This window comes from Malania oleifera, chromosome 13, assembly GCF_029873635.1.
Source record: "Malania oleifera isolate guangnan ecotype guangnan chromosome 13, ASM2987363v1, whole genome shotgun sequence".
Classification (NCBI taxonomy): domain Eukaryota; kingdom Viridiplantae; phylum Streptophyta; class Magnoliopsida; order Santalales; family Ximeniaceae; genus Malania; species Malania oleifera.
Genome location: NC_080429.1, coordinates 1,640,311 through 1,712,399, shown reverse-complemented (window position 1 = coordinate 1,712,399; position 72,089 = coordinate 1,640,311). Strand labels below are relative to the sequence as shown.

The 72,089-nt window shown below is 39.2% G+C and overlaps 2 protein-coding genes across 3 annotated transcripts; both read left to right on the top strand.

The window, feature by feature from the left end:
• Nucleotides 1-13,807: 13,807 nt before the first annotated feature.
• LOC131145621 (uncharacterized) lies at nt 13,808-59,179 on the top strand. Of its 2 annotated transcripts, XM_058094796.1 has the most exons (6): nt 13,808-14,359; nt 15,256-15,405; nt 16,808-16,957; nt 17,043-17,171; nt 18,365-18,481; nt 58,983-59,179. In XM_058094796.1, the coding sequence occupies exons 1-6, from the start codon at nt 13,864-13,866 to the stop codon at nt 59,054-59,056; spliced, it is 1,116 nt and encodes a 371-aa protein (XP_057950779.1). In that variant the 5' UTR covers nt 13,808-13,863; the 3' UTR covers nt 59,057-59,179. The 2 variants fall into 2 exon arrangements, with proteins under 2 accessions (XP_057950779.1, XP_057950780.1); XM_058094797.1 differs by lacking the exon at nt 15,256-15,405 and having other exon boundaries at nt 13,811-14,359.
• A 7,494-nt stretch (nt 59,180-66,673) lies between these two features.
• LOC131145620 (uncharacterized) lies at nt 66,674-68,718 on the top strand. The gene is made up of 2 exons (XM_058094794.1): nt 66,674-67,296; nt 68,420-68,718. The coding sequence occupies exons 1-2, from the start codon at nt 67,062-67,064 to the stop codon at nt 68,515-68,517; spliced, it is 333 nt and encodes a 110-aa protein (XP_057950777.1). The 5' UTR covers nt 66,674-67,061; the 3' UTR covers nt 68,518-68,718.
• The last annotated feature ends 3,371 nt before the right edge of the window (nt 68,719-72,089 follow it).

The following is a 72,089-nucleotide window of genomic DNA, read 5'->3' as shown; positions in this document are numbered from 1 at the left end:
TGGGCTCTCCTCCATCTGGAGGAAGTAAGTAATCAATATACCTTCTGTCTAGTATATGTGACCGAGTAGCTCTCCTAAGCTCCGGAGCTGGAGTAGGAGATGGTGGTGCGACAATCTGCTCCACTGGTTCCTCCACCTGAGGATTCTCGGTATTCTGCTGATGTGTCCCAACACATTCATGGGTGTTTATCTGAAAACTAACCCTCTTTTGTTTCCTTACTATATAATCCTTACACATGTCAACCTGCACTGACTGTAGACCACTTAATTTTTCCTTTGAGTGCATCACCCTGAGTCCTTTCTCGCTCATGTGACCAAGTCGTTGGTGCCAGATGTTGCTGTTGTCATTTCCTGTAGCAATTGAAATAGACATGGAGGCATTGGAGGTTATAAAAAGTGTTCCGCTTTTCTTACCTTGTGCAATCGTTAGTACACCCTTTGAGACTTTTCATTCATCGCTAATGAATTTCGTCGTGTATCCCTCATCTGCCATCTAACCAACTAAGATCAAATTCTTTCTCAGGTCTGGAATATACCTGACATCCTTCAGCTTTCATACTGATCCGTTTATATTGATCTTCACAACTCCTTTACCGATTACGTCGCAAGGTTGATCGTTGCCAAGGTACATCTTACCAAAATTACCTGGTATGTACTCCTCTAGGCAATCTCTGCAGCATGTGGCATGAAATGAGGCTCCGGAGTCTAAGACCCAAGACTCTTGCTTGCTTTCCAAAGAGCATATCAACATCTCATCATTCTTGGAAGCAATATTTGCTTTTGACTTTGCCCTCGTCTCGAATTCTTTCTTCTGACTCCTACACTGGTTCCTATAATGACCAGTCTTTCCATAGTTCCAGCACTCAATAACTTTAGTGCTTTAGGAACCTGTGTCCTGAGTACCTCTAGGATTTTCGGACTGAGACCACCTGGGCCTAGATCTGCCGCGGTTGTTTGATCGTCCATGCCTGTTTCCTTTGCCTCGACTCTCCATGTTCAAGGATGAACTCTAATTGGATATGGTTCGGCTACATTCTTATTTCCTCCATCAAAATCATGCTGACTAACCTCATCGTATACAAGCTTCGATTTTCCTGTGGAGCTACTGATGGAAGTAACGACACCATTCCAACTTTCAGGCAACTGACTGAGAATCAGTAGGGCCTGAATCTCATTATCAAACGTTATCCCGACTGAGGCGAGTTGATCAGACAATTCATTGAAGTTATTCAAATGTCTGCTGAAACTCTCACCTGCAGACATGCTCATCATAAATAGTCTTTTCATGAGATGTACCTTGTTTGAGGCTGAAGGCTGCTCGTACATATTTGAGAGTGCATCCATCAAAGACTTGATGGATGTTATATGTTTGATATTGAACGCCACAGATTTCGACAACGTCATTCTGATGGCTCCGAGGGCTTTTCGATCAAGTAACTCCCACTCGTCCTCGTTCATGGATGTTGGCTTATCCTTCAGCTGTAAGTGCAATTCCTTCCCAAACAAATAGTCTTCTATCTGCATCTTCCAGAAGCCAAAATTGTTCCCGTTGAACATTTCGATTTATGAGCTCTTTTCATTTGACATCTCGATTTGCAAATCTAGAGATGGAATTAGCTCAAATGGATAGTACAATTGGATCCGGAACGATCGAAAACCCTATAAATGGTTCGATTCGCTCGAAAAACGAACTCAAAACGACCCCAAAAAGCTCAGTCAAATCCGTTAAGCTTGCTGACGTGGCACCTACTGACGTGGCGTGCTGATGTGGTAGTGCTGACGTGTCACCTGCTGACGTGACGCTTTTCTGCTGACGTGGCAGTTGACGTAGTAGCACTGACATGGCTGGTTCTGAGCGGCGGGTCAGATCCGGTTCGTGGATCGGATCTCGGGTTCACCCGGGTCTGAGAGTATTTTTGGGTCGGGCCGGGTAGAGGATCGGGTGAGGAAGATGCGTGCGGTGCTTCGCCAGCTCGTGGAGAGGCGTCTTGCTCCGGCAAGATGCGTGGGGGCGCGTGTGGGCTTATCTGAACTCCGTTTGAGCTTTGGCGGACACCCTTCTCTTCGTCTTGGCAAGCTGAATGCTATGGTGACCTTAAAACACAGTTTTGACCTACTAGACAGAGCTCTGAATTTTGGGATCATTTCCAATCTGACTTTTCTGCTCCAACCGGGCTTTGATACCACTTGTTAGGACCCTATGAGCATCCAGATCAAAGTGACACCAAGAAATTTATGTGGTTCGGTCAATAACGACCTACGTCCACAGGACACTCACCAACTATTCAATAACTCGTTGGAAAATGTTACAATTCTCTCTCTCTCTCTCTCTCTCTCTCTTCCTCCCTTCTCCTCTCAGCTCTCTCTGCACTGTGTTGTGCTGTGCTATCTCTACACTATGCTGTATCACTTTCCACAACCCTCTTTATATAGGCTTGGAATTTACATCATGATTAAATACAAATCAATTACAAATTAATCACAAATTGGAAGTTTATAATCAAGAGATAAATAGAGAATAAATCCACGCGTTTTCTGACTCAGCTCAACGTGTCTCCATCTGTGTTTCTGGCTCCATCTCTAACAGATAGAAATTAAAAACAGATTATTGCAACACTGGGAATTTTGAAGTTGTCAGATTGCTAAATGGGTGGGATTTGCTAAATTGCTCACATAATTGTTATGATTTCTGGAGAAATAAAGGGAGCAATGTCCCTTGGGTAAAAAAGGTATGGAAGAGTGGAAGCACCCTGAAACATGCTTTTATTCTTTGGCTGGGTATTAAAAGGAAATTATCAACAAATGATAAGCTTGTTGGGGAAGATGTTGACTGGCTATGTGTTTTTTGTAAAGAAGAAACCGAGACTGTAGACCACCTTTTCTTCAGTTGTAAATTTTCTTCACCTGTTTGGGGTCGGATAAGAGACTGGCTGGGGTTGATCAAATTCATGTCTACCCTTAAAGCTGCGGCTAAATGGCTACATAAAGAGGTTAAAGGAACTGGAATACAAGTGGTAGGGAAGAGAGTTGGTTTTGCAACCACGATCTTCTTTTTATGGCACTTTAGAAACAAAAAGAAATTTGAAGGAGAAGACATCTTGATTGATGAGTCTTACAGGAACTCTGCTGCCTTCGCACTCCGAATGATAGTAGGAAAATATCGCTCAAAGAACATATCCTCGAATCGGTCCCACATCACTGGGACTGGAACCGGTCTCTGCTCCTCTATCAGACGCGCTGCTCTCCACCAGCTCTTCGCTTCCCCTGTCAACTTAAATGTGGCAAATGCTACCTTCTGCTCATCTATACATGGAAGCACTGCCAATGTCTCCTCAATATCCTGGACCCAATTCTCAGCTATAATCGGGTCATCACCTCCAGCAAAGGATGGGGGCTTCATATGCGTAAACTGCTCTATTGAACAGCCACGCTCCCCAGAGCTCGTAGCCATCTCAGCCATCACCTACTGAGTGACACTATGCAGTACAGCATCTGAGTCTCCGCCACCCATTCTGGAAGGATCTTTTCCATCCCTCCCAGCGTTCGTACCGCTACTTCTGGATCCATCCTGAAAACAAGAAACACTCTTAAACACTTATTCCCTGTACAAACCTACCCTATATCAACTCACAATTAACTATCTTCCCTATCTTTACCCAATATTTGGTTCTGTCACCTAGACACACGATCCGACAATAATTTACTATGATTTTCCTAAAATCGTCACCCCAGGAAAAGCACAGAAACCACTACGGTAATCCTGTACCCAGACACAGAACAAACCTCAAATCTTTTTCCTATACTCTGGTATGACTTCTGCTGCATTCTAAAGTCTACAGTAGCAAACCTAGGCTCTGATACCAAACTGTAACGACCTGCTTAATTAACTGATTTTTTTTTAAAATAGAAAATAACATACTCTAATACTGTGATATTAACCTAAGCAGCAAGAAGCAGGAATCATACAAACATACCCATAAACCAATATACACAATACCTGAACCAATACCAGAGTGCTGAAATGTTTTCCAATATATACAAACATAACTACATTCCCAAAATATCCTCAGTTGGTGAGGGCTATACAAAAATGCTCCCAAAAATGATACTCACTCTCTGTCAGGGCACTACTGAAGCCCTTCTATTTGCGAGCCTGATCTACTCGCCTACCTAGATCACCTGAAAAATATATCAACACTGGGATGAGCCAATGCTCAGTAAGGAGAAGTATGCTATTATTAGTGTGTGGCAAATGAGCTACTATATACCATGAGATCTGTTTTCATACAAACATGAATAACTGAATGCCAAGTACAGTATAAATAATAAAATACACCATCCCTTTCCATGTTGCTTAACATAACAGTATTTCATGTTATAATTCAAAATACTTCTAGTGTACATAAGTAGAGTCCCTGTTTTTGTAAATTCATACGTATGTAATAATAACTAAAGCTGTTCCATGTGGCTATCTTTGTCATGACATGCCCCTCATAACGAGGTTATGCGGCCTGTAGGCTGGATATACCCTGGCTGGCCAATTAGGAATAAATCACTGAACTCCGTTAGTCGACCTGCCCACCTCAACCCATATCTGGATGGGGAGCCTAACCTCTTCAAGGGCCTAGGTGGTCGACTTTACCACGTATATCTGAATAGGTGGTTGCACTCGTAAAGTAACATAGTATCTGTAGCAACGATACCGTGCTCTGTAACTGCAAGTCCAACAGGGTCTGATATCATATAATATATTTCTATACATAACTAACTGATTTACCATGATTCTGAAGTACTGAAATAACCATGATGCTGCATAACGTACTAAAATCTGAATAATCATAACATGGAACTGCATATTCGTAATACTGGAATTCGTATAATCATGGTACTGAGATTCATAAAATCATGGTACTGAAATATCGTAAAATCATGGTACTGATGTAGTCACCCGAAGAATAATAGAAATTTAAATAATAAGAGGGAGAGAAAATAGAAACAGAAACAAAAGGAGGTCGTAGAGGAGCGTTCGTCGACGACATTACATTTTGGAGATAATATTAAATAATCATAAAATTTAGGAAATTGCCCAGCTTCGTCGACAAACACAGGGTCTCGTCGACGAACACAGAGCTTCGTCGATAAGAAAATACTGAGAGACGGATTGGGCTGCTCTAAATTTCCTCGACGAACACAGGGTCTCGTTGACGAATTTTGTGAAGGGCTTGTCGACGAACACAGGGACTCGTCGACGAACCTGGCCCTATAAATAGTGGAAACCCGGGATTTTATCACACTTCTCTCGCCGTTCTCTCTCTCCTCTCTCTCTGTCTCTCCTACGACTCCCTCTCCCTCTCTCTTCGATTCCGGCCCCACCAGTCGCCGGATCGACCATCCGAAGCTACCATGATGCTCTTGGTGGAGTTCTCTGCGAAGCTGCCGGAGCGGATCATCGGGAAAACAGAGTTGGAATTCACCCCAAATTTAGGGTAAGGACTTTTATCCAGCTTTTGACTTCCTGGCAGTTATAGGAAATGATGTAGGCAGAAAAATACTGATGTTTAGTTCTGGCAAATATCATTTTCAAGGTGTTGTATAGGAGGCCTTGCGGGTGTTAGGCTTGTATTCCCTAGGGGCTTTCCAGTAGTCAGGTAAGGGAAATATGTTATGCTTGGAAATTTCTAAATATATACAGTATATTTATTTACGAAAATTATGTATTAAAGTATGGCGTGGCTTGTGAATATGTATGTAGTACAGGGATATGTTTTACGAATTGTAGTTTCATGGTTTTTATGAATTTCAGTACTACGATTACGTGAATTTTAGTACAATGATTTTATGGATTTTAGTACCATGATTAAACGAATCTCAATACCATGATTATTTAGATTTCGGTACGTTATACAGTACCATGTTATGATTATTCAGATTTCAGTACGTTATGCAGTATCATGGTTATTATAATTACTTCAGAATCATGGTAAATTAGTTAGATATGTATAGAAATATATTATATGATATCAAACCCTGTTGGACTTGCAGCTACAGAGCACGGTACCGTTGCTACAGATACTATGTTACTTTACGAGTGCAACCACCTATTCAGATGTACGTGGTAAAGTCGACCACTTAGGCCCTTGAAGAGGTTAGGCTCCCCATTCAGATATGGGTTGAGGTGGGTAGGTCGACTGACGGAGTTCAGTGATTTATTTCTGGTTGGCTAGCCAAGGTAAATCCAGCCAACGGGCCGCACAATCTCGTCATGAGGGGCATGTCATGACACAGATAGCCACAGGGAACAGTTTCAGTTACTATTATTTACGTATTGATTTACAGAAACGGGGATCCTACTATATACACTAGAAGTATTTTAAATTATAACCATAATACTGATATGTCAAGCAATAGGGAAAAAGGGTGGCGTACCTTATTATTTGTGCTGTACTTTTGTACTCAGTTATTCATGTTTATATGAAACAGATTTCATGATATATATATATATATATAGTAGCTCATTTGCCACACACTAGTAATAGCGTATTTTCTCTTACTAAGCGTTGGCTCATCCCAGTGTTGAAATATTTTTCAGGTGATCCGGGTAGGCGAGCAGATTAGGCTCGCAAATAGAGGGCATCTGTAGTGCCCCATCAGAGAGTGAGTATCATTTTTGGGAATGATTTTGTATAGCCCTAACTAGTTGAGGGCATTTTGGGGGATATAGTTATGTTGTATACATTGCAAAACATTTAAGAACTCTGGTATTGAATGTAATGGTTTAGGTTATGTTTATATGATTCTGCTTCTCGCTGCTTAGGCTAACACGATGGTATCAGAGTATGTTAATTGCTATTATGGGAAAAAAAATCAATTAATTAAGCAGGTCGCTACAACTGAAATCCATAAGATCATGAAAATGAAGTTCGTATAACCATAATATTGAAATTCATAAAATCAGGAAACTAATTCCGTAAAACATATCCCCGTACCATATACATAATCACAAGCCACACCATACTAAAATACGTAATTTTTCGTAAATAACTAAACTATATAATATTTAGAAATTTTTTAGCATAGCATATTTCCCTTACCTTATCTCTGAAAAGCCCCTACTATACTTTAGCCTGACACCCGCAGGGCCTCCTACAAAACACCTTGAAACCAACATATGCCAGAACTAAACATCAGTATTTTTCTTCCTACATCATTTCCTATAACTGTTAGGAAGTCAAAAACTGGATAAAAGTCCTTACCCTGAAATTGGGATGAATTCCAACTCTATTTTCTTGACGATCCGCTCCGGTAGATGCGTAGAGAACTCTGCCAAGTGCCTCGTGGTAGCCTCAAATCGTCGATCCGGCGACTGGTGGGGCCGAAAATGAAGAGAAAAGGGAGAGAGAGTCGTAAGAGAGAGAGAGAGGAGAGAGAGAGAGCGGCGAGAGAAATGAGGAAATCCTGGTTTTCTCCATTTATATACTGCCAGATTCGTCGATGAGGCCCGCCACTTCGTTGACGAAATTCAGACCGCCTCCAGACCCTCTCTCAGTATTTTCTCGTTGACGAAGCCTTGTGTTCGTCGATGAAATTTTGAATATCTTCGTCGACAAAACCCTGTGTTCGTCGATGAAATTCTGAAGATCTTCGTTGACGAAACCCTGTGTTCGTCGACGAAGCTTGGCAGTTTTCTAAAATTTTGATTATTTAATATTATCTCCAAAATGCAATGTCGTCAACGAAGTCTACGGCCTCCTTCTGTTTCTGTATCCATTTTCTCTCCCCCTTATGATTAAAATGCTATTATTCTTCGGGTCACTACAAAAGCATACTAACCATACCTGTCACCATGTCGCTGGCTGTCTTAACATCACCTGACATCAAAGCAAAAACTTTGGCTAGAGTCATATTACTTTGTTGACCTCCACGTGGTGCCTGATATCCTCCCTGGTACGATCTGGGAGCAGGAGCGATATTTGGTGGTGTAGGAAATCTCGCACCAAATGTCCTTGTCTACCACAGCGATAGCAGACAACTCTCCCTAGTGTCTCTTTCCACAATTCTAATAGATAGGAAAATTTTGCGCCGCCTAAACTTCACGACCTCCAGTCTTCTGCTTCTGTCCTTTGCTATAGTTTCCTCTCCTCCACTAACCCTGCCTAGATCCCTTTTGGAAACTTGAAGGCACAAATCTCTTCTTCTATCCCTACTCCTCTGCGTCCATACACTCACTAACCTCATCCAAGGCTGCTCTATCAACTAACTCAGCAAAGTCCTGTATCTTTAACACTACCACCTGCTTGTATATACTTCGCCTCAATCCTCTTTTAAACTGTCTCACCTTATTTACTTCATCAGGAACAATATACAGAGCGAAGCAAGATAGCTCTATAAACAGCCCCGCACACTATTGGACCGACTGTTGTCTGTGTTTCAGATTCAAGAACTCTTCCGCTTTAATTTCCTTAATAGTGGTTGGGGAATATCTTTCAAAGAATAATTCTTTAAATTGGTCCCATGTCATAGCTATCGGCGTCGTCCTCTCTGCTGCTCTAGTAGTCTCACAGCAGTCCACCACCTCTCGGCCTCCCCTGTCAATTTATAGGTGGCGAAGAGGACTCTCTATTCCTCCGTACACTGTAATACAACCAAGGCTTTCTCGATCTCCTACATCCAATTCTCAGTAACTGCAGGATCAACTCATCCTAAAAATGTCAGAGGATTCATCTTGTTAAACTTCTCTATCATGCACCCATGGCCTGCAGACGGGCTTCCCTGCTTTCTGGAGCTTTTAGAGATCTCAGCCATAACCTGCTAGCACCACATTAGAATTAGTCACGCCTGCACTCGAGGGCCCTGCACTATCACTTCTGCTCGCATGGGCACTACCTCCTCCAGGGTCCATACTGAAAAACAAATAATGTGATTTAGAGACCATATCCTTATAATTTACACCCTAACATAGTCCCCTCTCTTAACATACTTATCTTATTTCTAAATCCAGTCCTACATTCTAGGATTACAACCCAACAATAGTTTACTATAGTTTTCCTAAAATCATCACCCCAAGAAAAAACACAGAAACCGCCATGGAAGTCCTGCCTCTAGACTGTAGAACAAAATCTTAAATCCTTTTCCTATATTCTGGTATCGTTTCCGCTACATTCTTAAGTCTACAAAACCTAACAACCTAGGCTCTGATACCTAACTGTAACGACCTGCTTAATTTTACCATTTTTTTTTCCCATAATAATAGTATCCAACATAATAATCCTCGCAAACCATAATCAACCTGGACCCATGAGTACTAGGGAAATACCTCAAATACAACACGGAAGCCTAAGCAATAGAAAACGTAAAATCATATACATATCAAACTATCAATCAACACAATACCAGAGTCTACTACAATCGTCATATGAATATACACATCCCAAAATATCCTAAAAAGGGTCCTAGGGTCACTACGTAAAAATCAATCTGACCCTAGTAAAATGACTTACCCTTGGTAAGGTAGGGCTATCGAACCCTAACACTGCGGAGCTTTATCCGCTCTCCTATCAGGAGCTCCTGAAATGTTTATATAATTTAGGGCAAGACACCTCTCAGTAAGGGAAATAAACTAATACTAGTGTGTGACAACATGAGTAATTTTGTGTTATACATGTAACAGTACATAAACATAGTTGATAAAATCGTTTGTATCATATCTGGGAAAAAAACATATATAATCATAGCATGGTATAACATACTGAATTTCTATACGTATAAATCATCTCATATAGCTGTACATAAAAAACATTATGGATGGTTAGTTGACTATTGTCATGTCTTACCCCCACATAACTGGGTTGTACTGCCTGAAGGCGGAACCCGACAATGGCTAGCCAACCACTGCCGAGTCAAATAAAAGTTTGTAAGTACGATAGGTCTGCCCCTCCTAGTCCGGACACCAGAGGAACGACTGCGCTACAATAAACCACATCGACTGCCAATCTCTCATTGTCCCATACGGCAAGCTTTAGCACTAACATAATTATGATTGTGATCATATAGCTACGTTACTGTACTTCATGAAAGCCTAAACCAAGCCAACTAGGTTCTGATAACATATAACATACTTCCAAATAACGATATATGACTATACATAATCATATATGTCATGTTAATATTTTCATATAATTTTGCATAACATATCACAAAAATCTTCGGCCCTTACACTGGCATTTTGTATTTTATAAATCACGGCCCGTACGCCGACATATCATATAAAAACTTCGACCCATACGCAGACATATCATATAAAAATTTTGACCCGTACGCCAACATATTATATAAAACCCTCGGCCTGTACGCCGATATATCATATAAAAACCTCGCCTTGTACGCCGATATATCATATACATAAAAACCTTGGTTCGAGAAATCCTTGTATCATTTAACATTTTCCATGGTAAATTTTACTCATGCCACACGAAATAGATATTAATCATATTTTTGTTATTTACCTGACTCTTGAAAGCTCCTAAAATAATTAGTCCTGCATCCGCAGGGTTCCCCGTTCAACGCCCTGTAAACAACATTGCTTAGAACAAAATTTCACTATTTCTTCGAGTACTACATTTCTTACAACTGTAGGAAAGTCAAATATTGCATAAAAAGTTTTACCTTGAATTTGGGATGGAGTTCAAGTTAACCCTATTAATGATCCACTCCAGCAGACTTGAAGAGAACGTTCCTAGGAGTGTTGTGGTGGTCTCGGATCGTCGAATCGGTAAGAATCCGACCCAAAATCTTAGAGAGAAGGGGGAAGGGATGAACAGGAGAGAGAGAGAGAGAGAGAGAGAGAGAGAGAGAGAGAGAGTGTGTGTGTGTGTGATTTTTTCATGAAATTTTCTACAGAAAAATTGAGTTTAGGCTATTTTATACATTGCCTTTCGTTGACGAGACACGTTACTTCGTCAACGAGGCCACGAAGGAAGTTCGTCGACGAATACCTATTCCTCATTGACGAAATTCAGAACTGAAAATAGTCTCTTGGTATCTTCTCGTCGACGAGACACGTGCCCCCGTCGAAGATCCCAATAAACCACTTCGTCGACGAGGACCTATTGTGACCTCCCTTTTATAATTCCCATTTTTTTCCCTTTTTATTATTTAAATACCATAATTCTTCGGGTCTCTACATCTACACTCTGAAATAAGAATGAAGGTTAATTTAAATTTTGAACATCATAAATCTTGTGCTGATATACATGGCATGCTGAAAGAATTTTCAAAGGGTGATATGATTATGATCTGTATTTGTCCTAAGTAGATTCTTGTAGGAAAAGTGAGGAAGTTACATGCTAACAAGATGGATCATTTCAGATTTTTAAAGAAAACTGGTTCTAATGCTTTCATACTTAATATTCCTATTGATTTTAGAGCTTTTTGACAAGTCAAGTTTATCTCATAATGCAGAAATTATATCAAGCTTCTAAGATGCTGAATAGTGTTTTGTATCAAGAAGACATTTCACTTGAAATCTCTAAATTAGGACAATGTTAGGTGTGGTGATTGAAAGGCCGAAGTACAGGGTAATTCTACGTCAAAATGTCGAATTGTATGAATTATTTTGTTTTTTTTTTTTTTTGTTATATATATTTTTTGTTATTTGTTCTGCGTGTGCATAATTTGAAGGCGTATTCACAATTGTTGTCTAATTCCATAGGTCAAAATTGCGAAAAGAACAACATATTGTAATATTTTTTTCATCAATGAGATACCCACTAACAATTTAGGGTTAAAGCTTGATTAGAATCCCACTTGGCAAATAAAAAATGTAAATAAAAAGAAAAAGACAGGATGGATCTGATGCATGCATGGCCGGAAATTGGAGAACAAATGGGTGACTTGGGCCGGAAGAAATTTGTTAAAGGGAAAGGTCTCAAATTCTCAATCCCAGTGAACTGGTTGTTCTGCCTGCAGCGTGCTTACACAGCCTTTGTTCTTCCATGTTTCTTTCTTTTAAATATATCGATTAAAAGATAGTTAAATAAAAGAGGCTAATTAATTATTAAAAGAAATCTCCAAACCTTACCTTCTTCCCAAAGTCTAAAGTGAACTGACCACACATATTAGCATTAGATTATGCAGATATGATCCAATAGAAAATCCAACTTTAATCCTCTTTTAGTTTTTCGTCCATCTGCCACTGAACTATCGACATTTTTTTACTCTCATTTTTATATTACATGCCTATATATATTTGCACAGGCATACCATGGCTGTAGTAGTTGTTTGGTTCTCGAGAAATGGAGACAGACGAATTGTTCGAGAACGCAATGAGAAGGCAGTGGGACAAAATCGCGGAGGCGTGCAAAGCCGACCCCGCGCTTCTAAGTATGAAGATCACCAGATCAGAAGACACCGCCCTGCACATCGCCGTCGCTGATCCCCAATCTGATTGGTGTAGCAGGAAGAGCAATGGGGATACCATTCTTCAATTTTCACGTTGCATCTCCGGGTGTTGGGTGTTAATTTGTAAAGTCTTTTTCAAGCATTTAAAGTTTAACATAGGAGCTGTACTATTCATATGGTGGTTGTACTATTTATATGGTGGCTGCATAAGTCTACAAAGGTGGCTATACTATTCATTTGATTGCTTTGAAAAAGATGCTTACAAAACTCCTATAAATAGGGAAGTGGTGGTGAAGGAAGTTGTATCTATTCCAAGCATCTCCAACTCCACCTTTAGAGAGAGATCAAGTACTCTCCTACAAAGTATCTCTGTTGTAATCCGTGTTTCTAATTTCTCCTAATTTGAGAGAAGTTGTATCATTATTTTTCATAGTGAATTCCTTCTACTCTTACCCGTGGTTTTTCCCTCAATTTATTTGGGGGTTTTCCACGTAAATCTTGGTGTCAATTCCTCTTTTTTAATTTCTTATTTTAGCTGTGTGATACTGTTCCTACCCATTCAATTTCCTAACATTGGGCTTTAGGCTTTATGAAGCCTAGTTGCGATCAATGTGGGATGGTGACCCGATTTTTTTTAAAAGAGAGATTTCTATACTAAGGCTTAGTCCATGGAATGAAGGATTGGGACCTGCCTAAGGGAAATTTTTGAGTCCGTTTTGTAGTCCATTCAGAATCCTATGCACAACATATAAAACAATTATTTTTGAGTGATTAGGTTAAGCCGTCACACTTGGCGAGAGAACGAGAGAGAGCATTGTACCGCCACACTCTTTGTATTTATTTATTATTATTTTTTTCTGATAATAGTGAAATCTCTACAACTCCATGAATGTATGTAAAATTACCGAACCACGTAAATACTGTCTTGTGTGTGTGCTTGATTTTTTTTTAACGTGTATTTTTTCTCTATTTTGTTTCTCATAAGTTTCGAGAATTTGTTGTTAATTCCTAACACGGGAAAGTACTATGGTAGCTCAACCTAGGAGTACTGTTCTTTGTGGTTGGATTTTGTGTAGCCTGAAGCATTAGTTCTTCCATGTTTCTTTCTTTAAATTATATTAATTAAATATAATTAAATAAAAGAGGCCAATTAATTATTGCTAATTAATTATTAAAAGAAATAAAAAAGAAAGAAAGCTCTTGTCAATCTTAGCATTTGTCTTCATTTAAGATTTTATTCTTTGCTTCTTAATTTCATATTGCATATTATATATGCAAAACTGCATTATATAAAAAATTTATTCCTTGCTTTTCATCCATCCACACCACAGTGCATTGAACTTTTGCCAACAATTTTAACTCTTATTTTTATATTACATGCCTATATAAACATAGACACGCACATGCCATGGCTGATGGCTGCAGTAGCTTAACACATCAGTGGTGGTGTTGTTTGGTTCTCGGGAAATGGAGGCAGACGACCTGTTCGAGAACGCGATGAGAAGGCAGTTGGACAAAATCGCGGAGGCGTGCAAAGCCGACCCCGCACTTCTCCGTATGAAGATCACGAAATCAGAAGACACGGCCCTGCACATCGCCGTTACTGACCCCCAATCAGACGCCGTCGGCAAACTCATCGGAACTTGCCTCCCTGAAGGCGACGAGTTCAAGGAAGCGGCCTTCGGGATCCTAAACGCCAAGAACGAGAGAGGCGACACTCCGCTGCACATGGCGGCGGTGGTCGGAAAGGCCGACATTTGCCGCCGAATCGCCGACCGCGACCGCCGCCTCCTCTTCTCCCGCAACCTGGAGAGCGAGACCCCTCTCTTCCTGGCGGCGTTTCACGGAAAGAAGGAGGCGTTTCTCTGCCTGCATGTTCTCCAGAACCAAACGGATGATTGGTGTAGCAGGAGGAGCAATGGGGACACCATTCTTCACGTCGCCATCTCCGGGGAGCACTACGGTAACTCAACCATTCTTCATGGTTGGATTTTGTGTAATTTGAAAAATACTTACGAGGCATATTTCTACGTATAAGATTTGAAGCCCAATAAAAAGTTATTATATTCATATTTAAACTCATTAAATTATTATTACGAAATTCATATGATCAGAGAAATTATACAAGAATTTTGTGTTTTTTTAAGTATTCATATTTTTAGGCTTGAAATACAAAAATATTAGAAAAAGGAAAAACTATAGAAAAAAAAAATCCATGTTTTTATATTTCATGGACTCACTCTTTAAGATTTTATTGAATGAAAATCAAATATAGGCAAATTGCAATGTTATAGTTTTGTTTGCTAAAAATATAAAATGTATAGGTTAGAAAAGTAGCTATTGGTATGGAAGCATTTTAGAAATTCACCAAAAGGCCTGCCATAATAAATTTTTCAAACTAAAAAAGCATTTTTATTTTAGCTAATGTGTTCTCACTGATTTTTTTGAATAGAAAATATAAATAGTTTTGAGGGCAAATTGAGAAATTTAAGTGGCGTAGGAAATTTACTTCTAGAAGTAATAAAATTTATTTAAAACAGAAATTATACAAAATGTGTAGAGAGTTACAAAATTAAGTCTTCTCGAGTCAAATTCATTTTTTTAAATTTATTTTCAAAATAAAATTAGAGATCACTAATATCAATATCTGGCGCTTGCATTGGAAAGAAATAAGATTTTTTATATTCCTAACTTGTCTTGAACAAGAGAAAAAAATAAATAGAAGATGATTCATAAAATAATGGGACGTATCAATTTGAATCATTTTTTTTAGCTTTGTTTATGAATGGATATATTAGTTTTTGGACTGGATGAATTGTATATTGTAATAATTAATAATTTTTGTTTTTTGAGTGATAGATTTGGCATATGGGATAATTCAATTGTACCCACATCTTACGAAATCAATCAATGAGAATGGATTGTCTCCTCTTCATATTACTGCCAGCAAACCTAATGCATTCAGAAGCACTTCTCACCTTGGATTGTTTGAGCGTATCATCTACCATTGTAAGAATTTTAACTACCATCTCCCCATTAAAACTCTTTCATGTATACTGTTTATTCTCGAATATTATTTGAGACTTATCTCCCAATCGGAAGACACACGATCTATGATGGAAGCAGGATCAAATTTGGTGTGTGGACAGATGATCAAAATTTTCACATGGAAACAAAACCTCCCCTGTTATGTGGGAAATTTTCAAATCTAATGGGTCATTGTTAGAACCTGTGAGCATCCAGATTAAAGTGACACCAAAGATTTAACGTGGTTCGGTCAATAATGACCTACGTTCACGGAGCACACGCCAAATATTCACTATCTCGCTGGAAAAATTACAATTCTCTCTCTCTCTCTCTCTCTCTTCTTCCTCTCTGCTCTCTCTAAGCTTCTCACTCTTTTACTGTGTCATTTCTCAGCCCTTTATTTATGGGGCTAATATTTCAATCACTATTTAATTACAATTTAAACACAATAAATCAAAACATGGGAAGTTACAATCATGGGATTAATTTCACCGCGTGAGATTAATTGTAATGCGTTTTCTAACTCAGCTCCATGAATGAATCGCGTCTCCAACTCAGCTCCAGCTCTCCTGGCTGTCTTCTGGCTCCAACTCTAGCAATCATAGCCCTCCTATATTTCCCTTAGTACTACAAGTTTTGTTAGTTGGCTAGAAATAGTTTGGTTCATTGTAGCACTTATGCCATATCTTTTTTGAAATAGGGAATATCATTAAAAATGAGAAATCAAGTAAGATGCTTGGATTCTCAGAACACGGCAACTAATAAAGGCGAGCTTAAATCATCCTCCCAAATTAGAGAAAATACAAGAGAATTCTTACCAATCTAAGGATGAAAAGAAGGGTATTAGACCTAGACCATAGTGGTCAAATATAATTGAAACTATAGAGTACTTCTCCTTGAATATCCTTCCATTTCTTTCTTTCCAGATTTCCCAACATATAACTTCCACAATTGCTGCTTTTAATCTTCTAAGACACCCTTTAAGCTTTGAGATGTTCCAAACTAGAAACATTGTTGTCAAGGATTTCGGCATAACTATGTGATTAAGCATCCTCTGACTGACCATAACTCAAATTTGTTTACTGAAATGACAATGTACAAAAAGCGCTTGTGTTATATTAACCACACATTTCCCTATAGGCCCAAGATATGCCAAGATGATCCTAAAATTAATAGTTTGTGTTTACAAAATAGGTTATGTGGCATCATAATTGTTTTTATAGTTTATGAAGATTCTTTCTCATCCCATTCCGTTCTGTTATCATTTATAATATTGTAATGAGGCTATAGCTTTCATGTTCAAATTAAATCTACATGGAAATTTTGTATATTTATTTGTGGTTGTGTTCAATTGTCACTATAATATCTTCAATTATATTTGAAGGTGCTTTTGTTGATGAGCTCAAGAAGGAAACAATCTGGCAAGAATGTTTCTCAGATATTTCTGAAGACAAAAACAAGTTTAACTATCCGAGAAACTATGAGACTTGCATGGACCTCTTCCAAGCCATGAAGAATATAATTACAGTTTTAGGTTGGTAAAAATGAACAATATGCTTTGTGTTTTATATGCTTATGTCTTAAAATTTGAGACATGGCTTCTCAATCTCTCTTTGTAGTTACGCCACATAAGCATCGAAGCTCGCTCCCATCTTCACCCTTGAATAGGGTTGGATCAAGTGACTCTATGAAAATTGGGAACCCAATTGATGAGGAGGATCCCCAACGGAAGAGTCGTGCTTCTCTAGGTTAGGATCCTAGCCTCATTAGGAGAACTATACTATTGTCATCAATAAACATTTAGATTTGGTAGTTGCGCTTTGTTTGTCCATAAATGCTCAAGGAGTTCACAATTGTGATTAATAAGAATATTTTGGACACATTGAACTTTTAACGGTTTTAAGTAATATCGTTTTTTCTATCATTATCATCAAATTTGTCGAACGGATAAATGAATAGCACCCAATTTCTTCTGGAGATTTAAAAAACTAGAATGGAAGTATTTAGTGTTTTCAAACTATTTCACAAATACATATATATATAGGAGATCATCAAGTGCAAAGAGGATAGGATCAAAATAGGTGAATGATCATGTCACATAATTAATTGAAAATGTTGTGGCCCATTTAGTTATGGAAAGCAATTTTCATTTTCCATTTCAGTTTTTCGATAAATTACAAACAAAATAAAAATAAAAATAAACACTACCAAATCTCATTTTTATAGCATTTGAATGAAATAAATGAACAACAATTAACAGTTTTGGCACCATTTTTCTTGTGGAAATAGTTTTATTTTTTGAGAATTTTCAAATAATTACAAAAAATGCTACATTATTTTCCAAATTTCCAATTTATATAAAAAAATTTAGAAAATATATTTTTTTTCAAGATTTCTAACTCTTACCTTGTGTATGAGAGCATGAAACTTAAATCTCGGACTTTAAATTGTGTGGATTATGTGTAGAGTTTCTTATAAATCCACACAACTCCAAATTCAAGCCCCAAAATCCATGATTCCAAGCCCAAATATTACCCAATATAATTTTTGAAAAATTGAAAAACAAGTTTTCTCTCTTGTAATTGTTTTAAAATCTAGACATAAAAAATAAAAAATTATTTTACACATTTAAACAAACTCTTTTTTTCTACCTCTCTAATACAAATCTTGGAAAACTAAAAGATAAGCTAAAACTTTTATAATTCTTTGAAAATCTAAAAACTGGAGAATAGAAAATGTTTTCCACAACTAAATGACCCTTAGATTTTGTAGCACCATCTTTCACCTACAAATTATGAGGTGATTGATGTCACCAACAAAATTGAAATCTATCATATGTTGCACTCTGCTTAATATGCATCAAGTATTTAAGTCAAAAAAAGTTAAGTCAAAGAGTTGTCTTTGAAGATTTCTACTAATCCTTTCGTTGACTTTTGCCAAGGTGGTAGCCAACCAAAGAAAAAACACAATGAAGGCCACCATTTTCCATCCAATTATGACCTATTTTTCCTATTCTTCAAGCTTATGATGAAGGCCTTTCTAATTGTTTTGGGATTCGGTACGTGTGTGTTTATTTGCTTTTAGATTATTTTCTAATTTAATATTTATGTTTTGTTTTTTTACTATGCAAGAGTGAGAGTTCATTCATTAACTTCTTAAGAATGCATGAAAACTGTTCATAAAATAAATTCATTTGAAATTAAGGAAAGCCACCATGATAAAGCTCATTTGATCGATTGTTGCATGTTTATTTGAAGCATACACTCAAAGTATGGTGCGATCCCTGGTCTCCAACAAGATGAATTTGAGATAGGGATTTTAGAAATGACAATTTATTGATAACTTTGAAATCAATGCAAACTTTAGAGGGGCATGGGAATTCCACTTAAATATAATGGACTTGAATTCAATATGGATTTTCCTGAAAACGACTTATTGAGCTTTTAAAAAGCCAAATTTTGGTTTTTCTTGGATGTTTTTAGAGATTTGAAACTTTTAAAAGATAAAAACTCGATTTTTCACTTTATGGGTGCCTGCCTTGGCCCCACCCCCTTGCGCCGGGGGAGGGGGGATAACTTTTACCACCTAAATTGCTCCTTTTCCATTAGTCACAAGGGGCCAAACCAAGCCAAGGCTTGTACTCTGTGCTGCTGCCTCATATGTATACAACTAGAAACTTTTTCATGAGATGATTAATATCAAAGAGCCGAATTTACTTATTTTTGCATTGTTTGATACTCTGAACTTTTTTTCTTTTTTTTTTAAAAGGTAATATCATTATCAAAGGAGAAATCAAGCAAGATGCTTGAAAACTCCAAATAGACTTACATAAAAAGGTGAGGGTAAAACAACCTTCTGTTAGGACCCTGTGAGCAATCAGAAAATTATAACACCAGAAATTTACATGGTTCGGTCAAGATCGACCTACGCCCACAGAGCACACCACAAATTCACTAAAACCACTGGAAAAATACAACTCTCTTCTTCCTCTCTTTTCTTCTCTGTTTCTTCTCTCTATGCATTTCACAACTCTCCACAGCTCTCTATTTATAGGGCTGATAATTAATTGCAATTTAATACAATGAATAAGAAATTGAGAAGTTTCATCCATTTAAATTAAATGGTGGATAATAGCTCCAGCTTGCAATGCGTCTCCAACTCAGCGTCTCCTGGCTCCAGCACAACAATCTCCCACTTGGATACGGAGATGCCTCCTCAACCAGTGTCATGAATAAATGATGTGCTCAAAATACGTCTTCAGGCATGAAAACCAACTGAAGTTGAACACAACTTCAGCTTCTCTGTAGTCACCACCTTAGTTAACATATCTGCTGGATTTCTGCTACCTTGAATTTTTTCAAGTGTCAATATATATGTTATGCCCGGAACCCAGAAATGAGACCCGGGGGTGAAAATGTAATCTAACATGCCCCTGTATTCGATAAAACATCCAAAGATACAGTACAAAGGATAGGGGTCTGACCCCGTGGGGTTCCCAAGTACCCTAAACACTTCCAAACACAATCATATACGCAGTGGAAAAAGGTCATTCTATACATATGCAGTACCATACCAGAGTCTATACAAGAGCAAGACATGACTCTATTAAAAACGTACAAACGAGTGCCCAAATACATCCCAAAATGGCAACCCACCAAAATACAGTCCTAGCACTTACCCAAGCGCTATCCGCAGTACATCGGCCACTACATTCCTACACCAGGACGCTAGTTCCAGTTACTCAAAGGACTTGTAAAAATCTACGTATAGCAGGGGTGAGACACCTCTCAGTAAGGAAGAACACATGTTATATCGGTGTGTGGCATTTGAGTTTTATCATGATGTAACATACACGCAGTTAAATGCAATCCTGTACTAGTTCACACAGTACATACACACACACATACACATATACATGATCAGCAATCTCGGTATCGTCGCACACTTTGGCCCGAAGTCGGTCCGCGACAATCTGGCGTTGGCCCGTAGCCAACCCGTAAAACACAGCGCCATCGACACATGGCTAGTCCTTGAATCCCATGTCATCGTATCGACGCTAACTGGTGGATCCACACCCTTCGGCCTAATTTGCCGAAATAGGCTCACGCCCTTGGATATAGAGCCGGACACTCTCAGTACCTGGAACAATTTCGGAACTGCGTTCCTACTAGCATTTCAACATATCACACACATGCATGCTCATATAACCAAACAAACCACACCCATTTGGTAATTTAAATCATGGTTCTCCAAAAAAATATAGTTTAAATAAGTCAAGGCACGACCATCCCAATAACACAGTATAAATCAACATATACCCTCGGTTTTCAACAAAACCAGGGATGCAGCCCGTTGCCCCCTTTTCCCACAACTGTAATAATGAAAAACCCATAATTTTTCTCGTTAGATCCCACCAAATGAGTAGCCAAGACACACAGAAGACCGTGAACCATAGTTCCACCGAGTCCGATTTCCAAAATAACCAATATAAATATAGTTCCCCTTACCTTTCCCCGAATAGCCAATCCCAAACTCCAAGGTCCCTAAATAGCAAACCGAATTCCAAAACCTACAATCAACAGTACAGAATATGCTCACAAGACAGTTTCCTACAAAACTATCAGATCAGAATTGAAAACCGAGCCTTATCTCGATTTTTTGCCAAAACTCAAAAATCTCCAAAATGGGATTCCAATTTGTAGAACTTGTAGAGAATCCTTCCACGATCCTCGTGGTAACTTCAAATTCATAATTCCAGCCACGATCAGTGAAGAAATCTAGAGAGAGAGAGAGAGAGTAGGGAGAATTCTAGAGAGAGAGAGAGAGAGAGAGATATTTGAAGTTTCTTAATGAAGAAGTAAAGGAAGTTCTATTTATAGCACCTTTGACCTGGGCAAATTCATCGACGAGATGGTGTCCTCGTTGACGAGGCCCTATAGTCTTCTTGTCGACGAGACGAAGAATTCATCGACGAATCCTGATATTCTCGGTTTCTGAAACTCCTCGGCTTCTCCTTGTCGATGAGTCTCTGAATTTCATCGACAAGAAGGACAAATACTTCGTTGACAAAATCTGGCATTGTCGACGAGGCCTGCTCTTTACCAAAATGCCCCTCTCTTTACATATTTAAAACCCACTTATCACGATTCAGGTTCTTACAATCTCCCATTCTTACAGAAATTTCATCCTCGAAATTTGTCATCTCTCATTCACAGATTCATACATACAATCGAATACATACATACCACTCTAGAGAAAACTGGTGACCACCACAGCGTAACATACACATACACATACATTCCCTCACTTATGGCGAAGGAATACTGTGGTTACATATACAACTGTCTCAGGAGTTCACAATACACACACTCCCGACGACTAACTACCTATCCCAACTCATAGTAGGATCATGTACAAGTGCCCAAAACAACTGTGGATACTTCCGGTGTATTTTCGTTTCTAGTTCCCAAGAGGCTTCCTCAACCTCATGGTTCCGCCACAATACCTTCACTAATGGTATCTCTTTGGTACGAAGCTTCCGAACTTTACGGTCCAGAACCTGAACAGATATCTCCTCATATGCTAAGGTATCCCCAATTTCCAACTCATCATAACTGATAACATGTGAAGGATCCAATACGTACCTCCTCAACATGGATACGTGAAACACATCGTGGACCCTCGAAAGTGCTGGAGGTAGTGCAATCTTGTAGACTATTGGGCCCACTCGCTTAAGTACCTCGAATGGTCTGATATACCTCAGGCTTAGCTTGCCCTTCCTGCCTAATCTCATCACCCCTTTCATCGAAGCAATACGCATAAATACGTTACCTCCCACTAACTCATAGCGGCGAACATCTGCGTAACACTTCTGCTAACTCTGAGCTGATCTAATCCTCTCCTGGATCAAACCTACCTTCTCAAACGCCTGCTGCACAAGTTCAGGTTCTAACACCTGACGTTCACCAACCTTATCCCAACACAAAGGAGATCTACACCTCTGACCATACAAAGCCTCGAATGGTGCCATATCGATACTAGACTGGAAGTTGTTATTATAAGCGAACACTACAAGTGGCATAAACTATATCTAGCTACCACCAAAGTCTAATACACACGCTCGCAACATATCTTCCAAAATCTGTATCGTCCTCTCCAACTGTCCATCAGTCTGGGGGTGGAACGCTGTACTTAAAGTAAGTTTCGTCCCCAGTGCCTCCTATAAACTCATCCAAAATTGAGAAGTAAACCTCGGATCTCGATCTAACACAATGGACACCGGTACCCCGTGCATTCTCACAATCTCATGCACATACAACACCGCTAGCCTACTTAAAGGATAGCTAACTTTTATCGGTATGAAATGGGTAGATTTCGTCAATCTATCCACAATCACCTAGATAGCATTCTGTCCGTGAAGTGCTGGTGGCAGTCCGGTCACAAAATCTATGGAAATATACTCTCATTTCCACACCGGAATAGGCAAAGGCTGCAAGGGCCTTGCCGATCTCTGATGTTCATCTTTCACCTATTGACACGTCAGACACTGCTCCACGAACTAAGCAATCTGCCTTTTCATACCAGACCACCAAAAGGTCTCGCACAAGTCTCAAGTATATCTTTGTACTACCAGGATGTACCGTATACATAGAACAATGTGCCTCCTCTATAATCGTCCTTCTGATCTTATCATCATTCGGAACACACAACCTGGTCCCAAACCTCAGCATACCTCCCTCAGAGATGTTAAACTCTGTAGCCAGTCCCTGCTGTACCTTTTCCATAACCTCTGCCAACTCTGCATCACTAGCTTGCGTGGCTTTTATACTCTCAAATAAGGTCGATTGGACCACCAAACCAGCAAGATAAGCCTGATGATCACTGGACACCAACTCCACGCCAAGGCTTTTCAAATCCAGCCTGACATGATACTGAGTTAAAACCGTAGATACAGCCGTAGGCCCCGACTTCCGACTCAACGCATCAGCTACCACATTAGCCTTCCCCGAGTGATAACTGATCGTGCAATCGTAGTCCTTAATCAACTCTAGCCACCGCCTCTGCCTCATGTTCAACTTCTTCTATTTGAAGAAATACCTGAGGCTCTTATGGTTAGTGAAGATCTCACACTACACCCTGTACATATAGTGTCACCAGATTTTTAGTGCATATACCACAACAGCCAATTCTAGATCATGTGTAGGGTAATTCTTCTCGTACTCTTTCAATTGTGGAGAAGCATACGCCACTACCTTACCTTGCTACATAAGCACACATCCCAAACCTTTTAGAGACGTGTCGCTATAAATCACAAATTCACCATCCCCCGAAGGAATGGTCAACACTGGAGTAGTAACCTATCGGTGCTTCAACTACTAAAAGCACTGCTCGCAATCACTGGTCCACTCAAAATTCATTCCTTTCCTAGTCAATGGTGTTAGAGGTCCAGATAGTTTAGAGAAACCCTCTACGAATCGACGATAGTAACCCGCTAGTCCCAGAAAACTCCGAACCTCCTGTACATTCTTCGGCCTTACCCAGTCGACCACAGCTTCAATCTTGCTAGGATCAACTGATATACCATCCCCAGTAATCATATGGCCTAAGAATGCAATCTGACTCAACCAGAACTCGCACTTCTTCAGTTTAGCATACAACTTCTTCTCCCACAGAATCTGTAACACTAACCTCAAATGTTCCACGTGCTCTTCTGTACTTCTCGCGTATACTAGAATGTGGTCAATGAATACCACTACGAACTGATCTAGGTACTCATGGAAAACCCTGTTCATCAGATCCATGAACACTGCCGGAGCATTCATTAACCCAAAAGGCATGACTAAGAACTTGTAGTGGCCATATCTAGTTCAGAAAGATGTCTTCGCTACATCCTTTGATTTGACCCTCACCTGATGATATCCTGACCGCAAGTCGATCTTCGAAAAGACCCGTGTGCCCTGCAACTAGTAAAAAAGATCATCTATACAAGGTAAAGGATAGTGATTCTTCACAGTTACCTTGTTAATCTCACGGTAATCAATGCATATCCGCATCGACCCGTCCTTCTTCTTTACAAACAATACTGGAGCTCCCCAGGGCGAAACACTAGGTCGAATGAATCCCCTATCCAGTAATTCCTGCAATTGTTCCTTCAACTCTCGAAGTTCCGCTAGAGCCATTCGGTACGGAGCTTTAGAGATCGGTGCCTTACCAGATAGTAACTCTATCGCAAACTCAACCTCACGATCTGGAGGTAAACCTGGTAAATCATCCGGAAACATATCCGGGAATTCGCTGACTACCTGAATGTCCTTGAGTCTCAACTCATCCCACAGCGGTTCCTTCATACAAGGTAGGTACCCCTGACATCTGTCCAAGAGTAGCCTCCTCACCTGCAGTGCCGACAGAATCTATGGCACTGGACGCACACACGATCCCACGAATTCGTACTCTTGCTCCCCAGGAGGTCTAAAAACTACCACCTTCCTACGGTAGTCGATCACAGCATAACTGGAGAACAACCAATCCATCCCTAGAATGGCATCGAACCACGACATGTCATATACAACCGGATTTACTGGTAGCAGCTTTCCTTGAAGTTCCACTGGGCAGTCTACCAACATCTTCCTACAGAAAGATACACTCCCAGATGGCGTAGTAATAGATAACACTTCATTCATGTCTCGGGTCTCAACCCCACCCCGTCCCACAAAATTCACAAACACAAAGGAATGGGTTGCACCCGAATCAAGCAAAATAGAAGCTTTATTTGGAAGCAATAATAAGGTACCTGTCACCATGTTACCTGCATGCTCAGCGTCCACTGGAGTAAGAGAATATACTCTGGCTGGAGCTGTATTTGTCTGAACGGTTCCCCGAGGTATCTGATTGCTCCCTCGGTTCCCACTGAATGCAGGCACATCTTGCTTCGGTGCACGACAATCACAAGACATGTGGCCTGGTTGGCCACAGTTGTAGCAGTTACCCCCAAATGACCGGCACTCACCCTCGTGTGGCCTGTGGCATCTGGTACAACGATCACTAGTCTGGCTCATCTGAGAATCCTGGCGCTCGGTATTCTGACGGTAACCCGAGCCCTTGCTCCTCTTCTTCTATGATCCCTGACGAGATCCTATTTGAGAACCATAAGGTAATGTCGTCTTCCTTGATTCCTGATCCACCTCGTCCTCTCAGATACTAGTCTGCAGATATCCTTCCTCAAACCCTTCTCGAACCTCCGAGTTTTCTCATACTCGCTCGAGATCAAACACGGTGCAAAGCAGGATAGCTCTATGTATCGAGCCGCATACCCCTGCACCGTCTGTAACGACTTGCTATTTAACTGGATTATATATATATATATATATATATTTTTTATACTAGGATATTTAATATGCTCTAATACCATACTAGATCGAACCCAATCATTAACCTAAGCAGCAAGAAGCGGAAATCAAATAAACATATCCATACATAATTATATACAATACAATACCAGAGTACTAACGTGTTTCCCAAAATATACACATATCACTGTTCCCCCAATATCCTCAACCAGTGAGGGGTATACAAAATATTCCCAAAAATATACTCACTCTCTCTCTGACAGGGCTGTACTAAAGCCCCTTTATCTGCGAGCTTGGTTTGCTCGCCTATCTGGATCACCTGAAAAATGATTCAACACTGGGATGAGCCAAAGCTCAGTAAGGCAAAATATGATATTACTAGTGTGTGACAAATGAGCTACAATATTATGCCAATCTATTTTCATATTATCATGTAAAGCACAATACTAGAAATATAGTCTTCATTTTTTCCTGTTGCTTAATATTTTTGTACTTTAGGTTTCTATTCAAAATACTGCTAATATGTATATACTTTCTGTTTTTGTAAAGTTGTATAAACATAATAATAACTGTAAACTTCCCTGTGGATAATTGTGTGTCATGATTTAACCCTTCATGACAGGGTTGTGTGGTCCATAGGCGGGATTTACCCTGGCTGGCCAACCAAGAATAAATCACTATACTCCATAGTCTGATCAGTCCTCCTCAACCCATATCTGATGGGGAGCCTGTCCACTCGTGGGCTTTATGCGATCGACCTTTATATCACGTATTATCTGAATAGGTGATTGCACTCTATAAACTGTATGTAGTTACAGTACCGTACTCTGTAAACTGTATGGTCCAATAGGGTCTGATAATATATAATACATCTCTATATACCACTATCTGTTTTACCATGATTATGCAATAACTGTATAAACCATGACGCTATAGAAAACTGTATCTATATCAACTATGTCTCTGTAATTAATTGTAAATTTGTATGTCATGGTACTGTAAAACTGTATAATCATGGTATTTCCGTAATTGTTGTAAAATACATTCACTGTCTAAATATTCTATAAAACACATATCTGAAAATACTGTAAAGCATGTTTTTATATTATATTTATATTCTCAAGCCACACAGTAATTTTAAAACATATTAATCACATTTGGCAAACTATATAAATCTCTGTTGTAAACAATACTTTGGTGGAATATTTATAATTTCATACTAAAAATATATTCATATAACCTAACATAATATATTTCTCTTACTTGTTTCCTGCTAAAAATCCCCTGCTATAATAGGTCCAACACCCGTAGGGTTCTCCACTCAACACCTTGAAAACCATAAATCTTATAACAAAACATCAATATTTCTTGGCCTACATCATTTCCTATAACTGTCAGAAGCCCAAAAATGGACTAAAAGGCCTTATCCTGATTTTGGGATGAAATCTAACCTTGTTTCACCAACGATCCGCTCCAGCAGACTTGTAGAGAACTTTTCTAGGAGCATTGTGTAGGCTTCGGATCGTCGATTCTGCAACTGGCGGGGCCGAAATCGAAGAGAGAAGGGAGAGAGTCCGTAGGAGAGAGAAAGAAGAGAGAGAGAGAGAGAGAGAGAGAGAGGCGCTGAAATGTGATAAAAATATGATTTTTCACTACTTATAGGGCTAGATTCGTCGACGAGACATGTCACCTCGTCGACGAGTCCTTCAGTAAATTCGTTGACGAATCCTACCCTTCGTTGATAAAATTCAGAAAGTAGCCTAAATTCGTCTCTTGGTATTTTCTTGTCGACGAAATGGAACTTCGTCAACGAGATCCTGAAGACATTCGTCGACGAATCCCTGTATTTGTCGACGAAGCCTGGTAATTCTAGAAATTTTTCTCCTTATGTTTTTGTTTCCATTTCTCTCCCTCATTATTATTTAAATACTATTATTTTTCAGGTCGTTACATTCTCCTCCCCTTATAAAATTTTGTCCTCGAAATTTACTATCTGTATATCTCTATCTATTCACTCTATTATCTAGTAAAGAAAAAGGGTCTACCTATTTTATTACCTGCCCTTACTTATGGCGGAGGAATACCGTGATTACATGGGTAGTTCTGGGAGATTACAACCATAAAAGAAAATTTCCCCCAAAACCAAATGCTACCTATCCTATACACTACATTACAATTACATTGGACTTAACAAAATAAAATTACTATTACTTTAATTATACATCATTGTTATGACCCACTAAACAAGTGGGGATATTTCTGTCTAATCTCGCTTTCAAGCTCCCACGAAGCTTCTTCTATAGCGTGATTTCTCCACAGGACTTTTACCAATTGTATCTTCTTATTGCGCAATTCCTGATCTTTTCTGTCTAAGATCTGAATTGGAGCTTCCTCATATGCTAGATCATTCCTGAGTTCCAAGTCTACATAGCTGATGATATAAGAAGGATCAGGGACATATTTCCTTAACATAGAACATAAAACATGTCATGATTCTTGGATAGAGATGGTGGTAAAGTTAGCCGATAGGCTACTGACCCAATCTTCTCAAGTATCTCAAATGGGCCAATGAACTTTGGGCTCAACTTACCCTTCTTCCCAAACTTCATGATTCCCTTCAATGGTGCGATTTTCAGAAATACATGATCACCCACTTCAAATTTCAATTCTCGGCGGCGAGTATCCACGTAGTTTTTCTGCCGACTTTGTGCTGCACTGATCCTGTCTCGAATAAGTTGGACTTTATCGTACGCCTGCTGTACTATTTCTAGCCCCACAACTCGTCTCTCACCCAGCTCACTCCAGTATAAAGGGGAACGACACTTCCTACCATAAAGTGCCTTATAAGGAGCCATACCTATGCTTTCCTGATAGCTATTGTTGTAAGCAAATTCCACCAATGGCATATACTGAGTCCAACTACCACCAAAATCCAAAACACACGCCCCCAACATATCCTCAAGTACCTGAATGGTCATCTCTGTCTGACCGTCAGTCTGAGGATGAAAAGCGGTGTTGAATGCTAACTGAGTCCCCAAAGCCTCCTGCAGACTCTTCCAAAATCGTGAAGTAAAACGTGGATCACGGTCTGAGACTATTGATATCGGCACTCCATGGGGTCGAACAATCTCTTGTATGTAAATCTCGGCTAACCTGTTCATAGGGTAGCTAATTTTAATGGACAGAAAATGCATTGTCTTTGTCAATCTATCAACTATCACCCAAATGGCATTCTGACCATGCGGTGCTGGCAGCAGACCAGTAAAAAAATCCATAGATATGTGGTCCCACTTCCACTCAAGAATGAATAATGACTGCATTTGACCAGCCGGTCTCTAGTGCTTAGCTTTAACCTGCTGACACGTCAAACACTACTGCACAAACTCTGTTATCTCCCTTTTCATGCCACTCTCCCAGAAATACTCTCGCAGATCCCTATACATTTTCGTACTGCCAGGATGAATAGTGTATGGAGATCTATGTGCCTCCTCTAAAATCGTCCTCCTGATGCTATCATCTACAGGCACACACAATCTGGTGCGAAATCTTAGAATCCCATCGTCAGAAATACTGAATTCCTCTTCCTGACCATCCTGTATCCTGGCAAGCACCTCCATTAACTCTGGATCATCTCTCTGAGCAGTTTTAATCCTCTTATATAATGTGGGTTGTACAATCAAACTGGCAATAAGCGTCTGGGGATCATCTTCCACTAATTCCACACCGAGTCTCTCTAAGTTCGTTAGAATCGGATACTGAACTACCGCTACTAGTTGTGTTGTGTCTCCTGATTTACGGCTCAGTGCATCAGCTACCACATTTGCTTTACCTGGGTGGTAACTGATGGTGCATTCGTAATCCTTAATGAGTTCCAACCACCTCCTCTATTGCATATTCAACTCTTTATGTGTAAAGAAGTACTTTAGGCTTTTGTGATCCGAAAATATCTCACACCTCTCACCATATAAATAATGTCTCCAGATCTTCAGTGCATGTACAACCGCAGCCAATTCTAGATCGTGAGTAGGGTAGTTCTTTTCATATTCTTTCAACTGCCTGGACGCATATGCTATCACCCTATCGTGCTGCATCAGCACACGACCAAGCCCTTTCAAAGATGCGTCACTGTAAATTACATAACTATCACCTCCCGATAGAATCGTTGGAACTGGTGTAATGATGAGCCGCTGCTTTAATTCCTGGAAGTTCTGCTCACATTCTTCATTTCACACAAATCTGGAATTTTTCCTAGTCAATCGCGTGAGAGGTCCTGACAAAGATGAAAATCTCTCAACGAAACGACGGTAATAACTTGCCAGTCCTAAGAAGCTCCTAACTTCCTGCACATTTCTTGACCTAGCCCAATTTACCACCACATCAATCTTGCTGGGACCCACTGAAATATCGTCCCCTAAGATCACGTGGCCTAAAAATGCCACCTTTTCAAGCCAAAACTCACACTTGTTAAACTTAGCATAAAGCTTCTCCTCTTTGAGTGTCTGCAACACCTGCCTCAAATGCACCCTATGCTCCTCAAAACTCCTCGAGTACACCAGTATATCATCAATGAAAATTACTACAAACTGATCTAGATACTGGTGAAGGACTCTGTTCAGCAAGTCCATGAACACAGCCGGGGCATTCGTTAGACCAAACGGTATAATGAGAAATTCATAGTGCCCGTAACTGGTCCTAAAGGCTGTTTTTGCAACGTCCTTCGCTTTTACTCTTACTTGATGATACCCGGATCTGAGGTCAATATTGGAATATACCCGTGTGCCCTGGAGCTGATCAAACAAATTGTCTATATGGGGTAGAGGATATTTATTCTTAATAGTAATCTTGTTTATCTTCCTGTAATCAATACACATCTTCATGGACCCATCTTTCTTCTTTACGAACAACACTGGAGCTCCCCATGGCGATACACTAGGTCATATAAACCCCCTGTTCAGCAAATCCTGCAACTGCTCCTTTAATTCTCCCAATTCAGCTGGAGCCATACGTTACGAGACTTTAGAGATCGGCGTAGTCCCTGGGAGTAAATCTATAGGAAAATCTACCTCCTGCATAGGAGGCAACCCTCGTAGCTCCTTTAGAAAAACAACTAGAAATTCTCATACTACTGGAGTGCTGTCAATCTTCAATTCATTTTTAGATACTTCTTTCACAAATGCTATAAACCCCTGACCTCCGTCCAGGAGTAATCTGCCTGCCTGCACGGCGGACACCAACTGTGTTGGAGCACATACCCGTGAATCAACGAATCTAAATTCCCTCTCTCCAGGAGGTCTGAATATTACTTCTTTCTGAAAACAATTAATGCTAACGTGATTGGCAGCCAACCAGTCCATACCCAATATTATATCGAACCCACACATATCAAACACAATCAGATCTGCCGGTAGCACTTTCCCCTGAATTTCTATCGGATAACCTCTAAGTACCCTCTGACATCTGATCACTGATCTTGATGGCGTAGCTACCGACGGTGCTATATCTAAGGACTGGGTCTCACTATCAGATAATGTAACATAAAATGCAGAAATGAAAGAATGAGTAGCACCTGAGTAAAAAAGAACAATAACCGGATATGATAAAACAGTAAATGTACCTGTCACCACATCCGTAGCAGCCTCTGCATCTCTTGGCGTCAGAGTGTATACTTGTGCTGGGGCCACATTCCTTTGCTGGCCACGATGAGGTGCCTGATATCCTCCCCGAGCTACCTGATATCCTCCCCTAATAGGGCCTGGGAGCTGGGACCTGGTCTGGCGGACCTGGAGATGCACGTTCCGTGTGGCTGGGACTCCCACATCGATAACATACATCGCTTCCTACCTGGCACTCCCCCGGATGACATCTCCCGCACGTTTGACATATCGGGACGATATGCAAACCCTGATTTCCTCGAGGTCCAGCCATCTGCCTCTGGTCTCCCCTATCGTGACCTCCTCTCCATGGACCCTTATTGGAGCCAACCTGAAAACCCTAAGGTGCCGGCCTCTTCTGCTGACGCTGAGCCGCTATACCCCTCTGAATGCCACTCTTAATAATTGCAGCTCTGTCTACAACCTCTGTGAATGTTTGAGTCTTGAAACCAATTACTTGCTTAAACAAATTCTATTTCAGTCCCTCTTCAAACTTCCTTACCTTTTTCTCTTCATCAGGTGCTAGATGTGGAGCAAAACGCGACAACTCGACAAACCGAGCCATGTACTGGGATACAGTCATCTGCCCCTGTATCAAATGCAGAAACTCTGCTGCTTTCGCACTACGAATGATAGAAGGGAAATACCGCTTGAAGAATAGATCCTTGAATCAGTCCCATGTCACTGGAACTGGAACCAACCTCTGATCCTATCAGACGCGCTGCTCTCCACTAGCGCTTCGCCTCCCCTGTCAGCTTAAATGTTGCAAATGCTACTTTCTGTTCATCCGGACATGGAAGCACTGCCAATGTCTCTTTGATATCCTGGACCCAATTCTCAGCTACAATCAGGTCATCTCCTTTAGCAAAGGATGGGGGCTTCATATGCATAAACTGCTCAATCGAACAGCCATGCTCCCCATAACTCTTGGCCCTCTCAGCCATTATCTGCTAAGTGACGTTGCGCAGTACATCATTAGTATCTCCTCCACCTATGCTGGAAGGTCCTGGCCTATCCTTCCCAACATTCATGTCGCTACTTCCTGGGTCCATCCTGAAAACAAGAAACACACTTAAGCACTTTGTCTCCTATACGGACCTATCCTATACCAACTCAAAATTAATTACCTTCCCTGACCTTAACTCGATATCTAGTTCTATCACCTAGACACACGACCCGACAATAGTTTACTATGGTTTTCCTGAAATCGTCACCCCAGGAAAAACACATAAACCATCACGAAAATCCTGTATCGAGACAACTGAACAAACCTTAAATCCTTTTCCTATACTCTAGTAACGACCTGCTATTTAACTGTTTTTTTATTTTATTTTTTATACTAGGATATTTAACATGCTTTGATACCATACTGGATTGAACCCAATCATTAACCTAAGCAGTAAGAAGCGAAAATCAAATAAACATATCCATACATAATTATATACAATACAATACCAGAGTGCTAACATGTTTCCCAAAATATACACATATCACTGTTTCCCCAATATCCTCAACCGGTGAGGGGTATACAAAATATTCCCAAAAATATACCCACTCTCTCTCAGACAGGGCTGTACTGAAGCCCCTTTATCTGCAAGCTTGGTCTGCTTGCCTATCTAGATCACCTAAAAAATGATTCAACACTAGAATGAGCCAAAGCTCAGTAAGGTGAAATATACTATTACAAGTGTGTGGAAAATGAGCTACAATATTATGCAAATCTATTTTCATATAATGATGTAAAGCACAATACTAGAAATATAGTCTTCATTTTTTCCTGTTGCTTAACATTTATGTACTTTAGGTTTCTATTCAAAATACTACTAATACGTATATACTTTCTGTTTCTGTAAAGCTGTATAAACATAATAATAACTGTAAACTTTCCTATGGATAATTGTGTGTCATGATTTAACCCCTCATGATAGGGTTATGCGGCCCATAAGCGGGATTTACCCTGCCTGGCCAACCAAGAATAAATCATTATAGTCCATAGTCTGATCAACCCTCCTCAACCCATATCTGATGGGGAGCCTGTCCACTCGTGGGCTCTACGCAATCGACCTTTATACCATGTATTGTCTGAATAGGTGGTTGTACTCTATAAACTGTATGTAACTGCAGTACTGTGCTTTGTAAACTGTATGGTCCAACAGGGTTTGATATATAATATATCTCCATATGCCACTATCTGTTTTACCATGATTCTGTAATAACTGTATAAACCATGATGCTGTAAAAAACTGTATCTATATCAACTATGTCTCTGTAATTAACTGTAAATCTGTATGTCATGGTACTGTAAAACTGTATAATCATGGTATTTCTGTAATTGTTGTATAATACATTCACTGTCTAAATATTCTGTAAAATACATCTCTGAAAATACTGTAAAACATGTTTCTATACTATATTTATATTCTCTAGCCACACAATAATTTTAAAACATATTAATCACATTTGACAAACTATATAAATCTCTGCTGTAAACAATACTTTGGTGGAACATTTATAATTTCATACTGAAAATATATTCATATAATCTAGCATAGCATATTTCCCTTACCTATTTCCTGCTAAAAATCTCCTGCTATAACAGGTCCAACACCCGCAGGGTTCTCCACTCAACACCCTGAAAACCATAAATTATAGAACAAAACTTTAATATTTCTTAGCCTACATCATTTCCTATAACTATCAGAAGCCCAAAAATGGACTAAAAGGCCTTATCCTAAATTTGGGATGAAATCCAACCTCGTTTCACTAACGATCCGCTCCGGCAAACTTGTAGAGAACTTTGCCAGGAGCATTGTGGTGGCTTCAGATCGTCAATTCGGCGATTGGCGGGGCCGAAATCGAAGAGAGAAGGGAGAGAGTCTGTAGGAGAGAGAGAGAGAGAGAGAGAGAGGTGTTGAAATGTGAGAAAAATCTGATTTTTCACTACTTATAAGGCCAGATTCGTCAAAGAGACACGTCACCTCGTCGACGAGTCCTTCAGTAAATTCGTCAACGAACCCTACCCTTCGTCGACGAAATTCAGAGTAGCCCAAATCCGTCTCTCGGTATTTTCTCGTTAACGAAACGGAACTTCATCAACGAGATCCTGAAGACATTCGTCGACGAATCCCTGTATTCGTCGATAAGCCTGGTAATTCTTGAAAATTTTTTCCTTCTATTTATGTTTCCATTTCTCTCCCTCATTATTATTTAAATACCATTATTTTTCGGGTCGTTACACCGTCATACTCCCCTAAGTCAGAGCAGAAAACTCATCCGCCTTCGCATCGCGTACTGAAGCCGAGAAGTATCAATCAAAGGGCACTTCCTTAAAACGACTCCACGTCATCTCCTCAGGAACACTTCTCTGCTTCTCCAGCAGATTCACGACAGTCCACCATCGACCCGACTCCCTAGACAGCTAGAAGGTGGCATAAAGGATTCGCTGCCTATCCGTGCAGTGTAGGACCTCCAAAATCCTCTCAATCTTCTCTATCCAATCCTCTACTATCATCGGGTTCGGTCCTCCAGAGAACGTCGGAGGATGCATGCATGTGAACCTTTCAATGGTGCACCCCGCAACAATAGGAGAGCGCTCGCGTCTCCTCACACTCCGCCCAATCTCCCGTAATACCTTCCTCGTCAAACCTTTAGGCACAGAGGGAGACTTATCACTCGCAATCTCCTTAGAGCCACTTCCTAGGTCATTATCCTTGTGCTCCATTCTACAGCACAATAGGAATCTATCAGTATCCCTACAACATATACAGTTAACACAATTATCTACACTAATCGTGTTAACTACTCCCTTCCAGGTCTAAGTTTGTCCTATCACACTGACACGAAAGTCATCAATGATCTGCCCTACTTTTGCTAGAATCGTTATCCCAGGAAAAACACAGAATACAGTCGACAAATCTCGGTCTAGCAACCGAACAACCCTCAACCAACTCTACCCATATCCACATCTTATACTCTGGTATGTACTCACAACTAAGCCTAACCAAGTCTACAAGATCTAGTAACCTGTTTAGCTCTAATACCAAGATGTCACACCCCGAACCCGAAAATGGGACCCGGGGGTGAAAATGTAATCTAACCTGTCCCTGTATCCGATAAAACAACCAAAGATACAGTACAAAGGATCGAGGTCCGACCCCGTGGGGTTCCTAGGCACCTTAAACACATCCAAACACAATCATATACGTAGCAGAAAAATATCATTCTATACATATGTAGTACCATACCAGAGTCTTTACAAGAGCAGGACATGACTTTATCAAAAACGTACAAACGGTTGCCCAAATACATCCCAAAATGGCAACTTACCAAAATACAATTCTAGCACTTACCCAAACGCTATCCGCAGTACACTATCCACTACGCTCCCTACACCAGGACGCTAGTTCTGGTTACTCGAACGACCTGTAAAAATCTACGTACAGTAGGGGCGAGACACCTCTCAGTAAGGAAAAACACATGTTATATTGGTGTGTGGTATTTGAGTGTTATCATGATGCAACATACACGCAGTTAAATGTAATCCAGAACTAGTTCACACAGTGCATACACACACACATGATCAGCAATCCCGGTGTCATCACACCCTTCGGCCCAAATCCGGCCCGCGACAATTCGATGTTGACCCGTAGCCAACCAGCGAAGCATGGCGCCACCGGCACATGGCTAGTCCTTGACTCCCATGGCATCGTATCGACGCTAACCAGTGGATCCACACCCTTCGGTCTGATCTACCGGAATAGGCTCACGCCCCCAGATATAGAGCCAGACACTCTTGCCTATGTGGTAGGCGATAAACACATGCCCTCGGATATAGAGCCGAACACTCTCAGTACCTAGAATAATTTCGGAACCGCATTCCTATTAGCATTTCAACATATCACACACATGCATGCTCATATAACCAAACAAACCACAACCATTTGGTAATCTAAATCATGGTTTTCCAAACAAATATAATTCAAACAAACCAAGGCACAACCATCCCAATAACACAATATAAATTAACATATACCCTCGGTTTTCAACAAAACTAGGGATGCAGCCCGTCGCCCCCTTTTCCCACAACTGTAATAATGAAAAACCCATAGTTTTCCTAGTTAGATCCCCCCAAATGAGTAGCCAAAACACACATAGGACTGTGAACCACAGTCCCACCGAGTTCGATTTCGAAAATAATCAATATAAACATAGTTCCCTTTACCTTTTCCCCGAATAGCCAATCTCGAACTCCAAGGTCCCTAAACAACAAACTGAATTCCAAAACCTACAATCAACAGTACACAATATGCTCACAAGACAGTTTCCTACAAAACTACTGGATCAGAATTAAAAATCGAGTCTTACCTCAATTTTTTGCCAAAACCCGAAAATCTCTGAAACGGGATTCCAATCCGTAGAACTTGTAGAGAATCATTTCACGATCCTCGCGGTAACTTTAGATTCACGATTCCAGCTACGATCGGCGAAGAAATCTAGGGATTGAGAGAGAGTAGGGAGAGTTCTAGAGAGAGAGAGAGAGAGAGATATTTGAAGTTTCTTAATAAAGAAGTAAAGGAAATTCTATTTATAGCACGTTTGACTCGGGCAAATTCTTCGACGAGATGGTGTCCTCATTGATGAGGCCCTATAGTCTTCTCATCGACGAGATGGGGAATTCGTCAATGAATCCTGATATTCTTGGTTTCTGAAACTTCTCGGCTTCTCCTCATCGATGAGTCTTTGAATTTCGTTGACGAGAAGGATAAAGACTTCGTCGATGAAATCTGACTTCGTCGACGAGGCCTGCTCTTTACCAAAATGCCCCTCTCTTTTACATATATAAAACCACTTATCATGATTCAGGTTCTTACACAATACGCTGTCCTCTATCAGAAATCTAACGAAGTGATAACGCAATCCAATATGCTTAGTTCTAGAATGAAATGTGGAGTTCTTTTCCAGATGTATCACACTCTAATTGTCACTGTACAAAAAATTCCTCTCTTGCTTTAATTAAAGCTCCGTTAACAAATCCTGAAACTAAATCATCTCTTTACTGGCTTCTGTCACTGCTACATACTCAGCTTCTGTAGTGGATAAAACAACAATCTTATGTATCTGTGACATCCAACTAACAGTTGTTGTGCCAACAGTGAATATATATACCTGGTGATGCTTCTGCGATGATCAATTTCATCTGCAAAATCAGCATATACAAATCCTTGGACTTTCAAATTGCTTTTGCCAAAACATAGGCACTTATCAATAGTGCCACGTAGATATCTCAAAATCCACTTCACTGCTTTCCAGTGTGTCTTCCCTAGATTTGACATATACCTACTGACAGCTCCCACTGCTTAGCCAATATCCAGTCTGGTACCAACCATAGCATACATTAGACTTCCAAAAGCTGAGGCATATGGTACCTTAGCCATGAAGTCTTTTTCTTCATCTGTCTGGGGAGACTGATCCTTAGAGAGACGGAAATGACCTGCCAATGGTGTATTTACAGTTTTGGCGCTACTCATGTTAAACCTCTGTAAAACACGGCTGATGTACTCTGACTGAGATAACTGCAACGTTCCTTGTTGCTTATCTCTAGAGATCCGCATCCCAAGAATCTGCTTTGCAGGACCTAAGTCTTTCATATCAAATTCCTCTGACAATTGTTGCTTCAATTTTCTGATTTCTTCTATATCTGATCTTGCGACTAGCATATCATCAACATATAACAATAGAATAATATAGCTAGTACGATACCTTTTGAAGTAGCAACACTGGTTGGCATTGCACTTCTGAAAATTGGTCCTCTGCATACAGTTGTCAAATTTCTTATACCACTGTCTAGGAGCTTGTTTGAAACCATACAAACTCTTTTTCAATTTGCATACAAGATTCTCTTTACCTTTTACTTAGAAACCTTATGGTTGTTGCATGTAAATTTCCTCATCAAGATCACCATGAAGAAATGCCATCTTCATGTCCAAATGCTCAAGATGTAAACCCTCTGAGGCAACAATACTCAAAACAGTTCTGATGGTTGTCAGCTTAACAACTGTGCAAAAATATCGATGTAGTCAATTCCTTCTTTCTGTTTGAAACCTTTGACTACTAATCGAGCTTTATACCTCTTAGATCTATCATGCCCTTCTTTGATCCTGTAAACCCATTTGTTGTGAAGAGCCTTCTTACCATTGGGCAACTTAGCTAGTTCCCATGTTTTGTTGCAGTTAAGAGACTTCATCTCATCTTTCATTGCAAGCTCCCACTTGCTCGAATCTCCTGCCTAACATGCTTCAACATAGCATTCGGGTTCTCCTCCATCTGTAAGAAGTAAATGGTTCACATACATCATGTTTGGTACATGTTGTCAAGAAGATCTCCTAAGCTCTTGTGCTGAAGTCGGAGGTGGTGGTGCAACAATATGCTCCACATGTTCCTCTGCTTGAGGACTCTCAGTATTCTGCTGAGGATTCTCGGTGTTCCACTAACGTATCCTTACACATTCTAAAATATCATCCACATCTACAAAGGTTGTTTCAGACTCTATAGATTCTGTTGTGTGTCTATCTTTGTACATCACCTTTTCATCAAAAATCACATCTCTGCTTCTGATCACCTTTTTGTTTTCATTATCCTAAATGTGATATCCATATTCATCTCCACCATAACCGATGAAAGTGTATTTCCGAGATTTCAGATCTAACTTGTTCCTGACATGATCATTGATATGTACATATGCAACACAACCAAAAACTTTCAAATGTGAAAGTCTTACCTCTTTGTTACTCTAAACTTCTTCTGGTAGACTATAGTCCAATGGTACGGATGGACTCCTGTTAATCAAATAAGTTGATGTGTTGACTGCTTCTATCCAAAACATCTTTGGCAAGTCTGACTGCATACGCGTGCTTCTGGCTTTTTCTGTCAATGTTCTGTTCATCCGCTCGGCTACGCCATTGTGTTTAGGCGTACCTGGCGCAGTTCTTTCCATTTTGATACCATGCTTATAGCAGAATTTCTTGAACTCGGTGTTAACATACTCACCACCGTTATCTATTCTCAGCTTCTTGATTTTCAAACTAGTTTCGTTTTCAACCATCGCTTTCCAAATTTTAAAAGCATCAAAACATCAGATTTATACTTCAGGAAGTAAACCCATACCTTCCGTGAATGATCATCGATAAATATGACGAAGTAATGCTTCCCACCTATGGATGAAATGGTTGTTGGTGCCCATACATCTGAATGAACTAGCTCAAGTCTCTCCTTATTTGGGGTACCGATGTTTGTCTGGAAACTGACTCTTTTCTGTTTTCCAAATATGCAATCCTCACATGTGTTAATCTTCACTGACTGTAAATCACTCAACTTACCCTTTGAGTGTATCACTCTGAGTCCATTCTCACTCAGGTGTCTGAGTCGTTGATACCATAAGTTGCTATTATCATTTCTTGTAGCAACTGTAATAGACATGCATGCATTAGGAGTTACATAAAGAGTACCACTTTTCTTACCTTGAGCAATTGTCAATGCACCCTTCGAAATCTTCCATTCATCACCAATGAAAGATGTGTTATATCCTTCATCTGCCAATTGACCGATTGAGATCAAATTCTTCCTTAGGTCTGGAATATACCTGACATCTCTCAGTTTCCATACTAACCCATTCATTTTGATCTTCACTGTCCCCTTGCTAACAATGTCGCAAGGTTGATCATTGCCCAAATATACTTTACTGAAATTACCTGATGTATACTCCTCTAGGCAATCTCTGCTGTAAGTGGCATGGAATGAAGCTCCAGAGTCTAACACCAAAGACTCCTTTTTGCTCTCCAAAGAGCAGATCAACAAATCATTATTTTTCGAAGCAACATTTGCTTTTGCTTTTGCCATCGTTTCGTATTCTTTCTTCTGACTTCTGCACTAGTTCTTGTAATGACCAATTTTTCCACAATTCCAACACTCAATAATTTTTGTGCTCTGGGAACCTGTGTCATGAGAACCTCTGGAATTTCTAGATTTAGATCGCCTGGGCCTAGATCTGTCACGGTTGTTTGATTATCCATACCTGTTTCCTCTACCTTGACTTTCCATGTTCAAGGCTGAACTCGAAATGGGGCGATGGTTTGACTGCATTCTGATTTCCTCTGTCAAAATCATGTTGACGACCTCATCGTATACAAACTTTGATTTTCCTACGGATCTACTGATTGTAGTAACAACACCATTCCAACTTTCGAGCAACTGACTGAGAATCAGTAGGGCATGAATCTCATTATCAAATGTTATCCCGACTGAGGCGAGTTGATCCGACAACTTGTTGAAATTATTCAAATGCCCACTAAAACTTTTACCTGCAGACATGCTCATAGTAAATAATCTTTTCATGAGATGTACCTTGTTAGTGGCTGATGACTGCTCGTACATATTAGAAAGCGCATCCATCAGAGACTTGGTGGATGATATATGCTTGACATTGAATGCCACAGACTTTGACAACGTCATTCTAATGGCTCCAAGAGCTTTTTGATCAAGCAAATCCCACTCATCCTCATTCTTAGATGCTGGCTTACCCTTCAATGGTAAGTGCAATTCCTTTCCAAACAAATAATCTTCAATCTACATCTTCCAAAAATCGAAATTGTTGTCGTTGAACATTTCGATTTTTGAGCACTTTTCGTCGACATATTGATTCACTAATCTAGAGATAGAATTAGCTCAAATGGATAGCACAGTTGGATCTGGAATGGTCAAAAACCTTAGAAATGGTTCAAGTCGGTTGAAAAATGGATCCAAAATGACTTCAAAAAGCTCGATCAAAGATCAGGTCAAACTGGTCAATGCTGACGTGACAATGTGGGGCCGCTAATGATGTGGCCATGTGGGACCCACTTGTTGACGTGGTGCTGTCGTCCCACTATGGGGCCCAGCTGACGTGGCAGAAGACGTGGAGCTGACGTCAACGCTGACATGTCGCTGAGTCAGCACGTCGCTAGCTCGCTTACATGGACGAGTTGGGCCAGGTCTCTGGGTCGGATCGCAGGTGAACCAATGGGTTTTCATGTCATATCGTGGGTTTTCGGGTCAGGCTAAGGCGATTCGGGTGAGGAAGACGCGTAGCGCGTGACGAGGCATCCTGCTGAGGTGGTAGTCTCTGTCATGGCAGTGGGGCCCACCTGCTGGCATGGCAGATGACATGGCACTAGTCCCGCCTTTTGACGTGGCAGTGGGGCCCCCTGCTATCGTCGTAGGTGACATGGCGCTGATGTTTCTTTGCTGACGCGGCCGGGTCGGATATAGATCCTAGGTCGGGTGCGGACCGGGTCTTGGGTTGATCCAATCTGAGTGAGTCACCGGGTTGGGTCACTGGGTCAAAGTCGGGTTATCGGGTCAAGCTAAGGCGGTCCGGGCGAGGAAGACACGTTGGCGCGTGGGGCGCGTGAGCTGCAGGTCACCGGCGCGCAATGAGGCGTCCTGCTTCGATGAGGCGTGTGTGCCTCCGTTTGAGCTCCTTTCGAGCTCTGGTTTGCACCGTTAGCTTCATTTCGGCGAGGTGAACGTGATGGTGGCCTCAAGAAATAATTTTGAGCCACTTAACAGAGCTTTGATTTCAATGAATACTCCGATCTGGTCTTTCTGCTCCAACAAGGCTCTAATACCACTTGTTAGGACCCTATGAGCAACCAGAAAATTATAACACCAAAAATTTACGCGGTTTGGTCAAGATCGACCTACGTCCACGGAGCATACCACAAATTCACTAAAATCGCAAAATACAACTCTCTTCTTTCTCTCCTTTCTTCTCTGTGCATATCACAATTCTCCACAGCTCTCTACTTATAGGGCTGATAATTAATTACAATTTAATACAATAAATCAAAAATTGAGAAGTTTCATCCATTCAAATTAAATGATGGATAATAGCTCCAGCTTGCAACGCGTCTCCAGCTCAGCGTCTCCTGGCTCCAGCACAACACCTCCCACAGTAATGAAAAAATAATAGAACACTTCCCAATCTAAAAGCAAGACCTTGAACTATTTGATAGTGGAGAGGACTTCCCAATTTCTCCCTTTGATCATATATATATATATTACGATAGAGAGATCAAAGGGAGAAATTGGTATATATATATATATATATATGAAAGAGAATATTAGGTACAGCTGAATCCTAATGTTACGTTTGATTTGTAAATTAAGTGGAACATGGTGGGAACAGGCTAGCTATTGTATAGGGGCATAATGATGTACAAAGGACAAGAGGGTGTTATTTTAAGGCAGACGGCAAGCAAAAGTTGTTATTGCAACTATTATGGAATAGCATAGGAATGGACATTTTCATTGTAAAAGATTTGCTTGTCTGTTCCACAAAATATCAAATTTGATTTGGAATGGTACCCCTCCCAAAATATACCTGATGTTCCCATTTCTTCCCCGATCCATTTCTGCTAACCAAATCTAACCTAAGTCTTGCAAACATGGAACATTGGGCAGTACTCGAATTTTATAGTAAAAAAATATGGTAGCAGCAAGCCAAGTGCAAAAAAGAGAAAAGAATAAAGCAGAAAATAAAGGTGAAAAATATTTCCCTGCAGATATGTTATTTTAAATCAATATTTGCAGCACATACCGTGTTTTACCAGCATATATATGCTTTTGTGGATCAAATGTAGTAAAATTAATTTGATTGTTGCTTTAATCATTCCATATTCATGCTACCTTCGAACCTGTTTGTCTTGCTGGTATGGCATGTAGGCTTTTGGAGGATAAGGAAAATCATAGAAAAGAAAAAAAGGAACACATGGGCTGTCCAGGTCATGGATGAACTGGTTCAACATTCTTCTATGTACAAGTATGATTACAATGGGCGAACTCCACAAAATGAAACATATGCACTGCCAGTCATGGATGATCAGGGCAGTTCACAAAATGCGGTCATTAGTTCCTTGTCTGCAACTCGTAGCAAGGATCAGAATGGCTCAGGTAAGTACTTTTTTGTTTACTTTTGACATATTTGTTTTGTTCAGCGGGTGCTGCCCTGCTTGATAAAGTACATTAAGAGCATTTAAAAAAAGAACACCTAACCCTAGCTAGTTTATACCCGTACCTTTTGTTATCCAAAAGGAAGGACTTGAAAATAATGCCGTCTCCGTTTTTTCTTTTTTCTTTTTCACTAATAAAGAACATTTGAGAGATCTATTTACCAGTTTTGGATTGTACTTGTGTAGAGAAAAGGGACGTAAGGAAGAAGGAAACACCCATATTAATTGCAGCAAAAATGGGAATCACTGAAATAGTGGAGAAAATTCTTGACACATTTCCTACGGCTATCCAGGACTTGGACTCCAATAAGAAGAATGTTGTGCTTTTGGCAGTGGAGAACAGGCAGGCCCTTGTGTACAAGCTCTTGTTGAGGAGGCAGATTCTGAAGGAGAGTGTGTTCTGCCAATTGGATGACCAAGGTAACAGCGCATTGCACCTAGCTGCAACGTTTGGAGATCATCGGCCTTGGCTCATTCCTGGTGCTGCATTGCAAATGCAGTGGGAAATCAAGTGGTACAAGGTATGTGTATTAAAATATAGTTAAAAACTTTCGTTCAAATCCGCAATCCAAACCAAGGCCTGAGTCCATGCTCCCAATACAGCCCTATAGTTGGAAAACTCCAAGGAGATGGCATAATGGTAGCACAGACGGGTGAAGCAGTTAATTGCTAAAATTTCAAGCTAATTGTTTTGATCATTCTGATGATGCAGTTTGTTAGCAAGTCAATGCCAACCCAATTCTTCGTTCGCTTCAACAAGAATGGTGAGACTCCAAAAGAACTTTTCACCCGCACGCACAAAGACCTTGTCAAAAGCGGCAGCAAGTGGCTCTCTAATACCTCTGAGTCGTGCTCGGTGGTTGCTGCCCTCATTGCTTCAGTTGCATTTGCTACAGCTGCCACCGTTCCCGGTGGTCTCAACCAAACGAATGGCACACCAATTTTTGAGAAGGAGACAGGTTTTTGTATTTTTGCGGTCTCTTCTCTTGTCGCCCTCTGCTTCTCTGTGACTGCCCTGGTCTGTTTTCTTGCAATTCTCACTTCGCGTTACCAAGAGGGCGATTTCTACCAACAGCTGCCAGTGAAGCTGCTTCTGGGTTTAACCTCCCTCTTCACCTCCATAGCTGCCATGCTGGTTTCATTCTGTGCGGGTCACTTTTTCCTACTCGTAAACAAACTGAACCACGCGAGCCTTCCTTCACTGTATGCTCTTATTTGCTTGCCATTGTCATTTTATGCTTTTGCACAGCTCCCATTGTACGTTGATCTCGTGTGGGCAAGCTGTAAAAAGGAACCCCAACGTAGCTATAAGGCGTTTGCTCACTAGGGTTTGCATCATTTATCTCTCTCTCACTGCTCAGTTCTTTTAAAAGAGACCGGTTGATTTGAATTGATGTGTGTATTTTGGTTTAAGTTGATGTGTGTTAGGATTATTGAAGTTCGATTTTTTGTGTAGAGACCTGAACCCGGATAATAAGGAAAATAAATAAGAAAATAAGAAAGGAAAATTTTAAAGGTGGATTAGCAGGCTTTGTCGATGAAGACCCTTCTGAGGTTAGTCGTCAAAATTCAGAGCATTGTCAACAAAGAGATCTAGAACGATTGAAAATATCAGGTCTAAGGCTTGTCAACGAAACCCTTTTTTTGTCGACGAATGGGCTTCTGTTTTTCATTGACAAATGCGCCATTTCATCAATGAATCTGATCGGGTCAAGTGAGCTATAAATAGGATTTTGTTTGCTTCTTCATTAAGAAAACTAAATATATCTCTCTCTATCTCTCTCTCTCTCTCTCTCTCTAATCCACCCCCATCATCTCTCTCTCTACGATTTCTTGTCAATCGTTGTCTATATCGACAATCGAAAATTACCACGAGGATCAGGGGGCGAATCTCTACAAGTCTAGTGGAGTTGATTCTTGAACTCGGGAAAAAGTTAGGGTTCGGTTTTCAAGCGTCTTGGGTCGTTTTTTAGGAAATAGGTAAGGAGATTATATTATGTCAGCTATGTTTATGAGTTCTAAACGAATGGAATGTTGAAACGGTTTGTAGATATACAATTACGACTTTTCTAAGGTTTCCAGGCCTAGGGTTGGGTTAACTGGCTTTATTTTCGAAACCAATTGTTTAAATTTAAGTATGATATTTTTAAAGTATAGTATTGTACTTTATGAACATTTTCACCGGTTGGGAAATTGTTATTTCAAATCATAAGCTTATTTTAAAACCAACCAAAGAAGGTAGGGTTGATTATCTTCATTTTTCCCGTAATTAGTTACATATCTATATTTAATAAAATAGCAACCTAGAGATATTCATACCCCAGTTTTAGCAGCATTAATTACTTTCTCAAGCAGATGATTTAATTATGAGTTACCCAATGAAAAATTGTGTGGCATAAGTACAGTTTTTAATTGGCATTAAATGAGTAGGTTTTGTGTAATACTGAAATGTAATAGCTAAACGCCAAGATATGATAAGACAGCTATATGCCGATATGAGATATGACGGCTAAAAGCCGAGTTTATGATACACCGATTTTTACCGAGATAGTATCTAACAAATATTTTACAGAGATATGTACAGATTATGTTGTATACAGTATTATGAAATGAATTATGTTTCAGTTTTATTATGATGTAAATGGTCATATATGATAATAGAACCATGTTATTTTGATCTCATGGTAAGAGTACGGTACCGTAGCTATATGTGGAGAGAGATGCAACCACACGTCTTAGTTAGAGTGTGGATGTAGAGACCCGTATAATTATAATAATTAAATAATAAACGAAAGGAGAGAGAAAGGAAATTGAATTTAAGGATTCAACAAGGGTTTCGTCGACGAACACGCTTAATGAGATCGTCAATAGGGACACGTGTCTCGTCGACGAGAAGATACCGAGAGGCTATCTTTCAGTTCTGAATTTTGTCAACGAGGAGTAAACATTTGTCAACGAACTTTCTTCATTTCTTTATCGACGATGTGACGTGGCTCGTTGACGAGTGCAGGTGTATAAATAGCCTAAACTCGATTTTTCTACAGAAATTACGCGAATAAACCCTCCCTCCCTCTCTCTCTCTCTCTCTCTCTCTCTCTCTCTCTCTCTCTCTCTCTCTCTCTCTTTTGTTCGTCCCCTCCCCATTCTCTCTAAGATTTTGGGCCGATTTCTTGTCAATTCGATGATCCGAGACTACCATGACACTTCTAGGAAAGTTCTCTTCAAGTCTACTGGAGTGGATCATTGGTGGGGTTAACTTGGATTTCATCCCAAATTCAGGGTACGACTTTTTATTTAATATTTGTCTTTCCTACAGTTAAAGAAAATGTAATACTCAAAGAAATACTGAAATTTTGTTCAGGGAGATATTGTTTTCAAGGTGTTGAACGGGGAACCCTGCGAGTGTAGGACTAGACATTGTAGGGGCTTTTCAGTAGTCAGGTAAGGGTGAAAAACTAAAGCTGTCGCGCCCCGAACCCGAAAATAAGACCCAGGGGTGAGAATGTAATCTAACCTGTCCCTGTATCTGATAAAACATCCAAAGATACAGTACAACGGATGAGGGTCCGACCCAGTGGGGTTCTCAGGCACCCTAAACACATCCAATCACAATCATATACGCAGCGGAAAAAGGTCATTCTATAACAACATATACAGTACCATACCAGAGTCTATACAAGAGCAGAATATGGCTCTATCAAAACGTACAAACAAGTGCCCAAATACATCTCAAAATGACAACCCACCAAAAATACAGTCCTAACACTAACCCAAGCGCTAAACGCAGTACACCGGCCACTATAATCCCTACACTAGGACTCTAGTTCCGATTACTCGAAGGACCTATAAAAATGTACGTACAGCAGGGGTGAGACACCTCTCAGTAAGGAAGAACACAGGTTATATCGGTGTGTGGCATTTGAGTGTTATCATGATGCAACATACACGCAGTTAAATGCATTCCAGTACTAGTTTCCATAGTGCATACATGCACACATACACATACACATGATCAGCAATCCTGATGTTGTCACACCCTTCGGCCCGAAGCCGACCCGCTACATACGATGTTGGTCTGTAGCCAACCCGTGAACACAGCGCCACCGGCACATAGCTAGTCCCTAACTCCCATGGCTTCGTACCGGTGCTAACTGGTGGATCCACACCCTTCGGCCTGATCTGCCGATATAGGCTCACGCCATCGGATATAGAGCCGGACACCCTTGCCTACATGGCAGGAGATAAACACACACCCTCGGATATAGAGCCGGACACTCTCAGTACCTAGAACAATTTGGAACCCCATTCCTACTAGCATTTCAACATATCACACACACATGCATGCTCATATAACCAAACAAACCACACCCATTTGGTAATCTAAATCATGATTTTCCAAAAAAATACAGTTTAAACAAGTCAAGGTACGACCATCCCAATATCACAGTATAAATCAACATATACCCTCGGTTTTCAACAAAACCAGGGATGCAGCCCGTCGCCCCTTTTTTCCCAAAACTATAATAATGATAGTTTTTCCCGTTAGATCCCCCCTAAATGAGTAGCCAAAACACATACAAGACCATGAACCACAGTTTCACCGAGTCCGATTTCAAAAATAACCAATATAAACATAGTTCCCCTTACCTTTTCCCTGAATAACAAATCCCGAAATCCAAGGCCCCTAAACAACGAACCAAGTTCCAAAACCTACAAATCACAGTACAGAATATGCTCACAAGACAGTTACCTACAAAACTACTGGATCAGAATGAAAACCGAGTCTTACCTCAATTTTTTTCTAAAACCCAAAAATCCCCAAAACGAGATTCTGATCCGTAGAAACTATAGAGAATCCTTCCACGATTCTCGTGGTAACTTCCATTTCCTAATTCTAGCAACGATCGGCAAAGAAATCTAGAGAGAGAGAGAGTAGGGAGAGTTCTAGAGAGAAAGAGAGGTATCTTTGAAGTTTCTTAATGAGGAAGTAAAGGAAAGTCCTATTTATAGCCCTTTGACTCGGGCACATTCGTCGATGAAATGGTGTTCTCATCGACGAATCTTTAACTGACTTCGTCGACGAATCGATGGCCTCGTCAAAAAATCCTAATATTCCCGATTTTTGAAACTCCTTGGCATCTCCTCGTCGACAAGTCTCTGAATTTCATCGATGAGAAGAACAAAGGCTTCATCGACAAAATCTGGCTTCGTCGATGAGGCTTGCTCTTTTACCAAAATGTCCCTCTCTTTAATATTTAAACCCATTTATCACGGTTCGGGTTCTTACAATCTCCCCTCCTTACAAAAATTTCGTCCTCGAAATTTGTCATCTCTCATTCACAGACTTATACATACAATCGAACACATACATACCACTCTAGAGAAAATTGGCGACCACTATAGCGTAACCCAATCATACGCATACACATACATACCCTCACTTATGGCAGAGGAACACTGTGGTTACATATACAATTGTCTCAGGAGTTCACAATACACACGCACTCCCGACGACTAACCACCTATCCCAACCCACAGTAGGATCATGTACAAGTGCTCAAAATAACTATGGATACTTCTGGTGTATTTCTGTTTCCAGTTCCCAAGAAGCTTCCTCAATCTCGTGGTTCCGCCACAATACCTTCACTAACGGTATCCCTTTGGTACGAAGCTTCTGAACTTTACAATCCAGAACTTGAACAGGTATCTCCTCATACGCTAAAGTATTCCTAATTTCCAACTCATCATAACTAATAACATGTGAAGGATCCAACATGTACCTCCTCAACATGGATACGTGAAACAGATCATGGACCCTCGAAAGTGCTGGAGGTAATGCAACCTTGTAGGCTATCGGAACCACTCGCTCTCAAGTACCTCGAATGGTCCGATATACCTCGGGCTTAACTTGCCCTTCCTCCCAAATCTCATTTCCCCTTTCATCGGAGCAATACGTGGAAATACCTTACCTCCCACTTCGAACTCTAACTCATGGCGGGGAGCATCTACATAACTCTTCTGCCGACTCTGAGCTGATCTAATCCTCTTCCGGATCAAACCTACCTTTTCAGACGCCTGCTGCACGAGTTCAGGTCCTAACACCTGACGTTCACCAACCTCATCCCAACACAAAGGAGATCGACACCTCCAATCATACAAAGCCTCGAACGGTGCCATCCCGATACTAGACTGGAAGCTGTTATTATAAGCGAACTCTACAAGTGGCATAAACTGTATCCAGTTACCACCGAAGTCTAACACACAAGCTCGCAACATATCTTCCAAAATCTGTATCATACTCTCTAACTGTCCATCAGTTTGGGAGTGGAACGCTGTACTAAAAGTAAGCTTCGTCCTAGTGCCTCCTATAAACTCATCCAGAATCGAGAGTAAACCTTGGGTCTTGATCTGACACAATGGACACCGGTACCCCATGTATTCTCACAATCTCATGCACATACAACTCCGCCAGCCTACTTAAAGGATAGCTAACTTTCATCAGTATGAAATGAGCAGATTTCGTCAATCTATCCACAATCACCTAGATAGCATTCTGCCCGTGAAGTACTGGTGGCAATCCGGTCACAAAATCCATGGAAATATACTCCCATTTCCACACCAGAATAGGCAAAGGCTGCAACGGCCCTGCCGGCCTCTGATGTTCAGCTTTCACCTACTAATACGTCAAACACTGCTTTACGAACTGAGCAATCTGCCTTTTCATACCAGACCACCAAAAGGTCTCACGCAAGTCCCGATACATCTTTGTACTACCAGGATGTACCGTATACAAAGAACGATGCTCTTTCTCTAGGATCGTCCTTTTGATCTCATCATCATTCAAAACACACAACCTGGTCCCAAACCTCAACGCACCTCCCTTAGAGATGTTAAACTCTGTAGTCAGTCCCTATTGTGTCTTTTCTTTAACCTCTGACAACTTTGCATCACTAGCTTGCGTGGCCTTTATATGCTCAAATAAGGTCGGTTGTACCACCAAACCAACAAGATAAGCCTGATGATCGCCAACCACCAATTCTATACCTGAACTCTCCAAATCCCGTCTGATGTGACATTGAGTTACAACCACAGATACAGCCGTAGGCTCTAACTTCCGACTCAACGCATCAGCTACCACATTAGCCTTCCCCAGGTGATAACTGATCATGCAATCGTAGTCCTTAATCAACTCTAGCCACCACCTCTGCCTCATGTTCAACTCCTTCTGCGTGAAGAAATATCTGAGACTCTTATGGTCATTGAAGATCTCACACTGCACCCCGTATAGATAGTGTCACCAAATCTTCAGTGCATATACCACAACAACCAATTCCAAATTGTACGTAGGGTAATTCTTCTCATACTCTTTCAATTGCCGGGAAGCATAAGCTACTACCTTACCTTACTACATACGCACACATCCCAAACCTTTCAGGGATGCGTCGCTATAAATCACAAACCCACCCTCCCTTGAAGGAATGGTCAACACTGGTGCAGTAACCAGCCAGTGCTTCAACTCTTAAAAGCACTGCTCGCAATCACTGGTCCACTCAAACTGTACTCCCTTCCTGGTCAATCGTGTCAGAAGTCCATACAGTTTAGAGAAACCCTCTACAAACCGACGATGGTAACCCTCCAATCCTAAAAAACTCCGAACCTCTTGCATATTCTTCGGCCTTACCTAGTTGACCACAACTTCAATCTTGTTAGGATCAATTGATATACCATCCCTAGTAACCACATGGCCTAAAAACGCAATCTGACTCAACCAAAATTCACACTTCTTCAATTTAGCATACAGTTTCTTCTCCCGTAGAATCCGTAACACTAACCTCAAATGCTCCACGTGTTCTTCTGTACTCCTCGAGTATACCAGAATGTCGTCAATGAATACCACTATGAATCGATCTAGGTACTCATGGAAAACCCTGTTCATCATATCCATGAACACTGTCGGAGCATTCATCAACCTAAATGGCATGACTAAAAACTCATAGTGGCAGTATCTTGTCCAGAAAGCAGTTTTCGCTACATCCTCCGCTCCAACCCTCACCTGATGATATCCTGACCGCAATTCGATCTTCGAAAAGACCTACGTTCCCTGCAACTTGTCAAAGAGATCATCTATACGCAGTAAAGGATAGCGATTTTTCACAGTTACCTTGTTAATCTCACGATAATCAATACACATCTGCATCGACTCGTCCTTTTTCTTCACAAATAGTACTAACTCCCCAGGGCGAAACACTAGGTTGAATGAATCCCCTGTCCAGTAATTCATGTAACTGCTCCTTCAACTCCCAAAGTTCTGCTTGAGCCATCCAACAGAGCTTTAGAGATCGGTGCCTTATCGAGCAACAATTCTATCGCAAACTCCACCTCATGATCTGGAGGTAAACTAGGTAAATCATCTGGAAACACATCCGAAAATTCGCTGACTACCCGAATGCCCTCGAGTCTCAACTCATCCCATGACGGTACCTTCATACAAGCTAGGTACCCCTGACATCCGTTCAAGAGTAGCCCCCTCGCCTGTAGTGCCGACAGAATCTGTGGCGCTAAATGCACACACGATCCCATGAATTCGTACTCCTGCTCCCCAGGAGGTCTGAAAACTACCACCTTCCTACGACAGTCAATCATAACATAACTGGAGAACAACTAATCCATCCCCAGAATGACATCAAACCCCGACATGTCGTATATCACAAGATTCGCCGGTAGCAGCTTTCCCTGAATTTCCACTGGGCAGTCTACCAACATCTTCCTACAGAAAGATACACTCCCAGATGGTGTAGTAACAGATAACACCTCATTCATGTCTCGGGTCTCAACCGCACATCGTTCCAAAAAATTCACAGACACAAAGGAATGGGTTGCACCCGAATCAAATAAAACAGAAGCCTTATTTGAAAGCAATAATAAGGTACCTATCACCACGTTACCTACATGCTTAGCGTCCACTGGAGTAAGAGAATATACTCTGGCCGAAGCTGTATTCGTCTGAGCGGTTTCTCAAGGTATCTGATTGCTCCCTCGATCCCCACTAAATGTAGGCACGTCTTGCCTCGGTGCACGACAATCACGAGCCATGTGCCTAGGTCGACCACAGTTATAGCCGTTACCATCAAAAGACCGACACTTACCCTTATGCCGTCTAAAACACTTGGCACCACGACCACTAGTCTGGCTCCCCTAAGAATCCTGGCGCTTGGTATTCTGACGATAACCTGAGCCCTTACTCCTCTTCTTCCACGATCCCTGACGAGATCTTGTCTGAGAACCAGAAGGTACTGTCCTCTTCCTAGATTCTTGATCCACCTCGTTCTCTCGGATACCGATCTCAATCACCGTGACCTTATCCACCAACACTGAGAACTCGCGGATCTGAAGCATACCCACTAGTTTGCAGATATCCTTCCTCAAGCCCTTCTCGAAACTCCGAGTCTTCTCATACGCTCGAGATCATACATGGTGTAAAGCGGGACAGCTCTATCTACCGAGCCGCATACCCCTGCATCGTTAAACTCCCCTGAGTCAACGCAGAAAACTCATCTGCCTTTGCATCACGTACAAAAGCTGGGAAGCGTCTGTCAAAGAACAACCCAGATAGCTGGAAGGTGGCATAAAGGACTCGTTGCCTATCCATGTAGTGTAGGACCTCCAAGATCCTCTCAATCTTCTCCACCCAATCCTCTGTTATCGTCGGGTCAGGTCCTCCAGAGAACGTCGGAGGATGCATGCGTGTGAACCTCTCAATGGTGCACCCCGCAACAACAGGAAAGCGTTTGCGTCTCCTCACAATCCGCCCGAACTCCTGTAATACCTGCCTCGTCAAATCTTGAGGTACAGAAGAAGACTCATCACTCGCAGTCTCCTCAGAGCCACTTCCCAGGTTATTATCCTTGGGCTCCATGTTGCAACACAATAGCAATCTATCAATATCCCTACAACACATACAGTTAACACAATGATCTACACTAATCGTGTTAACTACTCCCTGCCAAGTCTAGGTCTGTCCTATCACACCGACACGAAAGTCATCAATGATCTGCCCTGCTTTTACTGGAATCGTCATCCCAGGAAAAACATGGAATACCGTCGACAAATCCTGGTCTAGCAACTGAACAACCCTCAACCAACTCTACCCATATCCACATCCTATACTCTGGTATGTACTCATAACTAAGCCTAACCAAATCTACAAGATCTAATAACCTGGTTAGCTCTGATACCAAGTTGTCGCGCCCTGAACCCAAAAATGGAACCCGTGGGTGAGAATGTAATCTAACCTGTCCCTGTATTTGATAAAACATCCAAAGATACAATACAATGGATGAGGGTCCGACCTCGTGGGGTTCCTAAGCACCCTAAACATATCCAATCACAATCATATATGCAACGAAAAAAGGTCATTCTATAACAACATATACAGTACCATACTAGAGTCTATAAAAGAGCAGAAAATGACTCTATCAAAACGTACAAACGGGTGCCCAAATACATCTCAAAATGGCAACCCACCAAAAATACAGTCCTAGCACTTACCCAAGCGCTAAACGTAGTACACCGACCACTACGCTCCCTACACCAGGACTCTAATTCCGGTTACTTGAAGGACCTGTAAAAATGTACGTACATCAGGGGTGAGACACCTCTTAGTAAGGAAGAACACAGGTTATATCGGTGTGTGGCATTTGAGTGTTATTATGATGCAACATACACGCAGTTAAATGCATTCCAGTACTAGTTTCCATAGTGCATACACGCATACATACACATACACATGATTAGCAATCCTGATGTCGTCACACCCTTCAGCCCAAATCCGGCCCGCGACATACGGCATTGGCCCGTAGTCAACCAGCGAACATGGCGCCACCAACACATGGCTAGTCCCCTACTCCCATGGCATCGTACTGGTGCTAACTGGTGGATCCACACCTTTCGGCCTGTTCTGCCGATATAGGCTCACGCCCTCGAATATAGAGTCGAACACTCTTGCCTATGTGGCAGGCGATAAACACACGCCCTCAAATATAGAGCTAGACACTCTCAGTACCTGGAACAATTCAGAACCCCATTCCTACTAGCATTTCAACATATCACACTACAAAAAAACTGGTTTTTAGTGACGAATCTATTTGTAACGGATTCAATTTCGTCATTAATAGTGTCGTATTAGTAACGGTTTTAAAAAAATTTGCTTATGAGTAGTAGTGACAAATTTATAAATTCGTCACTACTGGCCCATTATTAGCGACAGATTATGTAATTGTCGCTAATACTTCTACTTTGTTTAAAAAAAATAAAAAATTTCACTTCGCAATATTAGTGACGAATGTTTGAATTCGTCACTATTCCCCTGTTATTAGTGATGAATTTCACAACCGTCACTAATACTTCAATTTTTAAAAAAAAATTAGAAATGTTTACTTTATAGTATTAGTGACAAATTTACATATTCGTCACTATTGGCCGATTATTAGTAATGGATTTGGACCGTCACTAATGTTTTTTTATTTATAAAAAAAGAACAGAGAGTATTAGTGACGGTTTTTAAACCGTCACTAATGCCCAAAAACCCTCTTATGTCCACGCGCAGGATCTTTTCCTTCGTTCTGCTTCTTCCCCTTCCCCACTGCCTGCTCCCACCTGATCTCCCTCTGCTCTCCGCCGCTAGCCACTGCGCCAGCTCCTCCTGCTTCTTCCCCTTCCCCGCCACCTGTTCCCATCTGATCTCCCTCTGCTTTCCATCGCCAGCCACCGCGCCAGCTTCTCCTGCTTCTTCCCCTTCCCCGCCACCTGCTCCCACCTGATCTCCCTCTGCTGTCCACCGCCAGCCAGCATGCGAGCTCCTCCTCTCTCCCAGTCTCCCCCTGCTTTCGGTCAGAAGCCCAGCTATTTCTTTCCCTTTATCTTTTTGTTTATGATTTTTTTCTTTGCCTTGGATTTGTATAAACACCCATGATATATATGTGTTTTTATAGAATATTTGTAAACATTTCTAATGGTTTTGTGTCACACAATATATTGTTCTTGGTGTATTTTGTGACTTAGTCTTATATTTGGCATGAAGTACTTGTTTATGGTAGTTTTTGGATTTTGGACTAAATGACATTATGATAATATTTTGGATGTCTGGAATTTGTGCTAAACATGGTGATTATGAAATTTACTAGATGAATATCTTATGGTAATGGATTATTATTTATGGTAGTGGATTCATGATGGTTGCTTGTCCTTTTACTAAATGGAGATATTGATATGGACTTATGGTTGTGTTTGGAAAATGAATTAATGTTTTGCAAAAATGAATTCATGTTTGTGGAATATGATTTTGGACTTATCCTTGTGTAGCTATTGATAATCATATTTTACCAAATGAATCTTAGCCCAAGTGAAGATATTAATATTTGAGACAAAAATAAAAGAAAATAAATTTTCCAAATGGCAGTCGACCAAACACTTATAGGTGGTTGACTGCTCCCTTTCTTCCTTTTTTGTTTTTAATACATATGCAAATTACTTTTGGCGCCAACTGTAGGTGGTTGTCCAATCCCCTAGGGCATTCAACTAACCTAATAGAAATTTAAAATTTGAATTTTTTTTATTTTCATTGGTTGATCATTTTGGAAGGGCCACGTAAGTGTTGCCATGTATTAGGTTGTGAATAAGGATGTTAGTAGGTGGTTGTTGGTTGGTTTGTTTATGAATTTTCAAAATTCAAAGATATTTCTCTCCATTTTTCATGATCTAATAAAGTCCCATTCATTTTTTAAATTTGAGACATTAAGTAAAGTTCAAACATGTCACATTTTTAGAAATACACATTAACCCACAAGTCCAATTCCACTTCATTCTCCACTTTCCCATTGAGTACACTGCCTTATCTTATCCTCGTCTAACAAATTGAAACTTAAGCATCTTCTCTGTTATTTATATTCTGAATTGAAGATATGGTTGGCATGTATTACTGTCGTGAATATGCTACATGATTGTATGGTATTCTAGAATGCCTCTTGCATGGCAGATGCTGTTGATGTGTATTGCATTGCTGATAGTGGATAGGTTCTCATATGCCTTCAACTTCTTATAAATGCTCTATTTGAACCTATCAGGTGCAGGTTAAATGGGAAAATATCCAATTTACAGACGGCATGCTGCCGAAATTGTGTTAAAATTTGACCAAACAAAAAGAAAAGATAGGCTTAGTCGTTTAATGTTAAAATATTTTTGAAAGGATGAGTAAATCTTAGGAATCGTAATAAATAAGGCAATGTAGACTTAGTTAATTTAGAACGGACATTCATTTATATGTTTCCAATCCATATTGGTGGTTCACAAAAGCATTAGATAAACAACCCCCTGTCCAATTCCTCTACGTAACACCTGACCCCTTCCTCAAAGGCACTCTATCCAAGAACTCACAACTAGCTCAATCACACGCCTTCTCAAAATCAGAAAATCTAATTTGAACACAATGCCCTTTTTCTCTGTACGACAAATATCCTACCACTTAAATGTCTACTAAAAATAACATACACAATCTGCCTCTCTTCCACAAAAAACACTTTGTGCAAAAGAAATAGTATTGCTAAGGAGGAGGTTAGACTTCACGTTCAGAGTCCAATACTCCAAACATCAAGGTAATATGAACAATATAGGAATAATTGGGATTTGGATGAGATTTGGAAACAATATAGGAATAATTGGGAGTTGTATCATAAAACTTGAAAGTAATATAAACTTTGCAATTTTATAAAGTATATTTATTTTTTACATTGGATTTATAGTTATGTAGGTTTTTCCTTAGATTTTGTCATCATTGAGAAGGGTTTGTTAATTAACTTTTAGGTCTACTTTTGATAACTTCTATTTTTGATAGTGGGCATATCATATGCCCTGTTTATACAATGAATGGAGGGGCTTTATCTATTTTACTTGGAGTTTCTTTTGAAAATTGATTTGAAATGCGATAAGCCTGCCCTTATAGACAAAATGAATTTTAGTCTTTCATCTGATAGGTTGTCGCTTATATTTAAGGTATGATTTAAATATTAATTTTATTTCGCTTGAATCTTGATGCCCTTCTTGCAATCATTGCATCCACAAGGCAAGATTCAAAAGAAATAAAATTAATATTTAAATCATACCTTAACTATAAGCGACAACCTATCAGATGAAAGGTTAAAATTCATTTTGTCTACATAGGTAGGCTTATCGCATTTCAAATCAATTTTGAAAAGAAACTCCGGGTAAACTAGATAAAAAATCATTGATGCAACCACCACCATCCATGACCTCATCGTTCTCTGTCATCCATAACCTCATTGCAGCTAGAGATGGGTATATATCTAACTTCAGTTTAATACATGATTTAACTTCTGGACTGCATGCTTAGATTGGCATATCTTGTGAACTGCATGCTGGTAGTGGACATTAGGACTGCATGCTTGATTGGAACGCCACACATACCCTAGCTGATGCAATGATGTGTATTGCTTGCTAGTAGATACTTTTAGATTGTTGCATGTACGTCTTAATCTAAATGACATTTGTATGATGCAAAAATATTGTGAATTGCATGCTTTTGTGACTTTCAGGTTTGGGAAATGTTCTATTTATCGACGGTACGCTGTCGAAAATTTGTTGAAAATTTTAGGGAAAGGAAAGAAAAATTCATGAGACCAATTTTGGACTATATGATATAATTTTTCGTTGATTTCTTGCTTGCTTGGTGATTATGCCAATTTTGGTTGGAGTCTATTATTTATGTTTCAAGGTTTAAGTTTAATTTATGTACAACCAAAAATTAATTGTTAATTGCCAAAAAAGGAGATTAAAAGTAATATAGGATCCATCAAAATGGATGGAACACTAGAGGAAGTGGCATTGTTTCCCATGCAAGTCTATAGAAATTTGTTTCCCATTTTGCTTGTTCGTTCCTTCCTCCCACTTATTTTAGAGTAGCTAATGGCAATAGGGTTTGATTTTGGGAGGATGCTTGGCCTGGTTATTACAGTCATTTAAGTAGATGATACTTCACTTCTTAAGATTTCCACTCTTCACAATGCACGTATCATCTCTTTCTTTTCTTTAGAGGGGAGCTCTCTTTCTTGGGATTTTCATTTTATAGTGAATCTCATATCAACTGTGTCTACTCTCTATGAAATATTGTTTATGGGGATCATCCACTGTATTCTGATATATATATATATATATATATATATATATATATATATGTGTGTGTGTGTGTGTGTGTGTGTGTGTGTGTGTGTGTGTGTGTGTGTGTGTTTTATAGGATGCATGAATACGTTACATTATTTAATGCTTATTATATGAAGAACCTGTGCACTCGCAAAACTAATTACTAGCTGGATTATTATGAACTATTAATCGTAAACACCTAGGTTTGGAGTATCTCTATGGAAAATGTCATATTTACAGGAGAAATGCTGCCAAAATTTTTCAAAAAGCATATACTAATTTTTTTAACTTTCTCAATTAATTTGTAGGGTTTGCAACTGTGACAACGTCAGGACGATGTCATGCACTATGGACGCAGCTGAAAACTTTCTTTGTTATCTGAACAGATTAAATGTATTTGAATTTGAATTTATATAATGTATTTGTATTTAAATTTGAATTTGTATAACATATTTGTAATTTAATTTGAATTAGAATTTTTAATAATTTATGAATTTTATTGCTATTATGAATGTATAAGAAAATGTAATTTAATTACAGATTTTTACAAAAATTAAGAATTGGAAACAAAATTAATTTCACTAATAATTATTCAATTTAAGTATTAGTGACGGTTTCAAAATCGTCACTAATACCCCTTTTAAAAAGTTTTAGTGAAGAAATTCAAACCGTCACTACTAATAGCTCTGCAGAGCAATAGTGATGATTCTAAAACTGTCACTAATACTAGAGCATTACTGACGGCTTAACAATCGTCATTGATAGAGAAATAGTGACGGTTTTAAAATCGTCACCAATAATAGAGCAATAGTGACGGTTCTAAAACCGTCACTAATAATAGAGCATTAGTGATGGTTTCATGACTGTCACTAACAATGAAGCAATAGTGACGATTTTGAAACCGTCACTAATACTATGACTTTAGTGACGATTCTTGGTCGACCCGGTGTAGAAACTATAGTGATAGGCTTAGGTTTTTAGTGACGGTTTTTATTTATCACTAATACTTTACTATTAGTGGAGGTTTGGAATATTCGTCACTAATAATTATTAGTAATGACTGGTAGAGCGACTACTATAAATCCATCACTAATAATCGTAAAACCGTCACTAATATTATTAGTGACGATTTTGTGAGTATTAGTGACGGTTTAAATCCGTCACTAATAATCTTCTTTTTTGTAGTGTCACACACAAATGCATGCTCATATAACCAAACAAACCACACCCATTTGGTAATCTAAATCTTGGTTTTCCAAACAAATACAGTTTAAACAAGTCAAGGCACGACCATCCCAATATCACAGTATAAATCAACATATACCCTTGGTTTTCAACAAAACCAGGGATGCAGTCCGTTGCCCCATTTTTCCCAAAACTGTAATAATGAAAAACCTATAGTTTTCCCCGTTAGATCCCCTCCAAATGAGTAGCCAAAACACACACAGGACTGTGAACCACAGTTTCACCGAGTCTGATTTCAAAAATAACCAATATAAACATAGTTCCCCTTACCTTTTCCCCGAATAACAAATCTCGAACTCCAAGGTCCCTAACCAACGAACCGAGTTCCAAAACCTACAAATCACAGTACAGAATATGCTCACAAGACAGTTACCTACAAAACTATTGGATCAAAAATGAAAATTGAGCCTTACCTCGATTTTTTGCTAAATCCCGAAAATCTGCAAAACGAGATTCCGATCCGTAGAAACTGTAGAGAATCCTTTCACGATCCTCGTGGTAACTTTCGTTTCCCGATTCTAGTAACGATCGGCAAAAAAATCTAGAGAGAGAGAGAGTGGGGAGAGTTCTAGAGAGAGAGAGAGAGGTATCTATGAAGTTTCTTAATGAGGAAGTAAAGGAAAATCCTATTTATTACCCTTTGACTCGGGCACATTCGTCAACGAAATGGTGTTCTCATCGATGAATCTTTAACTGACTTCGTCGACGAATCGATGGCCTCGTCAACAAATCCTAATATTCCCGATTTTCGAAACTCCTCGGCTTCTCCTTGCCGACAAGTCTCTGAATTTCGTCGACGAGAAGAACAAAGGCTTCATTGATGAAATCTGGCTTCATCAACGAGGCTTGCTCCTTTACCAAAATATCCATATTTTTAATATTTAAACCCATTTATCACGGTTCAAGTTCTTACAAAAGCAGTAATTCTCCATGAAAATTATTATTATTTAATAGCAGATTAATTTCAAAAAAGCATGTATGATATACGAGTATATGTGTGAAAATGAAGATTTGAGAAAAATACTGTTGTTACACAAGAATATATATTTTTAAGTATGAAATGTCAGAAAATGTGATTTCAAAACAGAATTCATGATTTTATTCAGTATTGTGTGACATGAATATTATTTTACGCATGTTGTATTATGTTAAACCAATTTTACAGAAAAACATGCTCCAATTATTTTCAGAAATAACATGATAATAAAGTAAACCTGTAGTGACCCAAATAATAGCATGTTAATAATAATAAGAGGGAGAGAAAATAGATACTAAAATAGAAGGAGGCTGTAGACTTCGTCGATGAATGCGGAGCGTTCATCAATGACATTGCATTTTGGAGATAATATTAAATAATAATAATTTCAAGGAAATTGCTTAGCTTCGTCGACGAAGGCTTTCAGAATTTCGTCGACAAACATAGGGCTTCGTCGACAAGAAAATACCGAGAGGCGATTTTGGCTGCTCTGAATTTCGTCGACGAACACAGGGCTTCGTCGACAAATTTTGTGAAGGGCTCGTCGACGAACACAGGGTCTCGTCAACGAACCTGGCCCTATAAATAGTAGAAAGACGGGATTTTTATTCATTTCTCTCGTCTCTCTCTCTCTCGTCTCTCTCTTCTAAGACTCTCTCTCCCTTCTCTCTTCATTTTCGGCCCCACCAGTCGCTGGATCAACGATCCGAAGCTACCACGACGCTCTTGGCTGAGTTCTCTACGCATCTACCGGAGCGGATCGTCGGGAAATCGGAGTTGAAAATCATCCCAAATTCAGGGTAAGGTCTTTTAGCTAGTTTTTGGCTTCCTGGCAGTTAGAGGAAATGTTATAGACGAAAAAATACTGATATTTAGTTCTAGCGTATGTTAATTTCAAGGTATTGCGTACGAGGCCCTGCTGGGGTTAGGTCAGTTTTCTATAGGGGCTTTTCAGAGATAAGGTAAGGGAAATATGCTATGCTAGGATGTTTCTAAATATTATACAGTTTATTTATTTACGAAAATTATGTATTAAAGTAGAGTGTGGCTTGTGAATATGTACGTAGTACGGAGATATGTTTTACGAATGCTAGTTTCATGATTTTTATGAATTTTAGTACCATGATTTTATGGATTTACGTACTATGATTATGAGAACTTCAGTACCATGATTATACGAATTCCAATATTACGAATATGCAGTTCCATGTTATGATTATTCAGATTTCAGTACGTTATGTAGTATCATGGTTATTTCAGTACTTCAGAATCATGGTAAATCAGATAGACATGTATATAGAAATACATTATACAATATCAGACCCTGTTGGATTTGCAGCTACAGAGCACGGTACCGTTGCTATAGATACTATATTACTTTTTCAATGCAACCACCTATTCAGATATATGTGGTAAAGTCGACCACCTAGGCCCTTGAAGAGGATAGCCTCCCTATCCAGATATGGGTTGAGGTGGGCAGGTCGACTGACGGAATTCAGTGATTTATTCCTGATTGACCAGCCAGGGTAAATCCAGCCTACGGGCCGCACAACCTCGTCATGAGGGGCATGTCATGACACAAATAGCCATAGGGAACAGGTTTAGTTATTATTACTTACGTATTGATTTACAAAAACAGGGATCCTATTTATATATACTATAAGTATCTTGAACTATAACCATAACACTGATATGTTAAGCAACAGGGAAAAAGGGGTGGTATATTTTATTATGGTACTGTACTTGGCACTCAGTTATTCATGTTTATATGAAACCAGTTTTCATGTTATATAGTTGCTCATTTGCCACACACTAGTAATAGCATATTTTCTCTTACTGAGTGTGGCTCATCCCAGTGTTGATCTATTTTTCAGGTGATCCAGGTAGGCGAGCAGATCAGGCTCGCAAGTAAAGGGTGTCTGTAGTGCCTCATTAGAGAGTGAGTATCATTTTTGGGAGTGATTTTGTGTAGCCCTAGCTAGTTGAGGGCATTTTTGGGGATACAGATATGATATATATATATTGCAAAACATTTCAGAACTCTGGTATTGAATGTAATGGTTCAGGTTATGTTTATATGATTATGCTTCTCGCTACTTAGGATAATGTTATGGTATCAGAGCATGGTAATTATTACAGTGGAGAAAAAAAAATCAATTAATTAGGCAGGTCGTTACAAAACCAGTTTCAGAACATAAAATAAATAGTACATTTATTAAGATCAGTATGTATGATATGTTCGGCGCAAGGCCGTGATTGATAGCTGGCACAAGGCCGTAGTTATGCATGTTTTTAGTGCAAGGCCGCAGTTATGAATGTATTCGACGCAAGACCGTAACTATTTATGTTATTACAGAATTCAAAAAATTAACACTATCAATCTCTTTATATTAAAACAATGTATTATCATATATTATATGTTATCAGAACCTAAATGATAGTTTAGATCAGTTATTAGGAGCACGGTATCATAGCTATACAGTTCAATTCAGTTCAGACTTGTGCTAACTACCCCTACTAGTAGAGGGGGTGGGAGATGGATAATCGATGTGGCTTTCAGTGTAGAGTTGTAGACGTCCACCTAGAAGTTTGGACTAAGGTGCGGCAGGTCCATCGTACTTACAGTCATTTTTTTACTCGATAGTGGTCGGCCAGCCATTGTCGGGTCCCTCCTTTGGGTTGCACAACCCGTCATAGGGGGTAATACATGACATCAGTTAGTTATTCATCTTGGGTAAATTTCAGAATTACTTGTTATATCATATGATTTTATGAGCAGTTAGATATAGTATGATTTAGTAAAATTATGAAATTATATGCTTACTCAGTTATGATATTATCAGTGCTTTCAAGCATGTGACATGTACTATATATTTATTATAGCACGCAAATATTCATATTGTCACACAACCGTATTTAGTTTGTTTCTCTTACTGAGAGGTGTCTGACCCTAACTTAAGCCATTTCAGGGAACCCAGGAAGACAGGCGAACTGAGCCCACTGTTGAGACAGCCTATACTACCTTGCTAGGTGGGTGAGTTTTTGAGTTAGGATCAGTAGGTTTTTGTTATAAGACCCTAGATGTATCTTTTGATGTTTTGGGGATTGTACACATACAGTATTATGGTGGAATGTAGGTAACTCTGGTATAATGTACTTTATGGTTTGGTGAATGAAATTTATGTTTACTACTGTCTAGGTTTCCGCTGCGTATGACAGATGTGTCCCCGTTACCCACGGGTTCGGGTTGGCGTTGTTATCTCATTAGTTAATGATATCAGGGTATTTAATGATGATTAATGTGATTAATTATGTATTAAGTTCAGTAGGTTGTTACTGTGGATATGGGAAAGGCGATTGGTGACTTGGGTAAAGTACTCCACAATGCAGCAATTTTAGGGCTCCATCTGATGCAGTAATTTCGAATGACTCTACCCGGGTAGCATCTCTGGGTAAGGGTAGGCACCATCGTACTACTATAGAGATTGACTTAGTTATAGTCAGCTAGCTATTTTCTAGGTCCAGCTTCTGGACCGCATAATCCGTCATGGGGGAAACATGTCGCACGTGTATGTGATAGCGTGACGATGCTAATCCTACAGACCAGGTTGTATTTTCTAGGCATATATGAGCACATTTACTATAGAAATTGCTATATTGAGCTAGCAGTATGTTAGTATGAAAGTATGTATTTTTATATATACATTTCAATACAGTTTTAAAATGTTAGTTAAATGATTAATGTTAGTAGAATATGTACACATGAAATCTCATGTTAGCCACACACTCATGATAATATAATCCGTCTTATTGAGAGGTGTCTCACCCTAAAATACAAATGTTGTTTCGAGTCTTCCAAGGGATCGAGCCTAGTGTTCTATCGGGCAAAGTTTAGATAGTAGACAGTCCTTGCCAAAGTTGGTAAGGTATTAGACAGTGTTTGTCTCTTTTGGGGATTATAATAGCAGATTATGTTTTTATGTATGTAAGGATGTATATGGGAACAGTTAGAAACTCTAGGAAGTATTAGATGATGTATGTATTTCCACTGTGCATGTTTATACAGACCAGTATGGAACACCCTTTTTTCCTTTGTTTTGATGAGTTGTATATGTATGGTATCAGAGAGATGTATATTATATATGTTTAGTAGCACTCCAGACCCACCTAGAGGGTCGGGGCGCTACATTTTGTATGTACTATTGTGACTAAAGTTCACCAATTTGGTTGTAGAAAAGAGATAATTTGGTTTTAATGCTGCTACATTCAAGAGTCAAGTGAGTTTGAAGTTCAGATTTGGAATTGTGTGGATGAGAAATCAAGCACAAGTCTGTGTTGAATTATTGTGTTATTTTTATTTTTATTTTGCACAATTTAAAGGCCTGTTCACAATAGTTGTCTAATTCAATAGGTTGAAATTGTGAAAACAAAAAAAAACATACCCACTCTATAGAAGTTGTCCATTAGCCTCATGGTCAAATTAAGACAACAACATGTCATAATTTTTTTTTTTTAAATCAATGAGATACCCACTTACCAACAATTTAGGGTTAAAGCTTGATTAGAAACCCACTTGGCAGATAAAAGATGTAAATAAAAAGCAAAAGACAGAAGATGGATCTGATGCATGGTTGGAATTTCGAGGAGAACAAATTGGTAACTTGGGATGGAAGAAATTTGTTAAAGGGAAAGGACTGAAGTTCTCGATCCCAGTGAACTGGTTGTTCTTCCTGCATGTGCTCACAAAGCCTTGGTTTCTTTATTTAAACTATATTAATTAAAAGATAGTTAAACAAAAGAGGCTAGTTAATCTCGATCTAACTTCCATTAAGTTATATTTTACAGGAAAAGATACAAATCTCTCTTGAAATTTAAATTTCAATTATTGGACAAACCTTGAATGATTTTTTTAGACAAAATGGTATATTTTTTTAAAAAAAAACTTTGCAAACAGACAAATATGAAGAGATTTATAAATCTCCCAAAAATCAAATATAAGGGATGGTTTTAAAATGTTTTAAATTTTAAAAAAAGTTAATATCTTTTATTGAAATCTTAAGGGAGGTTCGTGGGTGATGATGAACAAATATGACAAGAAGAGGAACATGTATCATGTGATTCAAGGGTAATTAAGAAAAGTTAATGAAGTACTTGTTACTCTTAAATAAAGATCGTGAACTCTAATCTTTTAAATTAAAGCCACTTATATTAAATTTTTAAGACTCTAAAAAGAATTCCAAAGGCAGCCAAGTGTCACAACCTTTCTTTTTCGTTTTAGTTAGAAATGATCGTTACAAACTGTAGATGAGGAGATCGAACTTGATAATTTTGATATTTTTATGAAACAATCTTATCAAGTCTTTTTAGTTTTCTTGAAAAATAAAACTAATGTTTTTTATTCAATATCTTGTTAAAAAAAAATACTTTCAGTGGACATTTCCTTTGAGTGAGATCTAAAAAAATCTACCAATCACAAAATTTTATATTAACATTTGAATACACTAAAATACTGAAGAACCCAAATTTATAAGACTCATTCTCTAAAAAATTTGGGATAATCAAGACCCTTCAAACCCTTATCTTCTTACCAAAATCTAAAGTAAATTGACCACATTTGTCATACTTAGCATAAAGTAATGCAGAAATGATCCAATAGAAAATCAAACTCAGACCTCTTTTTAGTTTCTTGTCATCCATACCACTAAAGTACTTCTCAACCGACACTTCTTCACTCTTACTTTTATATAACGTGCCTGTATATATATATATAGAGAGAGAGAGAGAGAGAGAAACACATACCATGGCTGTTGTAGCTTAATACATCAGTGGGGAAGTTGTTTGGTTCTCGAGCTGCAGTAGCTTAACACATCAGTGGGGAAGTTGTTTGATTCTCGAGAAATGGTGGCAGACGACCAGGACCTGTTCGAGAACGCAATGAAAGGGCAGTGGGACAAAATCGCGGCGGCGTGCAAAGCCGAACCCTGGCTTCTCGGCATGAAGATCACCAAAATCAGAAGACACCGCCCTGCACATCGCCGTCGCTGACCCCCAATCCGACACCGTCGGCAAACTCATCGGGAGTTGCCTCCCCGAAGGCGACGAATTCAAGGACGTGGCCTTCGGGATCCTCAACGCCAAGAACGAGAACGGCGACACTCCGCTGCACATGGCGGCGGCGCTCGGAAACGCCGACATGTGCAGCCGCATTGCCGGCCGCGACCGCCGCCTCCTATTCTCCCGCAACCTGGAGAGCGAGATCCCTCTCTTCCTGGCGGCGTTTCACGGAAAGAAGGAGGCGTTTCACTGCCTGCATGTTCTCCAGAACGGAACGGATTATTGGTGTAGCAGGAAGAACAATGGGGATACCATTCTTCACGTTGCCATCTGCGGGGAGCACTACGGTAAATCAAACTAGGAGTATTGTTCTTCATGGTTGGATTTCGTGCATCAGGCATATTTCTACGTACAAGATTCGAAGCCCAATAAAAAGTTATTATATTAATATTTAAACTCATTAAATTATTATTATGAAATTATACAAGAAATTTGTGATTCTTTAAGTATTCATATTTTTAGGCTTGAAATACAAAAATATTAGAAAAAATAAAAAAAAATCCATATTTTATATTTGAATATCAAGAAAAATAATAAAAAATCTCAAATTTATGTATTATTAATATTTTTACAAACTTTCATTTTAATAAAATTTAATATAGCAGAATACAATGAAAAATGAGTTTAGTTCTTATTTTATTTTTCTTTTCTTTTCCTATGTAAAATCCTTAATCAAAACGGACTTTTATATTTTAGATGTTAAACATGAGATAGGAAAATTTATATAAGAGATTTGTCCCTTCATGTGTCTATATGTTTGTTTCTTATATTATAAATATATCATAAATAAATCTCTCTATTTATATGTTTGATACTAATGAATATAGAACTAATATATCATATTTTAAATATTTAAATACAAATATATGAACACGTTTAGACGCACTCTATTTAAGTTTTTTTTTTTTTTTGGAATGAAAAAAAAAAAGCATTTCTATTTTAGCTAATGTATTCTCATTGATTTTTTTACTAAAAATATAATTAATTTTGAGGGCAAATTGAGAAATTTAAGTGATGTAGGAATTCTACTCAAGTAATAATAAAATTTATTTGAAACAGAAAATTATACAATGTATAGAGAGTTACAAAATTACAGTGTTCTCAAGTGCAAATTTATTTTTTTATAATTCATTCCTTTGTAATTCATTTTCAAAATAATATTAGAGATCACTAATATCAAAATCTGGTACTTGCATTGTAAACAAATATGATATTTATATTTCCGACTTGTCTCAAATAAGAGAAAAAACAAATAGAAAATGATTCATAAAATAATGAGACCTATAATATATATATATATATTTTTTGGCTTTGTTTATGAATGGATATGTTAATTTTTGGATTGGTTGAAATGTATCATTTTTATTATAATAATTAATATTAGTTTTTTTTTTTTTTTTTGAGTGATAGATTTGGCATATGAGATAATTCAATTGTACCCACAACTTATGAACTCGATCAATGAGAATGTATTTGTCTCCTCTTCATATTATAGCCAACAAGCCTAATGCATTCAGAAGCACTACTCATCTTGAACTGTTTGATCGGATCATCTACAATTGTAAGAATTTTAACTACTATCTCCCCATGTTTTTTTTTTTTTTTTTTCATTTCAATGTCTAAAATAATTAATGCAAGGGATAAAACTCTTTCATGTATAGTGTTTATTCTCAAACATTATTTGAGTCTTATAAATTAAAAGTTTCAAATTCAAACTTTAACTGTGTGACATGATGAAAGGGAATATGAAATAAGCGATAATTACCTTTCATTGCATAGTTTAAGTTCAACTGTCCTTTTAAGGGTTTGTTTGGATCGAGAATTTTATTTAGATAGAGAAAAGAAAAGGAAAATAAGGAGGAAACTTATTTTCCATTGTGTTTTTCTTTTATATTAAATTCTATAAAAAATGAAAGCTTGTTTTTATACTATTAAAAATTGAGAAAAATTAATATTAATGATGTGTAAAACCAAAATTTTATTCATAAATTTGATATATTTATCATTTTCTTTCCTACTTTCCTTGATAACCAAATATGAAATGTAAATTCTTTGATATTTTTCTTTCATTTTCCTAATATTTTCCGAATTCTTAGGGGCCCAAATGAATTAAAAAAGATATTTATTATTATCAAACAAAGAGATTTTTTTTTCTTTTGTTGAAACAACTAAATTTAAAAATTTTTGTAATTTTATGTTTTAACCTTAGAAATAAGTATGAATAAAAGATGATCTATTTTTTTTAGTATAAAATATAAACATAATGTGAGTTTTTGATAAATAAAATAAAAAGAGAGATTTATTTTTTATCTTCTTTTTTCTTGTTTTTGCTATTTGTTTGGATCCACATTCCCCTTGGATTTATACTTTCATTTCTTTTGTTACTTTAAATGCAGTTTTTTTTTTTTATGAATAAATTAATAACCATTATTGTACTTGTATTGTCACGCCCCTAACCCGCAGTTGGGTCCTAGGTGTGAATATAGTAACCTAACCTGTCCTCGTATAATTTAAAACATACATGATACTACATTGAATGGGGGTTCGACCCCGTGGGGTACATGTACACCCTATACACATTCACATCCATATCCATACTCATCAAATACGCAACGAAAATGTTCTTTCTATACATATATCATACCATACCAGAGTCTATACATAACTAGGATATACGTTCTCAAAATACAATACATACTCTGAGTGTTTACAAAACCCAACAATGACAACCCCGGTTACAAAACTTGTACTTACACAAATACTCAACGTAGCTAGTTGACACCCACACTTCCGAACACTAGGATGCTAGTTTCGGCTACCCGAAGAACCTGAAAAACATTTGTATATTCAAGGTGAGACACCTTTCAATAAGGAAGAAAGCAAGTTATATCAGTATGTGGCATGCGAGTATTATTTCAACATAAAACATAACACAATAAAATATAGTACAATATAGTACAATACAGTTCTAGTATTTTTCACAATCCAGTTCCAATACATATGATACCCAAACATACGATCAGTGTCGTCACACTAAGCACCTAATTATCTTGCAATAATCGAAGTCTCATAGCGATAACGTTGCCAGTACAAGCACCCGATAACTTGTGATAATCGAAGCCTCACAGCGATATCGTTATCACTACGGTGTCAACTCACACCCATTGATGACTAGTGAGAAAGATCAGGTAATATTTCACACCCTCGGATATAGAGCAGAACACTCTCGTTCATGGTAATTAGTCGAGACATGATGTCAGCGTACGATAATTAGCTGCCCCTAGCTGATTTACAAAACCTGAAACAATTTTGGAACTCATGTCCCTATACTCATCAACGTGTGGTAATTAGCCGCTCCTAACTATTTTACAAAACCTAAAACATTTTATATATAACAGTTCATTTCACACTTATTTGGTATACATCAAATCCTATCATTTTCAATTCAAGAATACAGTCTAATACAAATATGGGTATGGTCATATCAATACTACAATTTTAATACAACATACGATTTCTCCAACAAAATAGAGATGATACCCGAAACCCCCAAATTTTCCCAAAAACTGCAACCTGAAAATCCCGCATTTTCACCTAATAGATTTTCCCAAATAAGTAGCCAAAATATAAATACAATTGTAAACTACGTGTTTACCGATTCTGATTTAAAAAATAATTGATATAAATAGAATCCCCTTACCTTTTCCCGAATACCAAAATACGAATTCTACGGTTCCAAAGTACGAACTGAGTTCCCAAAACCTAAACATCCAAGAACTATACTTCACTATAATTCTTACTATTACACATATATCGAAACAAAACTGAAATCGGACCCTTACCTCAGTTTTGGGTCAAAACCCGAAAATCCTCGAAACAACTTTTCGATCCACTAAAAACGTAGAGATTCTTCTCCTGATCCACGTGGTAACGTCGGATCGTTGATTCCGGCAATAGACGACTTGAAATCCTAGAGAGAGAGAGAGAGAGAGAAAGTTTTGGTTTCTTAGTAATGAAGCAAGTGAAAAAGATATTTATAAGCCTTTGACCCGGCCGGCCTCATCCATAAGACGGCGTCCTCGTCGACGAGCCGAAGAAGGAAGTTCGTCGATGCCAAGGTGGCCTCGTTGACAAGCCTAAGATTTCAAAATTTCCCAAAATCTCTCGGCATCTCCTTGTCGACGAGCTATTGAATCTTGTCGCCGAGCTAAACAAAAGGCTTCGTCGACGAGCAAGGAAGCCTTGTCGACTAGCCTTACAGATTTTTCCCTTTTAAATTTTCCTTCTCTTTTCCCCATTTATTTAATACACTTATTTGGGTCGGGTTCTTACATGTATAATTTAACATAGGGCAAACGGTTGGTTCGGAAAATTCAGTTAATTAACCGAATTAACCAAAAATTTTGGTTAATGAGAATTGTTAACCGAACTGACAAAATAGAGGGGCCTCACCAAACCGAACCCGACTGAATTACCTTTTCAGGTAATTCGGTTAACTGAATTTAACCGAATTAATTTGAAATTAATTAATAAAAATATAATATAATTGTAGATTTTTTACCAAATACTAATTAATATATTATCAAATTAACATATACTAATTAATATATTAATAAATTAGTATATACTGATTAACATATTAACAAATTAACATATACTAATTTATATTTAAATTTTAATTAATTATTAAATCGGTTATTTTGGTTAACTGAATTAACATTCCTCTTATCGAACCAATTAAGCAAATTTTGTAAAATCATAACCAAACTGACCAATCCTATGTTCTTAACCGAATTGAATTGACCAATTTTGACTAGTTAATTCGTGCTTCTTCAAATTATGCTCACCCCTAGTTTAACTTGATAGTATTTGAAATAGACCTAACAAAATGGATACAAATACGTCAATCTAAATCGAATCTGCCCGCTTTAACCGACTTATAATTGACACGTTTGTTAAATGAGTCAAATATGATTTTCCATTTTATATCCGCCCCATTAGCAAGTCAGGTTGCGTTTATCCGACGGATATCCGGCAACCCGCTTAAAAGCCATTGACTGATCAACCATAAAGCCCAACA

Coding starts and splice junctions, on each gene's coding strand:
- LOC131145621 (XM_058094796.1), top strand. CDS start 13,864: ATGGAGGCAGACGACCTGTTCGAGAACGCGATGAGAAGGCAGTTGGAC. Junction 17,172..18,364: donor GAAGAGTCGTGCTTCTCTAG/GTTAGGATCCTA, acceptor ACTTTTGCCAAG/GTGGTAGCCAACCAAAGAAA. Junction 18,482..58,982: donor TCTAATTGTTTTGGGATTCG/GTACGTGTGTGT, acceptor ATTAATTTGTAG/GGTTTGCAACTGTGACAACG.
- LOC131145620 (XM_058094794.1), top strand. CDS start 67,062: ATGGCGGCGGCGCTCGGAAACGCCGACATGTGCAGCCGCATTGCCGGC. Junction 67,297..68,419: donor CATCTGCGGGGAGCACTACG/GTAAATCAAACT, acceptor TTTGAGTGATAG/ATTTGGCATATGAGATAATT.